The following is a 55,197-nucleotide window of genomic DNA, read 5'->3' on the forward strand; positions in this document are numbered from 1 at the left end:
TGGAGCACCTGGCTCTCTGGAGTGGAGCAGGCACTCCATAGGAACAGGAGGTCCCCACATGCCAGGTTTTCACTCCAGGTCTGGATTCCATCCCATGTGTCCAGTGTCTCTCTGTTTAATGGTCATTTACTCAGTGGCAACGTTGTACCAAGGACTAGTGAAACAAGCTAGAAACCACAGGTCCTTGACCTCAGCCAAAAAGAGATTCAAAAAAAGCCATAACAAAATAGTCAAATAAGTCACAGAAAGAAGTATAGAGACAGCACTTGCCCAACTGGGACAGAGGTCATGTGGAGGCCAAGGGGGGAGGGTCAGAGAAGTCCACAAGTCCTGATTTTAGAAGAACCTTAGACCCTGCCCGGGAACAGCGGCAGACCCTGCCCAGGAACAGCGGCTGACCCTGGGGCATACTGGCATTGTGCAGGACACTAGCGCCTGCGGCAACCCATCAGTACCCAGGGGCTGTCCTTGACTGGGCCTCAGGAGGAGGAGAGAAGGCCTGGAGGCCCAGGCCTCCCAGGCTGGGGGAGGGGGCACCTGGCCTAACCCAGAGAGCAGGGGTCAGCCACAGGCGAGCCAAGGTGGGCGCTCCTGGGCCCCTCAGGACACGGCCCTGCGGAGGCTCTGCTCAGGATGCTCTGGGGTCCTCTGCTCTCCCCCATGTTTTCACACAAGCTGGCAGCCCAGCACTGGGCTCTGACTCTTCGACACTCAGAGAAGCCTCCTAGGGCAGCAGCCTTGCATGCCCGCGAGGGCAGGCAAGGAGTGATTCAGAGGAGCAGGCTGCACTAGTCATGGAGGCGGGAAGCTAGTGGGAGACCGCGCTGGGCAGAGAAGCCAGGTGGAGGTGGGCATGAGTTCACCACGCGGGGACAGAGGAGAGCCTCTAGGTGGGAGGAAGCAGACAAGCAGCACGTGCTCACAGTAGGGAGGTGGACACGATTACCTGAAAATCATCCACCCATGTCCATCACCCTGCAAAGGCTCCAGGCTCCACCCACGGCCCATTTCAGACACTGCAGAGTGGCTCTGTCCTAACCATCGCACCTGGTTAGGACACCGCAGCCTGGAGCAGGGACAGCAGTCACAGGAACACCCACATACCTTTGCAGCAGGTGCACGTGGGCGTTGCTTCAGAGAACACGGCACTATCTAGGAAGGGGTGTGCACAGCCAGCACAAAAAGCTCTCCGCCTTGCAGATGTATCTACAGCAGCCCTGACCGTCCACCAGAGGAAGAGGAGCCTGGTGTGCTCACACGTGGGATTCTGTACAGGGAAGGTGACTGGACCAGAGCTGCTGGGGCCACCCCAGCCACTGGGCACCCTCCATTCAGTGCAAAGAAGCCAAGGCTGTAATTGGTTGATTTATATAGTTTTAAAACATGCAAAATGACCCCACAGCTCTTTCAATAGACACATTTGCATAAGAAACGCGTAAAGAAATTCACACTGAGCCAGGCAAGGTGTTGCTGTGTTGCAGGCCTGTAATCCCAGCGGCTCAGGATGCTGAGGCAGAAGGATTGCAAGTTCAAAACCAGCCTCAGCAACAGCGAGGTGCTAGTCAACTCAATGACTATAAATACAAAACAGGGTTGGGGATGTGGCTCAGTAGTCGAGTGCCTCTGGGTTCAATCCCCCATATCAAAAAGAAAAAAAAAAATACATGAGTGGTCACATACATCTGTAATCCAAGCGACTCAGGAGGCTGAGGCAAGCGGATCACGAAGTCAAGGCCAGCCGCAACAACTTAGTGAGACCCCATCTCAAAACAAAATTTTAAAAAGGGGGGGATTGGAAGATAGCTCAGTGGTAGAGCACAACTAAATTTAATCCCCAGACACACACACACACACACACACACACACACACACACACACAGGAAAAAAAAAGGAAAAAGAAGACACACACGGGAGGGACAGTGTCTGTCAAGTTGCACTGGAGTTCCACGTGATGAGGAGAGGCACAAAGGGCCTTATTCCTTAAGGAAGGTGGTAAGTTAAGGGACCTTCATTATATATTCTTTGTATATATACATATACTTAAATATGTGTGTGTCCATATATGTGAACATATGTATTTGTGTGTGTCTATATGTGTGTCTCTATATGTGTGTCTGTGCATATATGTATATTTGCATACATAAAATCTGTTCCCCACCACCACCACCACTGGTACAAGAGATTAAACCCAGCAGTGCTCTGTCACTGAACTATATTTCCAGCCCAAGACATGATCATGCTAAGTTGTCAAGACTGGCCTCAAATTTGTGATCCTTCTGTCTCAGCCTACTGCATAGCTGGGATTACAGGTGGGCACCACCGTATACGTTTTTAATATCTGAAAGTGTTGTTCTTTCCTTTTTAAAAAGAATATCTAGAAGGAAGCAATCAGACATACAAAAGACACTGGAAGCAGTTGTTGGGGAGAAGTAAGTCCATGAAATAGCAGAGGCTTTAGCTCAATTCTTGAAAGAAGACTAGGGAATCAGGCCACCAAGGTTGTAATTTAAGATTTCTTTTCTCTTTAAAGAAAAAGTAAATGTCCTTTAATACAAAATGCATTCATATTTTTAAGAAATTTACTCTGTCAGAATTTCCCAGATAGAGCCATTTTCAGAACTTATTACCTGAAAATCCTCCACCCACGTTCATCAAGTGCACAGGTTGCCTGGAATGCGCACACGGGCAGCCACCCAACATTGCTGTGCTTCCAGGTTGTGCAGCCTGGCCGCTTTGCCAGGGCTAACTCAGGCCAGACCCACACACCTCCAATCTGCGTGGCATTCAGCAGGGAGGGAGCATAACCCAACCCCACCTGCACAAAATCAGATGACGCTTTGGGAACTATTCCATGACCACAAAGTAGTGTCAGGATTTTCTGCAGATCTGTAACAAAATAAGAGCCAGGAGGTAGGACAAAATAACCTTCCTTCATCCGCACCATGCTTCCAGCCGAGTCTCACCAAAACCCTGCTCACTTCCAACAAATACATCAAGCCTGGAAGATGGCAGCTGCAGGTAGCTCTGTGCTAGGGTGCGTGTCCAGCACTGGCGAGGCCCCGGACTCCATCCCAGCAAGGCACACAATTATGGGAAGTGCCTGAGGTCTCCCCTTTAACCAGGAAAGGGAGACAGTGAGCCCAGGTCTCAAAGGTCCTTCCCTCGGTTCTTTGCCCAGGGCCTAGGCCCAGAGGGCAGTGTGCCCCAAGGCCCTCCACCACCGGCTGTGTGCCCCGTGGCAAGCCAACCTCCAGGAGCCCTAGTGCCTTCACTTCTCCTGGATGCAGCACCTGACTTAGTTGGAGCTGCTCTAGTGAACCACCATGAGTGGTTGTGATCATTTCTAGTCCTGGAGACTGCAAGTCAGGTCAGAGGGCAGCAGGCGCAGGCTCCGGGCTCTTCTGAGCCACAGACTGCCACCTTCCCACTGCATCCTCACAAACTGGCTTTGTAAGACACACCACACTACGAATGGAAGATACTACACGACACAAATCACTGGAGAGGTTCTGCTTTATTACAAAAGGCTGTGGGATTATATAGACCTAAGGAGAAGTGGCAGGGCTGAGGTAGATAACGGGTAACCCGTTTATTGGCAAGCTCTTCCATGTCAGTTCCAGAGCCCAAGAAGTTAATTCTTATTGGGGCTAAGGTTTCCCACCCACAGGATTTGAACATTGGCGCCGGCGGGAACGTTTCGCGCCAGTGAAAGAAAAAAGAGGAGAAAGAGGGTCGTTAGGCGCCATGTTGGGGTTTTTCTCTGGGATGCTGCTGCCATTATATGTTTTCCCAACATTCCTCCCTTTTTGTTTTCTTAGGAATTGGGGCGTCGTTGGTCAGATCTGGCTACTTCCGGCTGTGCGGGGGCGGCATAGGGCCTAGAAGGGGAAGTGGAGGAATGTTCGGGGGGCAGGTCTGGGTATATCATGGCAACCAGAAATAAAACCCAGTGGTTATAGACAGCTACTTCTGTAGGGATGAAGTCTATGAAAGTTCCCTGAAACCACAAGTCGTCGATGGCATCGAACCAGTCCTGGATGGAGGAGATAGTTGGTATCAGCCACTGGTCCTGTAGCAGAGACTCTAGGAAATACTGGAAGCGTTGCCTTGACATGGCGTCACCAGCACCTGAAGAAGATCAGAGCGAACAAAAACAGGATGAAGATAAAAATTAAAGCAAAGGTCAGTTTTTGGCAGAAGTTCCATGTTGGGGGACTGACAGAGAAGAGACCAAGGGCCATGAGGAGGCTTAAAAGGACATAAAGGCTCAGAAATCCAGGATGGCAGATTAAGAGGTTCTCCGGGCTCGTTGTCTCCCACTGTCCGATGTCCGTTGCATTCCATCGTGCCTGGTAGTGAGCTTCAGCAATGAGTGAGCTGTTCTCTTGAAGATGTTGGGGGTTCATCGGTCATCAGAGGCTGGTAGTACCTAAGAAGAAGCTGGTGAAAGTTTGGTTAGAGATCTTCTGTAATTGGCCCTGTAGGAAGCGAAGCAGACAGGGAAGGAACAGACACATCAGGTAAAGGAGACATATGGGCCCTAAAAGAGGCAATAGCCATGATTGGAAGTGGGTAAAAAGAAGGTGGCAAATGGGTTTCAGTTTGGTGGATTTTTCAAAGAGGTAGCCAAGTCGGTGAGCTTGACTACATTAGTTTCCACTGATGTAGTAACAGCATTCTTCCCTCAAGAAGAGACAGGTTCCACCTTTTTCGGCTATAAGTCTAGCTCATCGATTTTGAAGGGTAACTTGAGCCAAGGATGTGACCTGCCTTTGTAAAGATGCTAGAGATTCTGCCGTAGAAGTGAGTGCTTGTTCAAGTTTAGAACTTAAGTCCTGTATAGCCCATAAAGAGTGTCCTAGAGCTCCACCAGAAATTCCTACTCCCACCGCAGATGCAGCCAGTGAGAGACCCACCAGTACTGGAAGGAAAGCAGCCCGCTTATTCCGCACTGGGGGAGACAAGAGGGCCTGCACTTCAGCTGGGGTATAGAGAGTCAATTGCGGGACAAGCGTCACCAGTATACATGGGGTAGAGGTGTTGGTGAATAAGATAGTGATGAGAGAACCACTACACCAGAAGAATGAGCCAAGTGGTGCATAGAGGGTGAAGTTAAAGGTGATGTTAGAGTGGCAAAAGTTAGACTGGGAGACACCCAAGCACAGGAGGCAGCGCCGGGGAATCACAGTATGGTTAGACTCCTCGGGCTCCCATAATGGAGTATCGGGTGAAAGGGTTCAGAGAGAATGGCGAGCAGATGGAGTGGAGAAATTTGAGAGGTCAGAAGCCGAGAAGTTCAAGGGAACCGCTGCAAGCAAAGGTCGAGTCAGAGAGGCGCATAAGTAGCAATCAGTTGGTGTAATGGCGGGGAGGGTTAGATTTAAGAAGGTTATAGTTTCAGTAAGTAGTCGTAGCCATGAATACTGTGGTGACTCCCGACATTAGGCTCATATGGATTCTGTATGGAGTCTAACAACTGCTGTTCGGAATGCTTTATGTCAGTAGAGATTATAGCTACTGAGGGCTGGGAGGGTTGAAGCTCTTGGGAGATGGAGATGGAGCCACAGGGGGTGGAAGAGGATATGTCACAGTAGAAAGAAGCATTTACCCTAGAGGTCCAGCGTGGATGGTTAGGGTCAGTGATAATCAATTGATAGCCCCCCAAGATCAATCTGAAATTTCCAACGCAGGAATCCCTGATGCATGCACATGGGTTATGAATGTTGCATGACCAGTAGGGGCACCATTTGTAGTAATCCTCTGTCTGATCATTTAAGAAGCAAAGGTAAGGCCTAGTGGCTGTTTTTAAAAGTTCAGAATTCTGGGAGGAGAGGGGAAGGAAGATAGATGCATTACATCCCGTAGGGGCACAATCAACCGAAGAAACTAGGCAAGTGTAACGAGTGCTGCCTTGGACATATGTCTCTCTGACTTTGAATCTCCAAGTATAAGAGGAGGACGATGATGTCTCCGGGGGAAGGGTGATGACTGTGAAAATACCACTTAGAAGAGTGGGAGTCATGGTGGAGTATGGGCGGTTACGCGAGACAGGCGAAGCTTTAGAGGATAGTTAGGATGTGGAGAGCAGGAGTAAAGGGGAGGTCTAGGAGGTGACTCTTGAGGCTCCTCTGGGGTAGTCTTGTCGTCAGCAGATGGGGCCTCCTGGTAATTTGGCTTCAACCTAGAAATGTGAATCCAGGGGGTGAGACGGTTGCCTGGTAAGGAAAGTTTGGCGGCGGTTGGGGTACAGAGAACGACAGGATAGGGGCCTTCCCATTTTGGGGCAAGAGGCCCTTTCTCCTCTGGGGTATTATAATAGACTAGACTTCCAGGTGTTAAGGGAGGGGTATTTGGAGAGGAGTCTGGGTCTGGAAGAAGCCAGTCTTGATATTTCCAGAGTTCCGAGCGGAGATGAAACAAGAGAGATAAAGACAAATCTCGTGTGAGAGGTCCTTGTGAAATGACCAACCCAGGGGGTATAAGAGGTCTTCCCAACATTATCTCAAAGGGAGACAGTAAAGATGGTTTCTTAGGGAGAGCTCTGATCCGAAGCAAAGCCAAGGGAAGAAGTTTGACCCAGTCTAAGTTTAATTCCATTGTTAATTTGGTAAGGACTTCCTTCAGAGTCTGATTTACCCTTTCCACTTTCCCTGAAGCCCGGGGGCAATATGGACAGTGGAAATGCCACTTGAAGGAGAGGGCTTGAGAGATCTTTTGTGTGATCCTAGAAATAAACTCAGGGCCATTGTCGGATTGTAGGGAAGTGGGCATACCAAACCTGGGGATGATGTCTGTCAGTAAGATTGAAGCTACAGTGGAAGCCTTTTCATTAGAAGTGGGAAATGCCTCAACCCAACCAGAGAAAGTGTCCACAAAGACAATGAGGTATTTAGTGCGCCATACTGCAGGCATGTTGGTGAAGTCTACCTGCCAGTCAGCAGCAGGAATATGTCCCCGGGCCTGGTGGGAGGGAAACAGTTTAGGCCTTAAAGGAGTATGAGGGTTGGTCCGCTGACAGATCTGACAATTAGAGGCTATATTCTGTAGCATGGCTTTGTCAGAGGGGGTGAGGGAGAAGAAGCTCTGTAAAAAGAGGGTCAAAGACTGAGAATTGGAATGGAATAGAGTATGGAGGAGCTTGAAAAGATCCTTGTTCTTACTGGAAGAAGTAGGGGCTTCAGATAAACAGTTTAAAGCGGCCATTATAGGTCCCCCAGGGGGGTCATAATTGGAAGTGGTAGCAGCCATTCGTGCCGCCTGGTCAGATTTGGCGTTGCCCTCAGTGATAAGACAGCCGTCCTTCTGATGGGACCTACAATGGACAACTCCCAACTGGGTGGGTAAGTGGGAGGCCTCTATCAAATTGGTTATAAGACCCGAATTAGTGATCGCATTACCTTTAGTGGTAAGTAGGCCTCGCTCCTTCCATACTGCAGCATGGGATAATAGAATATGGAACACATATTCTGAGTCAGTATAAAGGGTGATTTGCCCCGTGCTAGGAGGCAGGCACGAGTGGCCACTACAAGTTCGGCCTGCTGGCTGGTAGTTCCTGAAGGCAGAGCTTTGGCCTCTATAATCTCAGTGGCCGAAACTACGGCGTATCCAGAGTAATGAGTGCCATTCTGCCTAAAGGAACTGCCATCAGTGAACCAGATAGGGTCAGGCTTGGTGAGTGGTCCCTCAGAAATGGAAGAATGATGGGGAGGAAATCATCCAAGGTTTCCAAGCAATTATGAACTGGTGGGTCAGATGTGGGGGTCATTGGGAGCAGTGAGGAGGGTTCAGTGCAGAGTAGGGGAGGAACGTAATATTAGGGTTTTCCAGAAAGGAAGTGAGAAGCGACAGGACTCTGGATGGAGGAAGGGTTTGAAGGCCCCTATAAGTTAAAAGATCCTTCAAGTGATGTGGGGAGTGGATAATTAAAGGGGCCCCCAAAAGTCAGCTTAGAGGCTTGTTTGTATAAAATTTGTCCAGCAGCCAGAGCTCTTAAGCAAGGGGCCCACCCACGGATGGTAGGGTCTAATTGTTTCATCAAATATGCCACAGGTGCAAATGTAGGCCCATAATTTTGACCCAAGACCCCAAGTGCTTGCCCCCCTTTTTCATGGACACACAGATGAAACAGTCTTGAAAGATTGGGAAGGTGAAGGGCGGGTGCTTTTAAGAGGAATTGCTGAAGTCTGCGAAAGTGGTAGCGGGGGGAGGAGGCAAGAGATTCACCAGGAGGTCCCTTTGCTAGGTCATACAGGGATTTGGCTAGAAGAGAGTAATTTGGGATCCAGGCCCTAAAATAACCTGCTAGTCCTAGGAATGATAGTATTTCGGCTTTTGTATGAGGCACCAGAAGATTAGAGAGGAGTTGCCTCCTATCCAGTGTTATTTCCTTTTTTCCCGGTGTAAGGCAAAAACCAAGGTAGGTGACAGAAGACTGGAAAACCTGGGCCTTGTGGGGAGACACCCCTTACCTGCTAGGAAATTGAGAAGCTGGGCAGTGTGGGATTCAGTGTTCCCAAGAGGGACTACATAGAAGAAGGTCATCGACATACTGAAGGAGAGTAGAGTCAGGGCAGGTGGGATGAAAGGATGTGAAGTCCTGGGCAAGAATCTGGCCAAAGAGATGGGGACTGTCCCTGAATCCCTGCGGGAGGATGGTCCAGATAAGCTGACGAGAATGGCGGGTGTGAGGGTCAGTCCACGTAAAAGCAAAGATATCCTGAGATTCTGAGGACAAGGGAATAGAAAAGAAGGCATCTTTTAAATCTAGGACCGAGAAGTGGGTGGTAGTAGCAGGGATCTGAGAGAGGAGGGTGTAGGGGTTGGGCACTAGTGGGTGGATGGGGACCACAAAGGAGTTGATGAGGCGAAGGTCTTGAACCAGCCTGTAGGACCCCTTAGGTTTCTTAACTGCCAGAATGGGGGTGTTGAAAGGAGAGTGTGTAGGCCTAAGATACCCCTTCCGTAATAAATCCTGTATGATGGGTTCTAATCCAAGGAGGGCTGTGGTTGTGAGTGGATATTGTGGTCAACTAATATATCTTGAAGGGTCCCGTAAGATAATATGAATAGGACTGCATTTATCCATAGAGGGTGTAGTTGTGTCCCAAACCTCAGGATTAACTGGTTTAGATAGTAGTGGGAGAGTGTATGATGGAGGTGTATCTGTCCCTAGGATCATCATGAGGAAATGAAAGGCGGGGGAGATGGAGGGTGATATGTGGATGGTGACCTTCAATAATGAGAGTATGTCCCTTCCCAGAAGGGGAATGGGGCAATGGCTCATAACAAGAAAGGAGTGTGTGAAGGACAAAGGGATCCCTGCATATAACATGATAAGGAGGGTGTTTTTCAAGGGAAAATCTGTTTACCTCCTACCCCTAGTTTTTTGAGGGTGTGATAGGACCCCAATATTCCCTCAAGACCGAAAATGTGGCACCAGTGTCTAAGAGGAAGGTAATGAAGTGTCCATCCACTAGAAATGTGACCCTAGGCCCTTGCTTCTTGATGGTAATAGTTGGGAGGGAAGGCCCAGGGCTGTCAATCCTCCTTTGCCAAGCCGAGGAGAGGTTGGGGTTGTGGGGCGGCTGACCAACCTCCCCTCCGGGTTGTTGGGCAGTCTGCCCCCCAGCATCCCCTTTGGTGTCACTTTGGGCAGGGGGTGGAGGGTATCCTTGGTGAAGGACAATCCCGGCCCAATGTCTCTCCTTACCACACTTGAAGGTGGTGTGTCTTATTGGGACGGCGTGGTGATGACCTTCTCTGAATGACCTGGGCCAACATTTGGAATTTGGCGTTTTCAGCCCTCTGCCTACGACGTTCGCTTTCATCCTCTCTACTATAGAACACCTTGAAAGCGACCCCGAGGATTTCGGTCTGAGGAGTAGCAGGGCCCTGTTCAAACTTCTTAAGCTTGGCTTTAATGTCAGGGTAGCTTTGGGCCAGGAAATATGTCATTAAGACATGACGGCCATCAGGGCTTTCTGGGTCGAGGTTTGTGTACTGTTGGAGGACCTTGGTTAGTCTATCCAGGAATTCTGAAGGTGTTTCTTCCTTCTTTTGAATGACCTCCTGCACCTTTTGAAAATTAACGGCCTTGCGGGTGGCCTTTTTTAGGCCTGCCAACAGGCAGGAAGCAAAAAGGTCACGAGACTGTAAGCCTCCAGGGGTATTGTAATCCCATAGAGGATCCTGCTCTGGGACAGCATGAGGGCCTGTGGGGTGGTTGGGATTGGTCCTATGATTTTCATCAGCATGGGCTTGGGCTAGTTCCCAGACCCTTCGCCTTTCCTCAGGGAGAAGTGTATTGGCCAGGAGCATGTAGATGTCCTGATGGGTAGGGCTGTATGCCTTCAGGACCCATTGGAACTCCCGAATGTAAGTGGTGGGATCAGTGGTAAATGAGCCTAACTTCCTCTCTAACCGATAATGTCCGACATGGAGAAGGGCACATGTACTCTAATAACACCCTCAGGACCAGCTACCTCACGAAGGGGTGCAATCATCATGGGAGTAGGAGGGGGTCCCTTAGACCTGGTGACAGGAGGACTGAAAGAGGCAGTTGGCGGTGGACAGGAAGGAAAGGGAGGGGAGGGGGATGTCTCAGCGGGCGGGGGGGGGGATGAGACGGAAGGCTGAGGATCAGTGGAATCAGGCAGAAGAAGCGGAGGGTGTAGCGGGAGAGCAGATGGGGCTGGGGGATAAGGTGGAGGTTCATCTGCTGGGTCAAATGAGGAAGAATCTGCGGAGTCAGGGGAAGAAGTAGGGGAAGGGAGGGGTTTACAAGCAAGGAGGATCTGAGAGGGAGAGCAGGAAGTGCAGAGGGCGGGGTGTTGGGCGAGAAGGCTAAAACCTTCAATGTATGGGACCTCTCTCCATTTTTTTAGGCACAGGCAGTAGTTAAGAAGATCCTGAAGAAGGTTTGGATCTAACAAGCCTTCTGGAGGCCAATGATTGTCATTATCTAGCAGATATGTGGGCCAATCTTAGGTATAGAACCTGATAAGAATTTTGGGTTTGAGATCTGGGGAGAGAGAGAGTAGCCAAATTCTTAAGGAGACACTTGAGTGGTGAGGTTTCGGGTATAGACAAGGAGGCGCCCATAGTTAAAGAGTGGAGGAAGGGACAGCAAAGGGAGAAAAAGAATTAACCCGGGCCGTAGGGGCTTCTTGGAAGCGTAGAGCAGATGGAGGGTCACGTGGGCATCCCTGAAGTGACCAGTCCACTGCGAGTAGGCACAGAGGGCACAGATCGGTCGTCACTGACGAAGTGCAGTCTGTGTGACCCTGTAGGGTCGAGGCCTCGGGCAACCTGACGTCAGGAAAGTTTTTCGACCGGAACGAGAGACAGTCAAGGAAGGAAGGGACAGAGCTCCAGCAGAACACAGCTCCAGGACGGAAGTTCAGCTCTGGGCTGAACACAGCTCTGGTGGGGCGAGTTCCAGAGGGAAGCGGCTTCCGCGGAGGAGGAAGAGACCAGGGAGCCTCTCGTGTAAACCCAGAAGCCTTACGCCCCAAAGAGAAGTGGGTTGCCAGAGGGTCCACTGTGACCAGTGAAGGTCTTAGTGGGGTGCATTCCCTCGTCCCTACTGGGCGTCAGGAGCGTTGCGGATGATCACGGTCTTGTTTCCTGCTGCTAGCCCAAAGACAGTTGGCGAGCCGGGGAGGGGGAACTTACCTAAACCCGATCAGTGGTGAGTGCAGGGAGCCAGCGCCCAAAAAGACAGACAAGGGCAAAATGTGTCGTTGGTGACAGCGGTGGCGGAGACGGGGCTCGGTTTGTCGAGCACACCATCTCCCGGGTTTCGGCACCACTGTTAGATGCCACACCACACTACGAATGGAAGACACCACGTGACACAAATCACCGGAGAGATTCCGCTTTATTACAAAAGGCTGTGGGTTTATATAGACCTAAGGAAAGCTGGCAGAGCTGAGGTAGATAACGGGTCACCCATTTATTGGCAAGCTCCTCCATATGTCAGTTCCGGATCCCAAGAAGTTAATTCTTATTGGGGCTAAGGTTTCCCACCCGCAGGATTTGAACATTGGCGCCAGCGGGAACGTTTCGCGCCAGTGAAAGAAAAAAGAGAAGAGGGTCGTTAGGCGCCATGTTGGGGTTTTTCTCTGGGGTGCTGCTTCCATTATATGTTTTCCCAACAGGCTTCCTTCCACAAACCCACCAATCTCCAGGGACCACTGGGCCCCTAGGCCCCACCTCCAAATACCACCACATCAGGGACTAGGATTTCAACTTATGAATTTGGGGGATGCAAATGCTCCAGCCACAGCATGGAGTGCCCACTAGAGAGGACATGGTGTGGTGCCTGGCCTGATGTCACTGAGCTCAGGGATGGGACAACTCACCAGCAGGCACAGTCCTCAACAAAGCAGGGATGACCCTGCCCCTCCTGAGGGTTACTAGAAGCAGAGGTAGATGACTGAGGTTGGATAATTACATGAAAGTGTTAATTGAAACTAAAAAGTGACATCAGAATGGAATGATTTAATTACTTGTATTAAAAGTATTAAGAATAGTAGAGGTAACTATTCCTGACTAGGACATTGGCTTCCCTTTACCAACAGAGAGCGGATAGCAAACACAGTGGCACAACTGCTGTAAGCACAGGTAAATGTCTGCAGTGTACATCAATCTCAAAACATGAAACTGGAAAGTATGGGTCAATATCTGCTTTTCTTATTACAGTTGTCCAGGAAAACAGAGACTTAGGTTAAAACAAGTTACATGCCAGGGGATGGTCCTTGGCCCCCCACCGCCCCCTAAGGAACCAAACTGCCCATCCGGACCAGTGACCTGCAAACTATGTCCTTCTCCTGTCCTTCCCTCTGTTAAAAAAAAACTGATGAGCACTGCACTCCCTCACCCATTTTTCAGGTTTATCTGCAACTCATCATAAGGGGGGGGGGCGCCTGTGTGCCTGGCTCTGCTCAGTGAGTCCCCATGGAAGAGGGTTCACCTTCTCTCTGCAATGTGGAGATGAGCCCCTGGGTGAGAAGGCATGCTCAATCTCAGCTGGCTTTTAGAGAACCCACAGCAATCTCTCATGAGGAACCAATGCCCAGGGCTTCACGCCTGAGGCTCCTGGGACCCACGGGACCCAGAAAGATCACTAAATGAGAACCTCCTCAGGGGCAGCTTTGGCTGAACCTCCAGGGTGAAGTTCATGCCCAAATACGATGGCAGGCCTGACACCCCGCATGGTGAGGGGCTCCAAGTGAAAGGGTAAAGTTTCTAAGCTGAAAGGCTTGAATTAAAATGTAAAAGATTAGGTACAATTGAGTTCCTCTGTTACACCCAGATTCCTGAGATAGTTAAGACAACGCCCTACTGGCCATTTAGCCTAGGGCCCTGTGCAGTTAGTCACAGGGCCCAGACCAATCAGTTTGAATGTGTAACCCACTTACGAATGACCAATCACCCCCGCCTGACCTGTTCCAGCCAATGAATGTGCCAATCACGTCTCAGAGTTGTTGTTCAATTTCCCCGCGCCTCATGATGATTTGTTCTGATGTATGCAAAGCCTCCCACCCTCCCCAAAAAGTGTACTTAAGCTCTGTTTGAACCTCTGCTGGGGCTCTGGGCTGCTCTCCCTTCTTGAGTGAGCACGGAGCCCCAGCGCGCTGGAATGGATCCCCAATAAATCCCCGTTTGCCAATTGCATGGAGTCAGTCTCTTGGGTGGTCTCTCCCTCCGACGTTTCGCCGTACCTTTACACAAGGGAGTTCTTTTTGATCAGGGAGCAGGTACCAGGACTCATTCACTCTCTCTCTCTCTCTCTCACACACACACACACACACACACACACACACACACACACACACACAGATAACCCAGCTTCACCACTGGGATGGAAACAGACTTCCTTGCTATTTTGGGCCCCAGGCTTTCTGAGCTGACACTAAAAAACTGCATGCATGTAAGAGTACAAAGCATCGCGTAGACACACACAGTGAAAGAGCTATGATCTACAACAAACACATCTGTCCTCTCAGAGTTACAGTGGTGTGTGAGAACATGGTAACTCTCCCCAGGCTGCAGCATTCGCAGTCTTGCTCACTAGCCACCTCATACCTGAGCGTCGGCAGGCTCGGGGCACATCTCCCATTCCACCAGCCCCAGAACACTGGCAATCACCAGTCCACTCCATTTCCATCAGTTGGACTCTTTTGGGCTCAGCAAGTAATACAAAGCATACACTATTTGTCTTTTCTGAGTTATTTCACTTAGCAGAAGATCCTTAAGTTTCGTCCATGTTGTTGGAAATGGCAGAACCCCTTTCTTGTTCGTGGCTGAATAATATCTGATTTTATTTTCTCTATCCTCTTGCCTTTGAAGATGGACTGTTTCTGTGTCTTGGTTATTGCAAAGAATGCTGCAATCAACATTCCTCTTCGGGATTTTTTAAATTTTTAAATATTTTGGGGGTATGGGGAATTAAACTCAGGGGCACTTGGGGCACTCAACTACTGAACCACATCCCCAGGTATATTTTGTATTTTACTTAGAGACAGAGTCTCACTGAGTTGCTTAGCACCTAACCATTGCTGAGGCTGGCTTTGAACTTGCAATCCTCCTGCCTCAGACTCCCAAGCTACTGGGATTACAGGCATGCACCATCGCGCCCAGCCCTCTTTGGGATACTGATTTCATTTTGAAGCCATATTTACAGATAGGTAGTTAGCGTAGTTAGGTAAATCGGGTCTAATATCAAGTAAAAATCAAGAATGAAGTCCAGGAAAAGGGGAATTGAAAAAGTCCCCAAGGCCCAAAGCCCATCCCAAGGAAATTTTAATGAAGCAGCTCCCAACAAAAAAGAGATGCTAATCTAAAAGCCCTTCCTGCCCTGATTACTCCTCCAGGCCATCAGTCCCCCACCTTTTGGGCCTTCCCACCTACATTCCATCACTGCAAGATAACAGAACAAAGGACAGGAATGCAAGCAAAGGGAATGTGGGAAATCTGAAAGTAAACCTTAGCTATAAAAAAGGGAAGACCTCCCCCCTTCCATGGATTCCACCACTTGGGTCCCCTTCTTCCTCTGGGGAGAAGTCTTTTCTACTGTCCTTCAATAAAGCTTCAACTTTCCACTCTAAACTTGCCTTGGTGTGCTTCTCTGGTGTTATACTTCAGCATCGGGGAAGTAAGGACTCGTCACCAGTAAACAGAGGTGCTAATTTCTCTCAGATATATTCTCTGATTCTGGGTTACTGGATCAAATGGTAGTTCTATTTAAAAAAATTTAAGGAAACTCAATACTGTTGGCTAAAATAGCTACACCTTTCTATTCTCATCAGTAGTGCACGGGGGTTCCTCTCCCAGACCCACTCCAACACTTAGCTCATCTCTTTGTTGCTAAACCATCCAAGATTAGTGGCACTGAGTAACTTTTCATGTACCTGTTGGTCATTTGTATATCTTTGCAAAAAATCCCCCCAAATTTATTCAAGTCCTTTGCAAATTTTATTTTTGAAGTGCTGGGGATCGAACCCAGGACCTCACACATGCTAGGCAAGCACTCGACCACTGAGCCACACCCCCAGCTCTGTTTTGTATTCTTATTTAGAGACAGGGTCTCACTGGTTGCTTAGCACCTCGCCATTGCTGAGGCTGGCTTTGAACTCATGATCCTCCTGCTTCAGCCCCCTGAGCCGCTGGGACTACAGGCGTGCACCGACTCTTTGTCACATGTATAGTTTGCAGATACTTCCCACGGCTTGTCTTTTCCTAAGGTTGGCTGTTCCCTTTGCTGTGCGGAAGCCTTTCAGTTTCATGAGGTTACACTTTATGTCAGTCAGCTCTTTGTCACTGTGGTCAAAATATCTGGCAAGAACAATTCAGCCAGGCACAGTGGCTCACGCCTGTGATCTCAGTGACTGGGAAGTTGAGGCAGGAGGATTGCAAGTTTGAGGCCAGCCTCAGAAACTGAGCAAGTCCCTAAGCAACTTAGTGAAATCCTGTCTCAAAATAAAAGGGACTGGGGATGTAGTTTAGTGGTAAAGCACCCCAGCACACAAAAAAGAAAAAAGAAAAAAAAAAACTAAGAAGGAAAAAGTTTCTCTGGAGCTTGGGCTCCAAATGGCAGAGAGGAAGCAAAGAGAAAGTGAAGGTGACTACAATGAGCCAGGGTCACACTGTGATCTCAAAGGCATGGCCCAGTGACCTCCCTCCTGCAGCCACACTCTACCTAAGACTCACTTAAATCATGATCCACTAATGAGGTCACCACCCCCATGATCTGATCTGATCCCTTCCCCTCTGAAGACTCCTGAATCTTCCAACATGCAGCCTTTCAGAGACACCTCATACCCGAACCGAACTGGAACACACCTGTTTATTTTTATTGTCTTTGCTTTCTGTGTCAATCAAAAATGTCACTTTCAACACCAACATCTTGGAGCTTCTTCCTTCATTTTCTGGGTTTTGCATCCAGGTCTTCAGTGCGTCTCAAGTTAATGTTGTGGATGGTCTAAGACAGGAGCCGATTTTCCTTCCTTTGCATGTGGCTCTCTGCTCTTGCCAGCAGTGGTCACTGAAGAGCCTCTTTCCCACTGTGCACTCCAGGTGCCACCAAACCCTAGTTGACCACGTGTGTTCACTTCTGGCCCAGGTCTGTCACTGGTCTCTCTGTGTGCTTTCACCCAGCACCGCACTGTTCCCTTTGTGGAAGTCAGGAAAGGTGCTACCTGCAGCTTTGTTCTCCTTTTTCATGATTGCTTTGGGTCTCTGGACTCTTTTATGGCTCCATATATATTTGAGGATTGTTTGTTTTCTATTTCCTTGAAAAACGCCAATAAAATTTTGCCAAGAACTTTTGGTAATATTGTATCTACAGGTCTTTGTGTAGTATGACATTTTAAGACTATTAATTCTTTCAGCCCAGCATGAGGGCACACGCCTGTAATCCCAGCAGCTTGGCAGGCTAACAGGAGGATCACAAGTTCAAGGCTAGCCTCAGCAACTTAGCAAGACCCTAAACAACTTAGCAAAACCCTGTCTCAAAATGAAAATAAAAAAGGCTTGGGATTGTCTCAGTGGTTAAGTACCCCTGGGAAACCTTTCCATATTTTGCATTTTCCTTAAAGTCTTCTAGTCTTTAGATCTTTCACTTTCATTAAGTTTATTCCTACTTTATGAGTTTTGATACTATTATGAGGGATTGGTATCTTAACTTCTTTTTCAAATAGTTTGTTGTATGCGTACAGAAAGGCTACTGATTTTTGCATGTTGATTTATTTATACTGCAACTTCACTGAATTTATTAGTTTTCAGCTTTTTGGTGGAGTATTAAGAGTTTCTACATATAAAATTTTTATGGCTTACATATGAGGTATTCCCCAAAAGTTCATGTGTGAAACAATGCAATAATTTCCAGAAGTTCTCTTACATGACTATGGAGAGGTGTGACCTAATCAGTGGATCAATCTACTGATAAGGATTAATTGGGCAGTAAGTTTATTGCTAGAGTAGGGGGGGGGGTGTCACTGGGGGTGTGGCACTGGGGTTTGTATTTTGTCCGTGGAAAGCAGACCTTGCCCTCTGCTTCCTGGTGCAATGCCCTGAGCTGCTCTCTTCAGCCACACCCCTTCACCATGCTGTTCTGCTTCACCTTGGACTCAAGAGTATGGAGTCAGCCAAGCATGGACTGAGCCTCTGAAACTGAGTCAAAATAAACTTCCTCCTCTGCATTCCTCTTGTAGCTCTTTTGGTCACAGGGGTGAAAAAGCTGACTAAAACAGAAATGGTACCATCTGGAAACAGAGACAATTTGACTTATTCCTTACTAGAGTCTTTTGTCTTTTCCTTGCCTAATTGCTGTGTCTGGGAATACAGTGTTGTTTAGAATGGTGTGAGTGGTCTTGTCCATGAAATCAGAGGAAAGTTTTCAGTTTTCCATCACTGAGAACCATGTTGCTATAGCCTTGTCATATATGTGTGGACTTCATTATGTCACAGTGCATTCCTTGTGCACTCAAATTAGTGAAAGAAAGCGTTTACCTTGAAAGGATGTCGAATTTGGTCAAATGCTTCTTCTTCATCTATTGAGATTATTTTATGATTTCTTAAACCTTCATTCTATTAATGCAGTACATCATATTTATTGATATGCATGTTGAACCAATCTGGCATCCCAGAGAATCTCACTTGATTCATGATGAAGAGCCATTTTAATTGGCTATTGAATTTGGCTTGCTCCCCCCTCCCCCGCAGGATTTTTTAATCATGTTACATTAGGGATATTAGTTTAGAATGTGTTCTGGTTTGTCTTTTCCTTGTAGCATCGCTGGTTTTGGTAAGCGAGTAATGTTGGCCTTCCCTCATCTTCATTTTTTTTTTCTTTTTTTTGTAAGAGTTTTAGAAGGATCGATGTTGATTCTTTGAATGTTTGGCTAAATTCACCAATAGAGCCCTCCGGACTTTTCCTAGTCAGCTGCTGGTTCCAGAGTCAGTCTCCCACATGAGTTGAACTATTTGGGTATTCCATTTTGTTATGACTTGGCCCTGGCAGAGTATGTTTCTAGGAATTTGTTTCTTCCAGGTAATCCAATTTGTTGGCAGGTGATTGTTCAGTAATCCTTCATTGATCCTTTGTATTTCTGTAGTATTATGTGTCTTCTCTCACTTCTGATTTTCTTAGGTCTTGCTAAACATTTGTCAATTTTTTAAACTTTTTTTTAAAAATCAACTCTTAATCTTTTGTATTTTTTTCCAGGTTATTTCATAGCTTTATTAGGTCTTTCTATTTCCTTCCTTCTACCAACTTTGGGCTTTCATGGTGCTTCTCCTAGGCACTTGAGTTGCTTGAGATCTTTTTGTTAGGCAGGTGTTATTGTCTGAATATCATCCCTGAGCCCCAAATTCCTGTGTTGAAACCTAGTCAGCAATGGGATGCTGTTGGGAGACCTTTGGGAAGTGATGAGGTCCCCAGGGCACAGCCCTCACGAATGGGACTCTTTATGAAAGAGACCCCAGAGAGCTGCCCTACCACTCCCACCATGTGAGGACACAGAACAAAGCTGTCATCCATGAATCCGAAAGTGGGTTTTGGAGTCACCAGACACCAAACTTGCTGGCTTCCACACTTTGGACTTCCCAGCCTCAGAACTATGATACCAGTCTATGATGTTTCATTGTAGTAAACCAAACAGACTAAGACAGTAGGCACTTACCACTACAAATTCCCTCTTAGAATTGCTTTCCCTACAACCCACAAGGTTTTGGTATGTTGTATTTAAATTTCCATTTGTCGTGAGATTTTCTAAAATGTCCTCTTTGATCCACTGGTTGTTCAGGAGGAGGAGGTTGTTTAATATCTACATAATTGTGAATTTTCCTGTTTTCTTTTATTATTGACTTCTAGTTTCATACCATGTGGTCTAAAAAGGTACTTGATATGATTTCAACCTTCTTTAATTTGTTAAGATTGTTTTGTGGCCTTATATAATCTATCCTGGAGAAAGTTCCAGTACACATGAAAAGAATGTGTTTCTGTTGTTGCTGGAGGTGGGGTTGTATATATTGGTCAGCTCCAAGTATAGTTCAAGTCCAATGTTTCCCTTCTGATTTTCTATCTGGATCCATTAATGAAAATGAGGGTATTTAAGTTCCCTATTATTACGGTACACACCTCCAAACTGAACTAGAGAGTCAACACAAGCCCTTTCAAAATTATGTATAGTGTTTTTACAGAAACTGACAAGCTGATCTTAAAGTTCATACAGAAATATAAGGAACCAGAATAAATTAATCTTAAAAAGAAGGAACAAAGTTGAGGGTGTATACTGACTACAAAGTTACAGTTCTCAAGGACAGTGTCATATTGGCATAAAACTAGGCATATAGAAAAATCGAATAAGGTTAAGAATCCAGAGCTGGGGATGTAGCTCAATAGTACAGTGCTTGCCTAGCATGCATGAGGTCCTAGATCAATCCCCAGCACAGAAAACATAACTTAAAGAAAAATAAATCTTAAACTTATTTTGTTTTTATTTTTTAATTTTTTGGTACCAGAAAATTGAACCCAGGGGTACTTAACCACTGAGCCACATCCCTAGCCCTTTTTAATATTTTGTTTGGAGACAGGGTCTCAATGAGTTGTCTCTCTGAGTTGCTTAGGATCTTACTAAGTTATTGAGTCTGGCTTTCAATTCGTGATCCTCCTGCCTCAGTCCTCCAAGTTACTGGTACAGGTATACAACACTGTGCCAAGCAGAAAAAAATTTTTTTTCAAAAATTCCAGATATAAATCCTTATTACACTTATGGCAGTTAAGTTTTTGTAAGGGTGACAGGATAATTCAATTGGGGAAACAATAGAATTTTCAACAAATGTTGCTGGTACAACTGGATATTTATACGCAAAAAAATGAAATTGGACCCTCATTACATATACCAAAAGTAATATAAATGGGTCAAAGATGTAACTTTGAGAGCAAAATCCATAAAACGCTTAGAAAGGACACTGGCATAAATCTCTGCAACCTTGTCTCAGATAAGTTACACATAAAAGACAAACTGGACTTCATCAAAGTCAGAAACTTCGCGGCTGGGAGTGCAACTCAGTGGTAGAGCACTTGCCTAGCAGATACAAGGTCCTGGGTGCAATGTCCCGCTCTGGGGGGGAAAAAACAAAAAAACTTCTGTGCTTCAAAGGATACCACTAAGAAAGTGAAAAGAATCCACAGAATAGGAGAAAATGTCTGCAAGTCACACAGTTGATAAAAACACAGTCTACTGTCCTTAGGGTTTAAAGTCTGGAGTCACTGGGCCAAAGGGCATGGATGATTTCTCAGAAAAAGCAAGAAATCACTGGGCATTTTAATTGCAGTGAATTTCAGGTTCTCAGACCAAGAAGGCAGGCTCCTTAGCCAATGAGCAGAAAATAGACAACAAGAGGAATTTCAATGACACTCAAGTTACAAGCTAACTTGCAGGCATGAGACTTCAGATCTGAGGGGGACAATTCTAAGGAGTATACACTTGAGTATGACACTGAAGCCTAGGGTAAAAGAAACCTCAAGGAGAATACGAAGGAAATATGAGACCACAAAAGCTAATACTGATCAGTAAAAACCAAGCCAAAACAAAAACAGTAACAACAAAATCCGCCTTAATAAACAACTCGTGAATCACACACCTGAGGCCTGAGATGTCCTGAACAGAGCTTCTGCAGGAAACTGTGGTCCCTGGAGGAGGGCACACCGTGTTTCCTAGCAACCTTCTGAACGCAGGAACTGCTACCCCAAGGCTCCCACTGTATTCAGCACACAGAAATTCCTCCGAAAATGCTAAGTGTTTCTGAAGTTGGAAAATTCAGAGGATTGACTCTCAAGTTGTGCAACTACTTGGCCCCCAGTGCAGATTCCAAAGCTTCCCCCATCTGCCCCAGACAGCCTCAGAACAGGAAAGGGACCACAGCTGCTCTGAACTCTGGAATGTCACCACCTCTTTTGCCATCCAACTCACTAATACAAATGCCTTAGACAACAATCTTTTCCCATTGTTAGCCTGTCATCCTTACAGTCTCTCCCACTAACATGACTGTCACCTCCAGTTAGTCTCTTATTTCACTACTGGAATGAACAGCTTCCTGTTAAACTAGTATGAAGCACAAATATGGAAAAACTACTTGGGAGGCAAAGGAGACCCTCTGAAAGTACAGACACTCCTTAATACCCAATCCCTGTCAAGCCAGGGAGCTGCCCTCCCCTCCCCACCCTGGGACTGATCAGGCCAAGGTCATTCCACTCCAGCTCCCAGCTAGAGGATGCAGTTTAGAGGATCCAATGCAGGGCCTGAAGCCACACCACCAAACTTAACTGGCCTCGGTCTCCATCTTTTCCTTTTCCTTTTCCAGCCCTGGCCAGTATCTCTCCAGACTTTAATGGGTGGGTTCTCTATGGCAGCCACACAGATTCTGGAATGCTGTCTTGTGCTCTACCTGCCACATACTGGCAGCAATGCACCCTCACTCCCAGGCTCAACCTTTGGCCCCCAGTGCAGATTCCAAAGTTCCTGCAGTCACTGCCAGTGAACCAGCTGAGAACCACTGCCCCACAGGGAATTCCAAGGCCCTTAGGAGCCTGTCTGTATCGAGCTTGTCATGACTTTTCCTTATGCTTTACGCCTCGTACCTGAGCCTCCCAGATGGCCTTCCGCTGCACATCTGGAAACACCATCGCTGGAACACACAATTCCCTTCTGGTGCTACAGAGGATTGAACCTGGAGAGGGGTGCTCTATCACCTATCTTTTCACTTTTTATTTTGAGACAGGATTTCACTAAGTTGCCCAGGCTCGTCGAGAACGGTGGTACTCCTGCCTCAGCCCCCTGCCCCAGGTGCTGGACTGACTGCCTGAGGCTACCGGCAGATTAGGAAGTCCATGTCCACACACAGCAACTGCAGTGGGACAGGGATTGTGGAGCCTCACGAGAAACACGTTACCCAGAGGATCAATTTTTCTTATTTAAGGGCTTAAGAACAGTAAAACAAATTCTAATGTTAAAACCAACAACGGACATTTGAAGTGAAAAAGTTTTTGAACTTACTTACAATTAAGACATGAACAAAATGATGTTCTGCCTCGATCCCAGGCAGACCAGTCCTGCAGCAGCAACACTGCGAAATCCCATTGAACAGAGCATTTCCACAGAGCCAAGGCTGCCAGAAGTCTAAGGGGACACAAGAGCCAGCCTCCTGCTCAGAGGCAGGTTCTACCCTCCTTGTGTGTGAGGTAAGACTTTGAGAACCTGGCCTACAGCACACAGCTGGTCATCTCAGAATGTCCTTGCAGTTGTCATCATAAGAAGATCTGTCAGTGCACTTTTGGGGGAGGATCTTTACAGGTGGGAAAAAAGGCCCAGATAGCCTGTAGCAGGAACTTAAGTTACATTAGGTCAACAAATTGTCATGTTAACTTGCCTTCTCTTCCTCTGGTGCCCCATTTGTGCCCTTCCCTTTAATATAGTTAAGCTGATGTTAAAAAATCCAGGTCATTTTTAGCAAAATAGTAAGTGTAAAATGAAATTAGACCACAGTTCTAAGCTGCTCTGTTACGTCTCCTCTCTCACCTCCTAGTGTAACTTCTGACAAAGTCCTCCAGGCTTTTACTCTGCCTCTCCCAAGCCCCACCAAGGGTGGGCTTTCCTTTTTGTCATAAACTATATAACCAGGGCAAAATGCTTAATCATTCTTATTCAAAATTGGAGTACTGAAGTAGAACTCAAAGTCTTTCATAATGCCATTATACAGAATTTTACTGGAAGAATACTTGTAAGTGACCTATAGCTTATATAATTACATATTTTAATATCACAGAACCACTTCTTATTCCCAGATTTTATAGGGGATAAGAGTATCTTGGATTAAAAGATAAAATTCTGCAACACTAATTTTTTAAGCATTTAGGGGAAAATATACAGCATAATTTCCTGCAAACACACTTGCTCTTAGTAACTCAAGTGTGATAAACAGAGGAACTTGGTTATTTTTAATTGGCTAATAAGAGTTGCTAGCACACAGAGCAGCTGTGTACAGCCAGCGGCCCAAGGGAGTGTTGGCAGCAACCTGCCTGCCAGGCTCTAATTCCTTCTTTCTTAACCGAGCAATTGGGCGGGCTTTCCCCATTCTAGACACTGCCCAGTCAGGTCAGCTCATATCTACAAACATCATGATCCTGAAAAGGAAGTCTGCTAGGAGGGATAATCAGTAATGAGAGGAAAAGAAAGATCAACAGATGTCAAAATAATTGGGGAGTGACTACCCAGTGAGGCAGAGAAAGAACCCCAAGATAGGAAGCCTTGGGGCTCAGAATAGAGCCCAGTGGTACAGCTGGTGCTCAGCATGCGTCAGGCCCTGGGTCCCATCCCTAGCATTGAAAAACAATCTAAACCCACTAAGACAGGAAATGTGACACAAACTGGACCCTAACGCACGTCTGAGACTTCACCTACTGTCCCTCCTTGCTCTTCCCCAGCCACGGTGGCGGTTCATGCGCAGAATAAGCCCAACTCCCAGGAGCACCTGACAATCCCATCTGAACCCCTGGGGCCAAGGCCAAGTCTAGAAGGAACTTTTCTGTTCCTTTGTTTTGCGGGTTATAAAATAGTTCCGCTTGGGTTTCCCTAGTAATTCAAAAAGTGCTGTATTACAGTTACTCTAATAAAACTAAAAGTACACATTTTCTCTAGTCATAAATTTAAGAGTCATTCTTGTTTAATGTGAAAATCAAGGTCTGATGCCACTGTAAAGTGAGTGGAACATGATCATACTGTCTGTCACCTGCTTTGCTCTAAGAAAACCTAGCTACTCAAACCAGTTACTGTAAATTATACTCAGAGACTTAATATTTCCTTTAAAAACATTCTGAAAGTTTTAAAATACCAACCCAGCAAGAGAGGACAAGAGATTAATTGGGACAATTATGCTGTTCTCTTAGAAACAACCCCATCATTGCGTTCATCTCCTGAGTTTCCACTGTACAGAATTTGTGTTCTTATGAGGTCATTCTGTAACCATGAAGCAAATGAGCAAACTTCTCTAGGCTGAGTCCGAGTCTTGCATTCTGCTATGGTACAATGCTGCTCAGGGTGGCCCACAGACAGACAGTACTGGCATTATGCAAAGTATCACGTTCTATTTTAGACTGTCTGAATCAGAACCTCTAAGGATGGGGCCCAAAAATTTGTCCCCGTGATTCTTAGGCACATTAAAGTTTTAAACTCCCTGATGCAGCATGTTTGCATCATTACCTTGTGGCATGAATGACATCACAGTCTTCCCACTGATTTTGGAACTGATTCATATTTTTCAAGGTACAGTTTGAAGCTGGGTACAGTGTACACACCTGTGACTCCAGCAACTCAGGAGACTGAGGCAGGAGGATCACAAGTTCAAAGCCAGCCTCCGCAATTTAGTGAGGCCCTAAGCAACTTAGCAAGACTCTCAAAATTTTAAAAAGGGCTGTGGTTCAAAATTTAAAAAAAAAAAAAAAAAATTTAAGGATGTGGCTCAGTGGTTAAGCACCCCTGGATTTAAGAAAAAGATACAGTTTGAAGGTAGGTCAATGTATTTATAAAGTAAATGCTTATTTATTGATTACTATTTGCTTTTCTGAAGCCTGGGGGGCTGAGACAGGGATTATCACAATTCCTGGAAAAGGCTCAGCTAAATATTTTAAAAAGTATCTAGTTCTTGTTCTTTCTTCTGAGATTGTCAAACTGGTCATACTGGAAACATAGGAAAAGGACTTTTCTGTTTCTCCCCAGATCTGGGGAAGTCAGTGTGAATTTCTCTGGAACTCTGGAGGATGGGAGCAACACTGGACAGAGCCACAGATGACACCACAGAGTCTCGCAGGACTGAGCAGCATGGAGGCACCAGTGGGCCAGGGTGTGAGGAGTCTGTCCCAGCACTGGCAAGACCTGAGCGATGGCTGGAGCGTGGGGTTGCCTGTGAACACTGGTTGGGTTAAGAAGCCACCATTAAAAAGCAAACATTGGGGCTGGGGTTGTGGCTCAGTGGTAGAGTGCTCACCTTGCATGTGCAAGGCCCTGGGTTCAATCCTAAGCACCTCATAAAAATAAAGAAGTTACTGTGTACAACTACAATAAATAAATAAATAAATAAATAAATAAACAAACAAATAAATAAAAGCAAACACTGCAGCACAACGACTTTTACAATGCAAAATTTACTAAATATAGTTACCAAATAATTTCTCTACTTTAGATTTAATTCCACAAAATATGGGTCCCTTTCACACTGCTTGATTATTTTCACAACACCAGAGATAATTCCCAAACTTTACAGTTCTTTACCTGTTTCTCTGGAGACTTGTCTTTATTTTGGGGGTTGCGGGAAGGCCACTGGGGATCGAACTCAGGGGCACTGGACCACTGAGCCACATCCCCAGCCCTATTGTGTATTTTATTTAGAGACAGGCTATCACTGAGTTGCTTAGCACCTCGATATTGCTGAGGCTGGCTTTGAACTCGGGATACTCCTATCTCGGCCTCATGAGCCGCTGGAATTACAGGCATGTGCTACAGCGCCTGGCAGACTTTTCTTTTTAAAATATCAAATCATGTCTAAAAATCCTGTAGACTTTTTTAAAAATCTGAATTATTTTACATGATGACAAAAGGATCTTGCCAACCATCAGGGCAAGCTGGCTAACACTGAAAGTAAGAAACAACTATCACTGGGAACCCATTAGGTTTAACAGTTGTACAAGCTAATCAACTGCTACCATCCATAATGCTAGTGCCACAAGCAAATAAGGCCATTTATATTCTGAAAGCTCATTTGTCTGTACATCTTACACAGTGAGGTATAAAGTCACATTTTATTAACTTTTTTTTATTATTAATGTAACAAATAATTTCTTCCACAATGGCAACTGTGGTAAAAAATGCCAACATCAGTCAACCTGCCAACATATCCTATGGTCTTTTAATTAATATAGTGCATAGACATTTATAAACTACACAGCCATACCAATTTATAAGCAACTAATAATTTTGAAATGTTAGAATATAATAAAGTTACACTGCAAATAGTTTATTTTCCTCACATTATTTTTTCATATTCACATGACCCACATTTTTTATCAGACTCCATTAAATTCTAGATTTAAATAGAACTAAGCATAAAACAAAATAGCTCTTATCAGTATCTAAGCCACTTAAAGTTATTCTCGAAAAAACAAGTTATTCAACCCAAGGCAAACATGGAGAAAGTTGGAGCTGAAGCTTTGGTTCCCCATAGTTTGATCTGTTAAGCCCATGGGAACTTTCAAGATTCAGTTTTTTAGTAGCTTCATGCCATAAAGGTAACTGTCACTAGTGGAATGTCCATTAGCCAAAGAAAGACCCCCAGACACATTCGACAGGGTGTTCAACTTGCAGAAAATGGGGAGTTTAGAGTGGTATGCAATCAGATTAACACGTTTTTAATCCTTAGTCAAACATAAATATTATACCTAAATAACAATCTCAAAGGAGCTTGAAACTTAAATCATGAATTAACTAACCTGAAGAACATAAAGGTTCTACTCGGAATGGAAACGATAACCGCTTGGCCAGTTTTCTGCAGTGAATCACAGACTGACTTCGTGCAGTCAGTTCAGAGACTGCAGTGCTCCTCCCTGAGGCTGTAACAGTTAGGCCATTACCTAACATGTGCTTCAGGACACCCAGTGACAGCAAAACAGGTCAGTCCTATGACACACAGGGTTAGGTCTTATAACTCTGAAGTGTTAGATAAAACCAATGTTGGGTTTTCCTCATAACTTTTCCTTGAATCCTTTTATTTACATGAGTAAATCCAGGCCTACTTTGGGCTCTCCATGTTAAGCCTGTGGAAGCTGTGGCTGCTGCTGCTGCTGCTCGATGGCTCTTTTTCTACATTATGGTCCTATTTCTGCTAAATTGTCCTTCAAGTGTTAGTCAATTTTAGTTTCTAAAAGCTCTTCTTTTTAGAATACTGAAACTATCAATAAATTTAAATTAATCTTATTTTTCAAATACAACAGAATTCTGATATCTGATGCTGGGTGATTTCTGTTCACTTGGTATCAATGTTGTAAAGAGAGTCAACTGAACTTTTATTTAATGAGGTGAGTTTCAACTCTAAAAATGGTAAATTAACCTCTTTTTTTTTGTGGGAATCTAAAGTGTAACCCTTAGGAGATTATCTTTAAGTTAAAAACACAAAATTAGGCAGACGATGATTAAATACAATGTTAACAAGTACATTGCACAATAAACTGAAACTTTTTCATTTAACTGACATCTGCTAGTTTTTTATTAAGTATAAAGGCCAGTTAATCAATTCATTAGATTGGTCAAGGCAAGACACCTGAACTACACAACAGAATTTAAAAAGCAGTTGGTTTTGTAGTAGTTCTCTGGTAATCACACACACACGCACACATACAAACAAATTGGTAGAGTACTCTGGATATTAGATTCCCCCATAATCTTGTATAATGCACTGTTCACAATCTGCATTTTTTTGATAACGATATAAATTGGACATGACCAAATTAGAGATGACTGATAAACTCTTTTGGGAACTTTAGCTGTATTCCCCCAAAGATTGACTTTAAACCAAAAAAAAAAAAAAAAAAAAAAAAAAAAAAAAAAATCATATAAAAACACAAGATTTAACAGACACTTTGAAAAAAATCAAATTGTAACTCAATTTTCTACTTTTTAAATATGACTAAGAAAAAAGTTTTAAGTAGTAATGTCTACATTTAAAAAAATGACAAACTATTAACTGGGTGAATCTGGGTTGGGGGAAAGCTATACAGTATTATTGCACTCCACGAATGTGCAGAATTCCAGAACGTGCCAGCACAGAAAAACTATTTTGCATTGAGGTTTTCCAAGAGGTACAACGAGCCTGCCAAAAAAGCATCTGGTCTGTACTAACAGCTGGCTGTCTTCAGTACAGGCCTTCATAGTGTCAGTCACGCTGCTCTTGCAAAGATCCCTTAATGTCTGAAAGATATACAGAAAGGAATACTCCAATTACCACCCTGCAAAAACTCTTATTAGAAAGTCAACTAACTGATCAGAAAAGAACCGAGAACAACTCTGCTGAAAAAAGTTAATCAAAACTCCTCTTTCCATATTCACACATTTGCTTATAAGTTTCCTATCTTGAACATGCTAAAAAATTTGTGTATTCTTAGAAACTAATTAGCTGAAGGAATGGAGAGGGTACATATACTCTACTGTATCAATTCTGGCTAACCGCAGTTCAGAGTTTAAAGAATTACATTAAAAGGCCTTCAAGATAAAATTACTAACACAACCTTACTTAACTTTGGCAGGTTCAAACTCTGTTGATATATAAATCTTAATGTAGGACACATCCATCTGTTTAACCTTAAATTGGAAACTTAAGTGATAATATGTGTAATATCTACTAACACTCATGATAAGAATTAACAGAAACCCATACAAAACTAGTATATTTTTAAGTACTTACAAAAGAGTTTTCAGTGCTGATAGGTGGGGCTATGATCGATGATGCGGAATTGAATCCATGTGCACGTTGAGTTTCATTTCATTGTCAAGAATTTGAACAAGTTGTTGCATGGATGGAAGATGACCAGATTCCAGCTTAGACCATACAGGCACGTCTGTAAAACATAAATAGTACCCCCATGCCAAAATTAAAGATAGTTCTAAGAAACATTCATTCCACAAATATTTATCAAGTGTCTATGTACTCAACTGGGAATACAAAGGTGAGCAGAAGCTCCTGTTCTTAGGGAGTTTACACTCTAGAAGAGGAAATACCAAGAACTACATAAATAGCTACACCATTAATATTGTGTACTGAAAGTAAAACTAGAAAGTGCTCTAGTGCTCCACTGCTGACTAGTCAGAGAAGCAATATCATTTAAACTGAGATCTAAAAAGTAAAGAAAAGTTACCAAGATAAGAGTGAGGCTTGGGGCTGGGGCTCAGTGGTAGAGCACTTGCATGGCATTTGTGAGGCACTGGGTTCAATTCTCAGCACCACATATAAATAAATAAAAATAAAGGTCTATTGACAACTAAAAAATATTTTAAAAAGGAGTGAGGCTTCATGAGAGCAGGAAACCTCTAAGACAGAGAAGTGTAAAAACTAGATGGAAACCCTGCGAAGTGAGTGATCCAAAGGGTAGCTGGAATGAGGCGGAGGGAGACAGATGGGTGGGGAGAGTTAGACTGGGGTTAACAAACTGCAACGAAACAAGAAACAAACATTTTTTCTAGGAATACAGTTTCTGTCACAGCCATTCAACTCTCATGGCAGCCTGAAGAATGTGCACACTGTGTTTGGGTGAAACTTTATTTATAACATCGGCAGCAAAAAGAGTATGAAACACAGGACACAGTTTACAGACCCTAAACTAGATCTCGAACAGCCTTTTGGCCATATTAGATATTCTGGTCTTTATCTTGGAAAAAGTAGTAAAGCCATTTAAGGAATTTGACATACTCAAGTGACAAGATGAAATCTGCATTAAAAAACAAACAAAAAAACCCTCTTTTAGAGCAGATATTGGCAATCTTTTTCTGTAAAAAGCCAGATAGAAAATATTTTAGCTTTATGGACTAAGAAATAAAATCAAGGGTATTATAGAGGTATAATTATGTAACTAGAAAGAAAAATTTCCATGATTTTTCACTGATGAATCTAAGACCATCAGTTATGAACACAGCTTTGAATTTCATATGATTTCTATATGTCATATTCTTTTGTTGTTGCTTTTTAACTATTTAATTATGTAAACATGGTTGTTAGCTAATGGCCTCTATCTGCAGAGGGCAACAAGTTAACTGCAGCACAAACTAGCATGATGGCAGTGAAGTGAACAGAAGGAGATTCCTGAGCCATTTAGAGGACAGAACTGAGAAGACCTGGTGATTGACCAAACATGGGTAGTAAAGGAGAAGTTGAAAGAATCAAATATGCCAGAGGAGAAGCAAATTAACAGCATACAGGAATTGTAGGGAGCAAAAGTAATCAAGAGTTTACTTTGGAGCAGGTTATGTTTAAGGTTCCTGAGTACTACACCGAGAAAAGATAAGGACCAGACAGATAATGTAGCACAAGAAGAGGGCCAACCCTTCAAGAAATTCTAAAAATTCAAGTAGAGGTAAAGACAAGAGATTAAGTTAAAATTTTCTAAATTTTGTTTCCGGATCTTTGATTTTTATCAAATAAACCTCTCATATCAACTTTAAAGAAGTATCTCTTATGAAAAACAGAAAAGGCTTTTGCTCCCTAGAAATCACTTAAAATGTATCACAACATGCAAACTATTCAAAACCTACCATTTAAAGTTATCTCAAATGCACCTGTTGACATACACTGGTTCTCAATCATGTTGCTTAAGAAGAAAACCATCATACATGCATAGACCTAAAAGAAAATATAATCAAGCACAACAGGCAACAAAGTCATTTCAAAGTTAAAACATGACAACTTAAGACACAGTAATTTTTTTAATAAATGGTATCATTCTTTATTTGTTCAATACTCTTTTAAAATCTGCTTTGAAAGTTTCCACACGACTACTTCTGTTATTCCATAGGTTCAGACAACACCCACAGAGCAAGGAAACTGGAGCACCAATTTATAGCTCTACAGATGTTAAAGAACTTACAGAGGATGCTCACACTATACATAGAATTTCTATGAGACAGCATAATAACCAGTTTACAAAAGAATGCCAGTATAAGTAGGGTTCATTTGACTGTTTTTATAATGCAATATATGAATTCACAAGAGACTAGTGACGCAATAATCAGTAACTTCAAGCATCCAATACAATCTTTTATGTTTCAAACAAATCATTTTAAGTCAAAATAAAAAAGAGGTGGGTGAGAGCGCACTGGCATATTAGTCATTCACTGTGAGAAGGCAAGTCTATGCTCTCCCCAAAGAGGCTAGAAGCTCTTCCTTATGCACAAAAAGGTTTTATTCTTTTTCTTTTTTAGTTGTAGTTTTTATTTTTATGTAGTGGCCTCATGCACACTAGGCAAGTGCTCTACCACTGAACCACAACCCTGGCTCCCACAGAGGAGTTTTCATTTAGCAAAATCACCAAACTAAAAGTTGGATATAGTGAGAAAGCCAATTCACAGCAAGCTGTTTCAGAAAAATGTCTACAGCAGACAAGAAAGAGCTTTCCCTCTGCTCCACTTGAGTTAGGTGGATTTTGATTTCCTAACATTTGGGAACATGAGTCTACTTTCATAGAAATAAAACACAAGGAACTGTCATAAAAGTTACAGCTTGTTGCCACGCACAGTAGTGCACACCTGTAACCATAGCAGCTTGGGAGGCTGAGGCAGGAGAATCACGAGTTCAAAGCCAAACTCAGCAAAAGCGAGGCACTGGGCTGGGGTTGTGGCTAGTGCTTGCCCAGCATGCATGAGGCACTGGATTTGATCCTCAGCACCACATAAAAATAAAATTGTGTCCACCTACAACTAAAACAAACATTTTAAAAAAAAGAAGTGAGTGCTTAACAACTCAGTGAAACCCTGCTCTAAAGAAAAAACAAAATAGGGCTGGAGATGTGGCTAAGTGGTTGCAGGCCTATGAGTTCAATCCCCAGAACCAAAAAAAGCTACAGCTTGTAAGAATATTTTTCATAGCAGAACAACAATGGAGTACACATCTACAGAGGTAAAATGTACAAAGGACAATTTGGAATCAATTAGGTATATCACAAAATATTATCAGCAGTAAGTGCTCAGCTTCCCATTCTTAATCCTTTGAAAATTAACATTTTGTTAATGACAGGGCAGACATACTTCCAATCAGAGATAACAAACACTTGAGGAGTTTATGCTAAGAGTCTTGCCTATTCCTGGAACGAAGTGGTTCCCTAGGAGAAGTACAACTGTGTCAGGAGTCTGGTAAAGGAATTAAGCCTAGAGCTAAAGGACAAACTGTACAGAGGGCTCCACAAGAGAACCTGCCCCAGGGGAAAGCATCTAAGTGATTCCCCACACAGAGATACATAAAATTATATCCATTTCTGATAATGGTAGAAAATTCAGGGAAACAATGACTTTAAGTAAAATGGATGAAAATAAACATACTCTAGAAAGAATATATACTGTAAGACTCTACAAAGGAAAAGAAAAATAGCAAAGGAAACTCAAGATTCTTAAGTACATTTACATTTATTCTTCCTGGCAATTTGCCAAACAGACCCCTATAAACAGGAAGTTGAAGAACAAACAACTGAAAACAAAAAGGAGTTTTAATAAAAACCAATTAACAAACATTTTTTTAATATGAATCAATCCACTAATGGCACATTAGTTGAGATAAAAGATCAATTATATATATATTGTATTCTGATGACTATGACATGACCTAAATTATATCAAAATCAGGTTATAAATTATTTTGTGTCCAGGTTCTTCTAAAACAATATCTCCCTTTATGCCCCCTAAATAAAAGGGTAAGACCATTACCCTTAAATATATTATTTTTAAGGCATAATGGAAACTGAAGCCAAGCGAAGTTAAGTCCTTGCCCAGAAATAAAGTGACAAAACTGAAATAACGCACATTTATTAATGTAAATAGTGACAAGCACCCCATGCCCAAAAGAAAAATCCATTACAGCCTTGTAACTGACAACCTAAGAACCTACAGTAGCCACAGTCATTGAGTCACATACCTTATTCTCCTGGCCCCACTGCCAGATGCTAGGAGCTTGCATGCCAAAGAAAGCAAAAGGGTCCTTGCCAACAATGATCAAGCCTATTAATACGAGTTTGAAGATTGACAGGAAAGAGGCTATGTGTCTATCAAAAGAAAAAAAAAAAAGAAGCCATAATTTCTCTTTAAAGTTTAATATTCAAGTACATGTATATAAACATTTTCTACAAATCTAAAAGTTACTAATCATTAAAAAGCAACTAAAGTTTATTGTACAGTTTTAAAACAAAATGTTTAATCTTTTAGGTCAATCTAAAAATAAAATTGAAAGTTATATAAATTGGCCTTTAAAAACATTATCATTTTAAGACAGTTCAGAACTTAATATCACTGATCCTCTATAAAATTTTGGGAAGGTGGGGGTATAATTCAGTATTAAAGAATATGCATAGCATGTGTGAAGTCCTGGGTTCAACCTCTAGTATCAGTAAAAGAGGGGATTCTTAGCCTATTTTCCACATTAAAACTACATAAGCAAACACCTCTTTAAAAGGGTTGTCATCTCTGAAACAACTCATTCCTTCTTACAGAAAAAGTCTATATAAGCTTGCTACTTATAAAGTAGCATTCTCTGCATACTACTGTAACAAATTAAGAAATTACAATAATCAAAGAAAAGTAATTGAAACAATTCACAAAAGCTTGTAAAGTCCACTAAATTGTTTCCCTTTTAAGTTACTGAAGTTTACTTACCTATAAATTGGTTGAGGGAGGTAATTCTCTCCTTCGATTCGGATGTCTGGGTACCGCTGACTAATAACCCGCATGTACTCCTCAAACACCCGCCTGTAACCTCAGGAAACACTGCAGAAAAATAAGTGTTTCCATTAGGGTTGAGAATACACCTAGATTTATTCTGCAGTCAGAAAAAGGCTAAAAAGTATTACTAAGATTAAATTTCTTTCTCAAGATCCATCGTAAATTAATGACTGAACCCATATGATGAATACAGGGAGTTTTCTTCCTTTTTACAAATTTCACAAATTTAAGTTACTTTACCTTCAAATAACTGCTCCCCCATTATAAAAATCAAACTTTTATAACTTTGGACTATTGTTAGACAACAGCAAATACCTATTCTCTCTCTCTGACACACATACATATACACACACATATTCAGTATAACTCACATATCACTTTGGCCTTCAATCATAAGAGAAACTTAGGCTGGACTATTAGATCCCTTCTTATGCTAAAATTTAAATCTACTTTGTGAAGGAAAACAAAGACTGGGAAGGTAATTCTCAGCAACATGACATGACTCTGGAAATTAAGTCAACAGCATCTAATCTTCTCCACGACAAAAGTCTCTAAACAATTTACTTTCAGATGCTAGCTGTCCCAGCAAGAATAGGAAAATATGCTACCAAGAGCATATCTGAAGAAAAGGAGAAAAAGAGCTTGCAAATTCAGGTAAACTGTCAAGCACTTAAACTTACTAGGTTCTCAATTAAGGAATACATAAATACCATAAAGTGACAAAGTCACCACTTAGTATAGAGGAAGCAGGGTCAGTAAGTTACAGTGGAGTAAAACCTAAGAAAAAAACCCCAACGACCACCATTACCAATCCAAGTTGGAAAAACAGAGAGTTTACACTGTGATAGAGTGAAACAATATAAATGTTAGTATATCCCATGTAAGAAAACCTGCTTTTAAAAAAAAGCTACGCATGGTGGTGCACACCTGTTAATTCCAAATCCCAGCAACTTGGAGGCTAAGGCAAGAGGATAGCAAGTCTGAGGCCAGCCTTGGCGACTCAGTGACACCTTGTCTCAAAATAAAACAAAAAGAGTGAGGTTGGGGATGTAGCTCAGTGGCAGAGTGCTGGCTTACCATGTCCAAAACCCTGGGTTGATTCCTAACACTACCAAAAGAACGAAACAGGGCAGGGTGTGTGTGTGTGTGTGGGGGGGGGGGGGGGGCTCAGTGGTAGAGGGCCTCTCAGTTCAATCCCCAGCATCAAAAAAAGAGTAAAAGAGGACTGGGGTTATAGATCAGCAGTAGAATGCTCACCTAGCATGTGGGAGGCCCTGGGATCGATCCCCAGTACCACATAAAAATAAATAAATAAAGGTATTATGTCCAAATACAACTAAAAAATAAGTATTAAAAAAAAGAGTGTAAGACAAATTTGACTGTCATTCTTTAGAGAAAATATTTCCTTTACTGTTAGAATGAAATTTTTTCAAGAGTAAATCTCTAAAAACATATGAATTTTTTTCAGAGATAAAACCTCTACAGCTAAATATTTAAACAAACTTACAAATCTCCAGATGCCTTTTCTTTTTTTCTTTTTCTTTTTTTTTTTAGAGAGAGAGAGAGAGAGAGAGAGAGAGAGAGATAATTTTTTAATATTTATTTTTTTAGTTTTTGGCGTACACAACATCTTTGTATGTGGTGCTGAGGATCGAACCCGGGCCACATGCATGCCAGGTGAGTGCGCTACCGCTTGAGCCACATCCCCAGCCCTCCAGATGCCTTTTCTAACAACCACCTAGCCTAATATTATTATTACATTATATTTTTTATTCTTTTTAATCAATATCCTGAGCTTTTTTCTGAGTTCATATTATTAATCTGATGTAATTCCAAATTTATAGAAGAGTTATAAGAATGGTGCAAAGATCCTAGGTAAATCCTATACCAGATCACCAGGTATTAGTATTCTGCCATAAGTTTCTATAATAAAAGTTTAATGTTTCTTTTGTTCTGAAGCTATTACAAAAATAACCTAGACAACCTTAGGCCTAACCATCTTAAAACCAAGAAATGCCACCTGATTTCAATGCCCAAATTGGCACTGGTGTCTACAATGGAGCTGATTATCTAAAATAATAGTATTTAACTTTTGTGTGTGTGTGTGTGTGTGTACCTGGGATTGAACCCAGAGGCAGCTTAACTACTGAGCCCCATTTCCAGACCCTTTTTTAATTTTAAATTTTGATACAGGGTCTCACTAATTTGCTTTGGGCCTCACTAAGTTGCTGAACTTGTAACCCTCCTACCTCAGCCTCCTGAGCCCCTGCAATTACAGGTGTACACCAAAGTATTTAACTTTTAATGCAATATTTGAGAATGAGACTTGGTTAATTTAGTTGAAACTTCTTTTTCATAGATGAAAGGGGAGAAAATGAAGCCCAGAGAGATCAAGTAACTTTTCCAAGTATACATTCATCTAAGATTTCACTTGTTCAGTTATCTACGGAACGCCTATCACGCATCAAGCACTGTAATTAGGCAGTGGTTTTTAGCAGTTGACACTGATAGATGCGGCCCTTAGTTTCAGGACTGAAATATAGCCGGATTTTATGATTTGGGATCCTGGGCCTTTTCTACCTAACACCAAATACAATAGCTACATGAAGAAGAGCCATCCTTTCCTGTATCTGGGAAGTCTGCTCCCCTTCCCCACAGTGCCAGCACTGGGTACCCACAGAGCTGGACTCTAGACTGCAGAGATCTTTGAGGCTCCTTCATGATGACAATACAAAGGCTCTCCACATAGGAAAGTCAATCTTGTGGGCTCCCAGCAGTACCTAAAGGAAAGAGGCCCAGCTGGAGAGGCGTGTCTGAGTGCAGGAAACACTGCTGGTCAGACTCCTCCCAGTGACCCACTTTCTCAGCTATGTGCTTAAAAGCCTAAATTGACCCTTTGTTCTTCTAATCTAAAGTCTTCAGTTAAGTTTCAGACCTTGCATGAAATTCCAAATAGAAATGGCCTGTAATCTCACAGTCCAAAAAAAGATTTTAGGCTAATACTTTTCTATTTCTGAAGAATGAAGTGTTTCCGAGGCTGCCACACATGATTTGACATGTTGCTTGTGCAATTCCTCTTTGTATTTGCCTTCAGACTAGTGAAGAAAAACCAAAGAACTTTTTTCCAGTATAGCTGTTTTCCCCCCAAATAATTTTCCCATCTTAAAAGCACTAATCATGACTACAAACAGATGTTTTCCAAGATGAAACATACCTAGGGCTTGCTGAGGTGGCCAACGCTAAATTACAGTCACAGATGATAAAGAGCTAGTAACCATTTCACCTCTGGCATCAAACCCAGCTCTTTCTAATTACTCCACTCTCTCTGGCTCAAGGAGTACATCTAATCCCATACATGTGAACACACTAAAAATGCAGCAATGGCTGTCTATTCCTGCTGCCACCAAAGGTTCTTGAAAAATAAGTCTAATTCTTGAAAAGAAATCTTAAAGTCTCACCACTTTGCAAAACCCTTTCTAGTAATAGAGACAACTTACTATAAAGGACTCAAATATTGCTACTGTTTGAGTTAAAATAGTTTTCCCACAGTACTTTCCCCAAAGATTTTGCAAATATATTAGATGTAATGTAATGATCAGAAAGGAAGTTTGAGGAACAGAGAAAAAACTCTTGTCCATGATATTTCAAACAGATACTGTGCTTTTAAAGTACATCATGTCTCCTCATTCACAGTACCAATAATTTCACTTCTCTCTACTACATCTGCTGCTAGCTGAAGTCAAATATCTACTTTCATCAAACCCAAACCTGTCCCACACTCCTACCTTTCACAGCCCCCATATTAAAAGAAAGACTGGGGCTGGGTCTGTGGCAAAGTGGTAGAATGTGGTAGAATGAGTGCCCCACATCACAAGGATCTGGTTTTGATTCCCAACATTACAAAAAAAGAAAGAAAAAGAAAAGAAAAGACACTGATTGCTATGAAGTAAATACTTGTGATTTTCTGTTTTTATTATCTCTTCAACTCACCCTTCCCCTTTTATTAGCAATATCCACCCCACCGCCTGACCTGCTACAGGATTGGGTCCTATTTACATGAGATCAAAACCTAGCACATGTTCCAGAAATGCAACCTTCAGAAAAAGGTCCACAGCTTCTTTTCTAGAAAAGAAGAAGGTGGATTTTAAAATGTGACTGTTAAGTGACATTTAACACTAGTCCTGCTGGATGGAGGAAAGTCAATCTTTCAATAGGACTGAGAAGAGAAGATAAGCCAAACTTCAGAGAAAAAAGTGTACATTTTACTGAGTAAAGTACAGATATGAATCAGAAATGTGAACAAAGCCTTCTCAGGTTTTTGAGTTCCCCATTTCAGTCTTTGATGCCCTGTGGCTTCTGCCTTTGGGCTCCAAGACCATTCTTTTAGAAATCTTTAAATGCATTCCCAATCACTGTCTATCCTCATTCAAATAGGTTTCTACTACTTTCGTCCCAAAGTTTTCAACTAATATTTTCTGCACACCTTGAAGAAAATCATAAAGATGTTTTACAAACACTAGTTTCTGTCTACAGCACTAATCATCCCTAGCACCTCTTTGATTATTGAAAACTGACTACTACATTTTTAGATGTCTCCTTGTTCTGTTCGGTATAAGGTAGTAACAGACATCATGTGGAGCACATCACTTGCTCTAAGTGTTTTAAGCAATAAAATATGAACAAGGTGCTCCATAAATCACACAAGAAACAAGATGCTCAAGGAGCAAATAAGAAGCTAATCTGATAAATTACTTTTTTAAAAGATGCAAGCAGCTGGAGAGGATTAGGAGAGATAGTAGAATTAACTGGTCATAACTTTCCTAGCCTTGTGTTTGTATACATGACCAGGGTAACTCCACATCATGTATGACCACAAGAGTGGGAACCTAACAGAATAAGTTATACTTTTCGTATATTCTGCCAAAATACATTCTACCATCATGTATAACTAGGAAAAAAAAAAAGATGCAAGCAGAATTTCTCACACACTTCAGACTAAGATTAAAAAACATAAATCAGAACATGTTCCTTTTTCAATATTATTATTATTTTTTAGTTGTAGTTGCACCCAATACCTTTATTCACATGTAGTGCTGAGGATGGAACCCAGGGCCTCGCATGTGCTAGGAGAGCGTTCTACCACTCAGCCCCAACCCTTTCTTTTTCTTTTCTTTTTTTTAAGAATTGCAAAAACAGGGCTGGGGATGTGGCTCAAGCGGTAGCGCGCTCGCCTGGCATGCGTGCGGCCTGGGTTCGATCCTCAGCACCACATACAAACAAAGATGTTGTGTCCGCCGAGAACTAAAAAATAAATATTAAAAAAATTCTCTCTCTCTCTCCCCCCCCCACTCTTTCTTTAAAAAAAAAAAAAAAAAAAAGAATTGCAAAAACAACACTAAAGAGGTGACAGCTTATTAGGTTAAGAAACTGTGTGATGAGACAGCTGACTTCCTTTCCAGTGCCCACCATGAGAACAAAACACAAATCCTGAAGTGGCTTTGGAGCAGTTCCAACTCTTGGCTGCTACAGTGAGTGAGCTCAACTGTCACCTGAAATGAGCCTGCAGGTGAAATTACAAAAGGGGTGGGGCTGGAGATGTGGCTCAGTGGTAGCGCGCTCGCCTGGCATGCGTGCGGCCCGGGTTCGATCCTCAGCACCACATACCAACAAAGATGTTGTGTCCGCCGAGAACTAAAAAATAAATATTAAAAATTCTCTCTCTCTCTCTCTCTCTCTCTCACTCTCACTCTCCTCTCTCACTCTCTCCAAAAAAAAAAAAAAAAAAGAAATTACAAAAGGGGGAGAAGACAATTTTAAAAAGCACCCAAAAGAGCTTCCTAGTTTGGGCAATAAATTAAAACAGAACACAATATATGTTATTTTCTTATTAGTATAATGACTTACTAAAATGCAACAAGGGCGAATTTTATGGCAAGTGAATTATATCTAAATTTTTAAATGTATAAAAAAAGATAAAAACTAAATAATAAGTGTAGGACTTTGACAAAGAGACAATTCCTTCAAAATGCAGATAAATCAGGGGCTGGGATTGTGTCTCAGTGGTAGAGCACTCGCCTACCATGCATGATGCACTGGGTTCGATACTCAGTACCATATAAATGTAAAATAAAGATATTGTGTCCACCTAAAACTAAAAAATTTTTTTTTAAATTTAAAAAGCAGATAAATCACTATTTATCCAATATCTTTATTGAGTCACTTTGAATGGCTGCATACAATATAACTGTTAATAAAAAAAATACTTTCCAAGTAAAGTGATCAAATTCCTTCCCCAGCAAAAACTTAAGCAATTTATAAATTGGGGAGGAGAGGTTGCCACAGGGCCAACCACAGTAGCCTACAAAATACTGTACCCCCCCCTTTTTAAAGCAAATATTGACTGTTGACAGATATTCTAAGCTCCAAAGATAAGCATCAAGCAAAACACACAAATTTATGCATCTTTGCCACTGGTAATGTTCTAATAGCAAATAATGCTATAGTTTGTTAGTTGATAATATCTGAAGCTGTTTCTCTTGTCTTGCTTGAGAATAGAGAAGAAAAAAACCTGAGGGATTATAAAAAAAGTCACAAAATTAAAGAGCAGAAAAGTAACAAAAAGATTAAAAATAAGAGCAACTTCAAAAACAATCTGCAATAAGCAGAAAAAGAGATGTAGAGGATTGCAGGAAAACTCAAAATCAAAAAGCAGAATTAAAACATATTTTGAGGATCCAGCAGATCAAAACCACAATGAACTGTGAACTTACACGTACTAGGATGGCTACCATCAGAAGAATAGAACACAGCAAGTATTGGTGAGGGTGCAGTGACCGGGATCCCTGTGCATGGCTGGGGCAAATGTAAAGTGGTGTAGCCATTAAGGAAAACAGAATGGAGGTGCCTAAAATTTTAAAAATTAAGAGTTACCATATGATCCAGCCACTATGGTTTGAATAGAATCTGTTGCCTTCAAATGGCATGCTGAAATGTGACTGCCACAGTGGAAGTGTTGGGAGGGGAACCTTCAGAGGGGTCCAGACTTGAGAGGGGTTAATTCTGGGAGAAGAGCTAGTTGTGATAAAGCAAGTCTGCCTGCTGTGCCTTCTCTCTTCCTGGCTCACTCCCTTTTGCCACTGGTGAAGTAGCATGGGCTTTACCAGTTTCTTTTTTTTTTTTTTTTTTTTTTTAGAGAGAGAGAGAGAGAGAGAGAGAGAGAATTTTTAATATTTATTTTTTAGTTCTCAGCGGACACAACATCTTTGTTTGTATGTGGTGCTGAGGATCAAACCCGGGCCGCACGCATGCCAGGCGAGCGCTACCGCTTGAGCCACATCCCCAGCCCCGGCTTTACCAGTTTCGGAGCCAGGCTTTTAAGACTTACAACTTCTAAAACCTTCAGCCAAAATAAACTTCTTTCCTTTGTTAATGACAGGTTTCAAGTATTCTGGTTCAGTAATGTTAAAAAAAAAAAGAAGAAGAAGACACAGGTGATCCCACTTGTAGGTGTACATTATACAAAAGAATTCAAAGCAGGATCCTCCCCCCCCTTTTTTTGTGGTGCTGGGGATTGAACCAAGGGCCTTGTGCATGCAAATCAAGCACTCTACCAACTGAGCTATATATCCCCACCCCTCAAAGCAGGATCTTGAAGATATATTTGTATACCATGTTGATCATAGCATTGTTGACTACTGTGAAATAAAATGTCCATCAGCTGATAAATAAAGAATATGGCTGGATTTATTTATCTACATACAATGGAATACTATGCTGACTTAAAAACGGGGAAATCCTGCCATTTGCTACAACATGGATGAAATTTGAGACCAATACACTAAAAAAAAAAAAAAAAAAAAAAAAAAACTGTATGATTCCATACACCAATAAAGTATCTAAAGTGGTCACAACCGGGGAAGAAAAGAGAGGGGAGTTAGTGTTCAGTAGGGATAGAGTCTCAGTGCTGCAAGATGAAAAAGTTCTAAATCTCCTGCACAACAAAACGTGAATAATGAACAGCGCCCTTCAAAAAGGTTAATAGGATAAATTGAATGTTGTACATTTTTACCACAATTAAAATTTTTTTTTCAAAAACATATCTTGAAGTCCTAAGGGGAAAATGATGTGGTAGAAAATTGAAACTGGTACAGAAGGCCAATAAACAAAAATTACAAAAAAAATCTGAATAGTATCAATAATGAATTGATCAGATTTTGTTTCCTATTAAAAAAAAAAAAACCAAGAAGAAAGAAAAGAAAACCTTTCTGAGAGCCCACCAAACATTTACAACTACTGAGCATCATTAGGTCACAGAGAAAACCCAATAAGCAAAAAAAAGCAAATATCATTTTGGGACAAAATAGAAAAATTTAAAAATCCACTTTATGATGTTCCAGAAGTTTTAACTAATTCAAGTATGTCAAAATTTAAAATGTGATACCTTTGACATAATCACATTATGCTTCTATGGATTTATTTTATGGAAACAATGGAGTGAATATGCAAAGGTATTTAAGAATATTTATCTCAACAAGTATTTTATGAACAATTCAGGAAGGCCCTGGTTAAATAAGGGCACATGCACTCTATGCAATGTTATGCCTATGGATGGAGAGCTATATTTACAGACATGAAAAGTGTGGGGTACACTTTTAAAAAGCATACAATTATGAGCTTACTCATGTAAAATTACATCACACTGTGTCATTCTGAAGGAATGCTGCACAGTATACAGGGTACCTTACTTTCCATTTCCATTTTTGGTCCCCTCCTCCTGCTGTATGCTAAGTCAGCTTCATTTGTATACTTCTAGCTTGTGCAGCCCTTTCTCTCTATCTCCTGAAGTTCCCCACACCCTTTAAGACTTGATCTCCATCTGCTCCTCTGCAAAGCCTCCCAGCTCCCGGAATAAGGGAGCCTTCTTTCCTCTAACCCTCTATTACACATCTCATTGAGAACACTTATTCTTTTTCCTATAAACACTGGTATATCTGTCTCTCTTACTTATTGTTAAAAAAAATCACATCTTCCTAAGAATTGAAAAAAAGGGGGTAAATAAATGGCATGGGAAAAGGAAGCATAAGCAAAAAAGTTTGTATGTCACTATCACTAAGAGAAACGATTATCAGTGGTTCGAAGCAAAACCTACATAACAAGAAGTCTTCCTCAGCAATTCCAAGCTGCACCTGTCATGAGGAGGAATGTGAAAACAAGACTGCCCTTTTAGGAAAACAGGGAAAGTGACCATCAGAGAAGCCAGAGGACTCCAACTACACTCTTAAGTGACAAAGAGAGAAAAGAAGATAAACAAATATATGTGCTTTCACTTTCTTCCTTTAAGTCTTCTAACAGTACAACATAGAACATCAGAGGTAAACGGAAAGCAACCAACATTCTCTCATTATACAGATGAACAAGCTGAGTGCTGATGAGATGACTCATTTACCAAACATTACTCAGAGCATAAGGGTTAGACAGAATAAGAACCTGGTCTCCAAACTGCTAGTCCAGAAAATGAACGGTTCCTGTTCAAGATAGTCAAAATTTATAGGGATATCCTGGATTTAAAAAAAATATATTTTTAGTTGTAGATGGACACAGTAACTTTATTTTGCTTATTTATTTTTTTTAAATTGGTGCTGAGGATCGAACCCAGTGCCTCATATGTGTGAGGCAAGTGCTCTACCACTGAGCCACAACCCCAGCCCTATCCTGAATTTTCACATGATACATTTGACTTGATTTTCTAACAGTCATCTAATGGCAAACTGTAAGAAAATGATGTTTCAATTTTCTGTAATAGAATATGAAACTTTAAAATCATTCAGTCATATTTTACCTACATCTAAAAGCTTTGAACTAAGCACTTCATTCATTATTAAGGAGAGACAACTATTATGTGCACAATGTTCAATTAGATGTTGCAGCTTTCTGTTCTGTTAAAAAAAAAAGGCAAAAAACTCAAAGCAAACAAAATTATAAATTCCATATAAACTTTATAAAATTTTAAAAATCTAAACCATCAATAGGTGTAGCCACTACCATTTTTTTCTCTGACATTCTACTACTAATAATAGTCTGCTGTTATTTGATTCCAAGATGCATATTTTCCTATAGTTACCATCTTTAAAAAAAAAAAGAAACAAAATTAAAACCCACAGGATTTATCTTATGACCATTACTGTGACATAAATGATAGTATATTTTCTTTCTAAATGATATATAAAATAATAGTGCATCCAACAATCCTTTGTATCTTTGGTTTGGTGAAATACAGCATCTGCTAACTTAACTTTTCTAGTTTGTTACTACAGGTATTCTGGAATGATTAACATTTCTTTGTGGAGTTTTTGTTCAGACTATTACGTTTTCAAAGTTCAGGATTCCAAACCCAGGTACAGTGGAGCACAGCTATAATCCCAGCTACTAGGGAGGCTAAGGCAAGGGGGATTCAATCTTGAGGCCAACCTGAGCTACTGAGCAAGACCCTCTCTTAAAATATAAACAATTATAAAAAGGACTGGGAATGTGAGACTTGTCTACTAGGTGCAATCCCCAACACTTTAAGAAATAAGTAGATAAAAATGAATCAAGACTCCTCCTCTTCCTTCTCACCAAAAAACTTTTGTCTTCATTCTGGGGAATGGCATAGCATCATCGCCAAAGTCAGAAATCATCTTGGACAGTTCTCGCTTCAGGACATCTCTCCAATATCCTTGGGGGGTGGGGGGGATTGGTTCCAAGACTTGCCCCCCAATACCAAAAATCTGCAGATGTGCAAGTCTCTTATATAAAACAGTGTAGTATTTGCATACAACTACCCACACACCCCTGTATACTTTGAGTCACCTCTAGATGACTTACAGTACCTAAAAGTATCACTGCTGTTAATAGTTGTGCTGTAGGGCATGATGATAAGAAAAACTTGTGTATGTGTTCAGTACACATGCCACTTTTCCCCCTCAGATATTTTTGATCCAAGGTTGGCTGAATCCATAGATATGCAGCCCACAGTTACAGAGGGCCAATTGTAATTCATCACCCACAGCTGCTAAATTTATCTCCCAGAGAGCTCTCAAACCTCTATGCATTAGCCGGAACAGCTCCCTAACCCAAGCTCCATCATCTCTTCCATTGACAACTCCAGAAGCCCCACTCCATGCCCTCCCATAATGAAGCTAGCTGGTCTCTCTCACACAGGGCCTGACAGACACTCAAAGTCCTATCTATGCCTCTTGCTCTTTGAAGTCAGCTGGGCTTCTCATGTAAACTCTGTTCTTTCCTGCCACTGTCCATTATTCCCATTACCTACAAAGCTCATTCCAAATAAATCTTATCACTTGAATCCCAGTTCAAAATTTGCTTCCTGATCCCAACTAGATTACTCTCATACCACCTAAACTGCAGTTAGAACTTGGATGTCCTACAATTACAGCAGTGGGTAATTAACAAAATTTGACAATTCTGCCATATTCTGCTTATGTTTTGAAATCTTAACTTTATTTAACCTACTTTTCTCAGTAGTAATCCAACTGTCACATGTTCAAGTAAACATCAACTGTAAAGGTTGTAGTCAGTAATCTCTTTAAACTGCAGCAACTACAGATTTGATTACATGTTAAATCATATACATGGAAAAAATAAACACATGCCAAATATCATCCCTTTGAATACACACATAAAATGTAAAGCAAAGTTAACAAGGGAACTGTAAGCTCTATTAGAGAAGGCTTTTATGCAAGTGTGGTGCTTCGGTGGGCCTCACACATGCAAGGCATGTGCATGACCACTGAGCTACATCCCTAGCCCTTTTTATTTTATTTTGAGATAGGATTGCCCAAGCTGGCCTTAAATTTGCAATCCTCCTGGGACAGCCTTCTAAATAGCTGAGATTACAGGTGACCACTGTGCTGGGCAAGAACTTCCTTTCAATGCTTAGTAACCTAAATAACCGGGTCAAATTTTTCACAAATATAAAATCAATGTCTTCAAAATTACCAAATTTCATCGTTCAATCAACCAACAAAAAAGCCAAAGACTCAGATACAAAGAATAATACTGAACCATTTTTGCAAACTTTATGAGGTATCACACCTGTCTCATTCACCAGGAAATCTTTTGAGTACTAATAAATTTATTCATAAAGTATATATGAACACAGAGTAGGAAATGCTGTCACAAGCTTGACCTCTCCCCAATTTGATTCCATTGTGTGATGTACTGCTATTTCATTCTACAACTATAAAAATGGCGTAATTACCAGATATGTTGAACTATAGGTATTTAGCAAAAACTACATCTAATAAATTCAAAACACAGAGCAAACTAAATCAATTGAAAGTAAAAGTAGTGCTTTCATAAATGTTAAGAAAAACCGCATTCCATAGCACTGAGATTTCAAACGAAATTTCATTTTTCATGCATTTTATCCTGAACGACATTAGCTTCCTCTCCTTTCCCTTCATGGTTATACACATACTCAGAAGGCTGATGAAAGGAGAAAAACAAGTCCAAGGCCAGCCGGAGCCACTGAAGGAGACCACCTATTAAACTGAAAAAGGGCTGGGCATGTAGCTCAGTGGTACAGTTTGCCTAGCATGTATAAGGCCCTGGGTTCAATCCTTAGTACCACAAAAACAACCAACCAAAAAAACCTTCATATGAAGGCCTGTGTGCCCTGCCCTATATTTTGCTTACATATTTTGAAAACCTTGTTATGAATACTTTCAGTAGAAGGTACACCTTAAACTGTAACAAGAATTCCAGTGCATGAAAATCTAAAAGAAGAGTATTTTGAAAAGGCAAAAGCACAAGCAAGAAATAGGACAGTAGAATACAGAAAAATATAACTAGAAAAGAGCACTCTTTTTTTTTTTTAAAGAGAGAGAGAGAGGAGAGAGAGAGAGAGAGAGAGAGAGAGAGAGAGAGAGAGAGAGAGAGAATTTTTAATATTTATTTTTTAGTTCTCGGCGGACACAACATCTTTGTTGGTATGTGGTGCTGAGGATCGAACAGGGGCCGCACGCATGCCAGGCGAGCGCGCTACCGCCTGAGCCACATTCCCAGCCCAAGAGCACTCTTTTTAAAACCACTTTCACACTTAATCCTTAACAATCTTTTAGGTTGTTAAAATGATCACCACTTTCTAATTAAAAAAAAAAAAAAAAAGTAGAGTGTGTGCTCCGCATGGCTAGGTCCTGGTTGGCTCTCCAGGACGCGCACACACCCTCAGACCCTACTGTCATTTCTTAGTTATTATATGAAATATGACATATTCCAAGCACACAATTAACCATAATGTTTTTTTGTGATTCTTGTAACCAGAAATAAATTAACAGTTTTCATTCCAAAAATAGTTTCACCATCTTATTTTGACTCTGGTTCAAATGTCACAAACTTAAAAAAAAAAAAAAAAAAAATCCTTGGTTTTCAGTGATGAGGCCAAACGCAGGTGGAAGGCGCGGCACCGGACTCGGGGACCGACCCAAGCAAGGGGCTGGGAAGCGATTTGGGACGAACTCGGGCAACGCCGACATTCCAAAGGCTAGGGCTCCTCGGGCGCGGGGCGGTCCCCACCTTGCGACCCAGCCGCCGCCCGCAAACCGGGCACCGCCGCCCGGGCACCGCGGCCGGGCGAACCGTCCCGCCGCTCGAGCAACGGCTCCCACCCAGGGCCGCCGCGGTCACTGAGGCCCGGCGCTCCGGGTCGGCCCCGGCGGGTGACAAGCCGCACCCGCTGCGCTGAACGCCGGCGTGGGCTCCGCGTGACACCGCCAGCGGCCCTTGTCCGCGCCCGCAGCGTCCACCCTTCTCGCGCCCTCCCGCCCCGTCCCGCCTTCCCAGCCGGCAGAAGGCAAGCGAGCGGTTGTACTCGGGATCCGAACGCGGCCGCGGCGGCCCACCAGGGGCCCACTGCGGAGGGGCGCCGGGAAGACGCAGCGGAGACGCGGCGTCTAGGCCGTGAAGCCGGGACCTCGCGTAAAGCGCGACGCCAGGGCCGACGCATCACTCACCAAATCTGGAACTTGAGCAGCGGCCCCGTAGCGTACTGCATCTTTAACCTCTTGCTGGGCACGCCGCCCAGGTTGGCCGAGGCCTCGCTCCGGGCCACCGCCGACGCCGCCACCAGGAGAAGCAGCAGAAACCTCATCTTACTCAAGACTACCGCCGCGGCCGCCTTCAGATCGAGACTGCGGCGGCCCAGAGCCTCGCCGCCGGCGGCTCCCCACGGCGCAGGCGCGGTTCGCCGAGGGCGGGAGGGAGGCCGCGCCGCGCCTGCGCGCCTGCGCCTGCGCCCGCGCCGCTTGGGGAGGGAGCTCGGAACTGTGCGGCTGCTTCACCCGGCACCATCTTGGACGTGTGCAGAGCAAGGCGAGGGGGCGGCAGGTGCAGCGGGGCTTGCAATTACTGCCTGCTGCAGGCTGGTGTCTGCGTGCAGTGTTACCAGTCCAGCTGCCCGAGAAAGGAGTGCCTCCTCTGTCCAACTCCTTCATTGCCTTTTACTCCCTACTTCCTTTTTCGACCTTCTCCCTTCGTTTTTTGCTCAGTGATCTTGGGAGAATCTCTTTGCTTTGCTTTTCTTCTCATTTCACTTGTAAACACCTGATGACCTCACTCATTGTTACGTTTGAGAACAGTGAAAATTCATATCAAGGAAAAAAGATGACCAATAATCTGTTCTTGTAATAAGGAACCAGTATCTAAAAACACAAATGCATCCTTAGAAATTTTCTAAAATTTATTTTCTATTTTTTCTTTCATTTAAATCTGGTTTTTCTAAAAAAAACAAAAACAAAACCTAGCAAACTTTCAAAAATAATTCTTATTCAATTTGCTTATTCTGTCGTTGATTTTTAAACTTTAGACTTTTCTCCCCAGCAGTTTCAGGTTCACAACAAAATCGAGCTCCAGGCACACGTAGCCTATGTGCCCCATTATCAACAGCCCTTTCTAAGGTGATGGGTAGTTATAATGGCAAGCCCACATCGGCACATCATTATTCCCCTAAGGTGGGATAGAAGAAACAAAAACCAGAAAGAAATCCTAAAGAAAGGGCAAGGAAGCTGGGTGCAGTGGCGCATTCCTGTAATGCCAGTGGCTCGGGAGGCTGAGGCAGGAGAATTGCGAGTTTTCAAAGCCAGCCTCCACAATGGGGAGGCACTGAGCAACTCAGTGAGACCCTGTCTCTAAATAAAATACAAAATAAGGCTGGGGATGTGGCTTAGTGGTTGAGTGCCCCTGAGAAAGAAAGGAAGGGAGGGAGGGAGGGAGGGAGGGAAAAGCAAAGAAATTTGTTTTTTTGTTGTGGTGCCGGGGATTGAATCCAGGGCCTTGTACATGGCAGGTAAGTATGCTACCAACTGAGCTATTTCCCAAGCCCGGAAATCTAATTTTAACCTGAGGTTTCTGCCTACCTTTCCAAGCTTGTCACTCCTGAAGCCAAGCTCTAGCCCAGATCTGTCACTCCCAAATTTCTGGGACATCTGAACAGTTAACCATAAATTCCCTTACTTATAATTACCTTATGCACTGTTAATTAGCCCACTAATACATTAAGCAAACGGAAGATATTTTAAGAAAACCTAAAATTTAGGGGACTTTCCAGTGTTAATTGATCAGATAATTGAGACCATATCAGCCTAAGAATTCTAAGAATGATCTTAGAAACAATCATAAACAATCTTGTGATCACCAGACTGATGATTCCTACATTCCTTCCCATACACAGCCCTCACCAAGTTTCCTTTAAAAAAGGAAGTGGGAACCCCAAAATTTGTTTCAATCTTTAGATGGCCCACATTCTCTAATGTATATTTCTTGGTTTATCCTAAAAGACATCTTTCTCTTGGAAATAGCCCACGTTCTCCCTTGAATGTGCATCTGGTTTCCTAATGAATCACTGTCCGTGCCTTTACTGATACACCCTGGAAATCAATATTGGCCACGTAGGTTAAGGACTTCACTTTTCCTGAGTTGAGCTCCCCTCTTCTCCAAGAATTCTTTGAGTCTCACTTCTGGTGATTTCTCTGGTGACAACCCAAAATTCAAAGTTTATATTTGGCTTCATTTTTGATGTAGTATATTCTATGGGTTTTGGCAAATGTATAATGACATGTATTTAGTATTATAGTACCATACAAAATATTTTCACTATGCTAAAAATCCTTTATGCTCCTGTCTCCTGTGTAATCCCTGGAAACAGCTGATCTTTTCATTGTTCTGGCTTTGCATTTTCCAGAAGGGTATATATATAGTTGGAATCATAGTATGTGACCGTTTCAGCTTGGCTTCTTTAACTTTCTGGTATGTATTAAGTTTCTTCTATGTCTTTACATGGCTTGATGCTCATTTCTTTTTAGCACTGAATACTATTCCATCATCTGGACATTCACTGGTTTATAATTGCCTCCAGGTTTTGGCAATTATAAATAAAGCTGCTATGAATATTCATACACAGGTTTTTGTGTGGAACTAGGTTTTCACCTCCTTTGGATAAATACCAGAAAGCCCATTCTGGATTATATGGTATGTCTACTTTTGTTAAGTGCCAAACTGGCTGGGCACAGTGGTACACGCTTGTAATCTCACAGTGACTCAGAAGACTGAGGCAGTAGGGTTGCAAGTTTGAGGCTAGCCTCAGTAACACAGTGAGATCCTCAGCAGCTTGGCAAGACCCTGCTCAAAATAAAAAAATAAATAAAAAGAACTGGGGATGTGATTCAGTGATGAAGCATCCTTCGGTTCAATCCTCAGTACCAAAAAAAACCAAAAAACAAACAAAAAAAAACATTTGCCCCAGAGTCTTCCAAAGTAGTTATAAGGTTTTGTAGTCCTGCCAGCTATCAACCAGTTTCTGTTGCTCCCCTTCTTGTCTGCATGTGACATATGACAGCAATGTTCTGGTTTGGGTCATTTGAATGGGGTATGGTGGTGAGTACTGCATTGTTTGAATCCTCATTCCTCTGATGACATGATGTGGAGTATCTTTCCATGTTTTTGCCTTCTATCTTCTTTAGGGAGATGTGTTCAAGTCTTTTCTCCCCTCATTTTTTTTTTTTTTGGTACTAGAGATTGAATCCAAGGGTGCTTAACCACAGAGCCATATCCCTAGCCCCTTTTTTTGTTTATTTAGTTTTGGTTTTTTAATGTGGTACTGGCAATTGAACCCAGTGCCTCACAGATGCTAGGCAAGTGCTCTACCACTGAGCCACAACTCCAGCCCTTTATATATTTTATTTAGAGACAGGGTCTCACTGAGTTGCTTAGGGTTTTGCTAAGTTGCTAAGGGTAGCTTTGAACTTGTGATCCTCCTGCCTCAGTCTTCCACTTTAGCCCATTTTTTAATGAGGCTTTTTTTCTTACTATTGAGTGTTAAGAGTTATTTATTTTGGATAACAATCTTTCATCAGCTCCAACTTGTACAAATATTTTTATATCTTTTCATTTTCTTAAGATGAATTTTTAAAGTGCACCTATTTAAGGTTTTCAAGATTCTTCCTCAATACCAGGGACTGGTGATATTACTCCCTCTGTAGGAGAACACATTTCATTTTGTAAATGCTTGACTTAAAAATTCTTGGAATATGATTCATTTGCAGCCAAGCTTAGAGGAAGTATGGCAGGGGACAAGAGGCTAATGCAAGGAGTCTGACAACCAGGAAACCAAGGTGAGTAGCCCAGGGTGCTAAGATAGCAAGTTTTAAATGAATGAACACATTTTCCATATATGTTCTACAATTTCTAATTCCTCATTGATTTCCCTTTACTACAATCTTTGGAACCCTCTAGTGGCCATATGAAGACATGTGAATAAATGCTTTTCATTTTCAAATTCATAAAAGATTAAAAAATCTTTAGGAATATGCTTTTTTTTACTTCCAATTTAAGACAAATTTAAGGTTAAAAACAAAAACAAAACAAAACAATAGCACATACCTCTCTCTTCTCAGATCTCAGTGACATTGACTTGACAGAAAAGTGCCATGCAAGGTATCCATGACCTCAAAGAAAAGGACCAGTGGTCCAGACTGTAAAAACACATAACCAAAAAAAGCTCTAAAAAATAGAAAGTAATGGATCCAAAACAATTGGTTTTCCTGTCAGTTCCATGTCCTACCAAAGGTGCAGTGCACACGGAGAGGCTCAAGGGCCCTGAGGCTAGGCCCCCAGTGGGCATGAGAAGCATCACTAGGGGTGGACCCTCTCCTCTGCAGATTCCTGAGCCCTGCAAGGTGCTTTGTACAGACAGTACTGAGCCTCAGATGCCAGACTTCCTCACAGTTCTAAAGAGAAAAAGAAGCTCCCCAGAGGGAGAAGGAAACCTTTAAGTTGGAAATGTGAGGGTCCTCCTGTGCCATCTCAGCATGTTGACAGGAGCCCTGCCTGTCCCAGAACCAGCTAGCTACAAGCTCCTTGGTGCCAACAGATCTTCCTGCAGCAGGTAGCAGTACCATTCTGACACCCACCCTCACCAAGGCCACAGGCCTTGTCCCTACAGGTGTCATCTTTCCACTGGGGCTAGGACTGACCCACGGAGGGATGGGATGCTGGAGGGATATCTGTGGTCTAATGGGACTTCATCTATTCATGGATGTGTCTTCAGGTAAGAGCCAAGAATAAAATGCTCACCTTAAAATTTATTTTTGGAAAACAATATCTAGCTATTTTTCATATTTTTGGATTGTAACACAAACATCGTCAACTTTCTGATGTAAAACTGTTCTTAGAACGTGTGCATACAATTTTTTACTTAGCAGGGGGCAGAAATTAAGAAAGTAATCAATTCAGTTTTAACAAAACTAGTACAAGTTTGTCTGAAGTAGGATGGCAACCCATGATCTCATTGATCTTTTGTGTAATGTATAAAAGGTTCAATCTGTACCTAAATCATTTGGACCCATTGCCTTATTTTTATTCATTTATTTATTTTTATATTTCCTGGGATTGAATCCAGGGCCTCCAGCAGGCTAGGCAAATGCTCTATCACTTAGCTACACCCCCAGCACCCACCCGCCTTTATTTTTTTTTGTACTGGGGATTAAACTCAGGGACATTGAACTACTGAGCCACATCCCCAGCCCTATCCCCAGCCCTATTTTGTATTTTATTTAGACAGTGTCTCACTGAGTTGCTAAGCACCTTGCTAAATTCCTCAGCCTTTGAATTCGGGATCCTCCTGAGCCACTGGGATTACGGGAGGGAGGAAGGAAGGAAGGGAGGGAGGGAAAACCAAGAGCCTGTAATCCCAGCAGCTGGGAAGGCTGAGACAGGAGGATCAAGAGTTGAAAGCCAGGGCTGGGGCTGTAGCTCAGTGGTAGAGCGCTTGCCTGGCATGGGAGGCACTGGGTTTGATCCTCAGCACCACATTTAATAAAATAAAATAAAATAAAATAAAGGTATTTTGTCCATCTACAACTAAAGGCATTGTTTTGGTTTTTTTTTTTTCTTTTTAATACCTTTATTTTTAAGTGGTGCTGAGGATCAAACCCAGAGTCTTGCACGTGCAAGGTGAACGCTCTACAGCTGAGCCACAACCCCAGCCCCAACTAAAGACATTTTAAAAAGTTCAAAGCCAGCCTCAGCAACAGCAAGGCACTAAGCAATTCAGTGAGATCCAGACTCTAACATTAGTAAGTGACATTAAGTAACTTAATCATGCCTCCATTAAATAAAAACAATGGCCTCAGAGTGGTGGCAGTACCAAAGATGGAAACAGACCAAGAATAAACACAAAGGTGACAAGACCCAGCAATCTCACTTCTGGTTTACTGGTAGAGATCACAAGGGGTGCAACACCTGCATAAGGATGATTATTTTCTGTTATTTTGTATTCTACACAGGGTGAGTAAATTTTTCTGTAAAGGTACGGAGAGTCACTGTGTCAGGTTTTGCAAGAACACAATTTGTTGCAACCATGCAACTCTGCAGCAGTGGCAAAAGCAGTGTGGACAGTGTATTAAGGGGTACTCATGGCTGTGTTGGCCCCAATGTCATGGCAGAGACTGAAATCTGAATCTCACTAAGTGATTCTGATTTTTCAACCACTTGAAATAGAAATCTACTCTGGGTTGGGCAGGATTTAGCTCAAGGGCTGTAGTTTGCCAAGCCCTGTCTTCCAGCATTGTGTTGCAAAGGCTGCATAGTACTCCATTTTATCATGAGCTTGAGCTTGGGATACCACGGAACAATGAGCATCCTACCAAGTGTGTTTAGACTGGCAGAATCCAAACTGTGGTGACATACAGAGGGAAAACAGCAGGACTGCAAAATCTCCACCCCTGTTTATGTGGGGAGGGTCTGAATAGTAGATTCTTTCTAGATGCCAATCATGACAACTTGGTAAACCTTAAACAAAAAGCAACTCAGGACATGACAGGAAGCAGGGAACCCCACTCACTAGGGCAAAATGTAAGCCCCAAAGCACACCTCAAGGACCCACCTCCATCAGCCTACCCTCCCTGCCTATAGTTACCACTGTTATTCCCTGTCCATAGATAGTATGCTGGGGAGGTTAAGACTCATATAACCCACTTAATCTCTACACTCTTTTGCATTGTCTCACAACGAGTTTTGGGGGACAAAGCGTATCTAAACCATAATAGGCCCCAACTCCAAATATCATCAGATTGGGGGTTGGGCTTTAACATAGGAATTTGGGAAGGATACAATGCATCCATAACACATCCCAATGTCTTTCTTATGCCAACTTAATATTCAAGTGTCCTACCAACAAATCAACATGTTGAACTATAAATGGCGCTACTCTCTGGCAACCAGTCCAGACCTGGGTCCATTCCGAAGTCGTGCACTCATAAATTGCTCCGATCGAATGTCCATCACATTCTACACAAATGATGGGAGGATGCTTATACCTGACAAAAGAGGGAACTAATTAGGTTAGTCAAAAGTAGAAAACATTTAGTCCTAGATGCACCACAGGATTGATGTTTTCTGATGTAAACCAAGAATAAACCTCATAAGAAACAGTGATACATATGTACCTTGACTTAAGATTGGGCCACATCCTGATAAATATTTTAAATGGAAATTTAAGTTCAAAATATGTTTATGTCCCAATAAAACCCATCATGAAGTTGAAAATAAGTTGAGCCCAGAGACCACCTATACAGTGAATACTATATCCCTAAGTCAGGCTGTAATACATGTATATTTGACA

The 55,197-nt window shown here is 42.5% G+C and overlaps 1 protein-coding gene across 1 annotated transcript; it reads right to left on the reverse strand.

Annotated features, from left to right (window-relative positions):
• Positions 1-25,701: 25,701 nt before the first annotated feature.
• Positions 25,702-48,266, reverse strand: Selenot (selenoprotein T). Its single transcript, XM_077793950.1, has 6 exons — positions 48,035-48,266; positions 33,957-34,067; positions 33,223-33,349; positions 30,855-30,942; positions 29,014-29,167; positions 25,702-28,520 (listed from the first exon to the last, which is right to left on the reverse strand). The coding sequence occupies exons 1-5, from the start codon at positions 48,169-48,171 to the stop codon at positions 29,043-29,045; spliced, it is 588 nt and encodes a 195-aa protein (XP_077650076.1). The 5' UTR covers positions 48,172-48,266; the 3' UTR covers positions 25,702-28,520; positions 29,014-29,042.
• Between the last annotated feature and the right edge of the window lie 6,931 nt (positions 48,267-55,197).

Source organism: Urocitellus parryii, chromosome 2 (genome assembly GCF_045843805.1).
Source record: "Urocitellus parryii isolate mUroPar1 chromosome 2, mUroPar1.hap1, whole genome shotgun sequence".
Classification (NCBI taxonomy): Eukaryota; Metazoa; Chordata; class Mammalia; order Rodentia; family Sciuridae; genus Urocitellus; species Urocitellus parryii.